General features: G+C 41.0%; 2 protein-coding genes across 3 annotated transcripts; one reads left to right on the plus strand and one right to left on the minus strand.

Moving 5' to 3' along the window:
• Positions 1 to 1,504: 1,504 nt before the first annotated feature.
• Positions 1,505 to 19,029, minus strand: LOC309693115 (arylsulfatase I-like). Of its 2 annotated transcripts, none has more exons than XM_082512095.1 (11): positions 18,763 to 19,029; positions 15,770 to 15,962; positions 13,225 to 13,364; positions 11,835 to 11,984; positions 9,617 to 9,691; positions 9,345 to 9,519; positions 8,760 to 8,996; positions 7,326 to 7,472; positions 6,388 to 6,526; positions 3,856 to 4,484; positions 1,505 to 3,768 (listed from the first exon to the last, which is right to left on the minus strand). In XM_082512095.1, the coding sequence occupies exons 2-11, from the start codon at positions 15,944 to 15,946 to the stop codon at positions 3,343 to 3,345; spliced, it is 2,295 nt and encodes a 764-aa protein (XP_082368221.1). In that variant the 5' UTR covers positions 15,947 to 15,962; positions 18,763 to 19,029; the 3' UTR covers positions 1,505 to 3,342. The 2 variants fall into 2 exon arrangements, with proteins under 2 accessions (XP_082368221.1, XP_082368220.1); XM_082512094.1 differs by having other exon boundaries at positions 18,724 to 19,029.
• A 4,517-nt stretch (positions 19,030 to 23,546) lies between these two features.
• LOC309693363 (uncharacterized protein) lies at positions 23,547 to 47,038 on the plus strand. The gene is made up of 14 exons (XM_082512473.1): positions 23,547 to 23,768; positions 25,496 to 25,554; positions 27,728 to 27,867; positions 28,921 to 29,105; positions 34,889 to 35,113; positions 36,703 to 36,825; positions 37,035 to 37,125; positions 39,657 to 39,724; positions 39,870 to 40,689; positions 40,856 to 41,018; positions 41,250 to 41,611; positions 43,462 to 43,535; positions 43,805 to 43,851; positions 44,228 to 47,038. The coding sequence occupies exons 1-13, from the start codon at positions 23,664 to 23,666 to the stop codon at positions 43,838 to 43,840; spliced, it is 2,451 nt and encodes an 816-aa protein (XP_082368599.1). The 5' UTR covers positions 23,547 to 23,663; the 3' UTR covers positions 43,841 to 43,851; positions 44,228 to 47,038.
• Positions 47,039 to 50,998: the final 3,960 nt, after the last annotated feature.

Raw genomic sequence — 50,998 nt, forward strand, 5'->3', positions numbered from 1 at the left:
TGATGCTGCGAAACCGTCTGCCAGATGGAAGGAGGGAGAACAGCACACGTGAGGGGTGGAAAGTGTCCTTCACTATGTTGTTCACATGTCGGATGATGTGTTTGTTGTAGAGTTGGGAGATGGGTGGGAGAGGGTGATCCTCTGTGCTGTCCCCACTATCCGCTGCAGAGACTTCTTTTGCAGTTCCCGTACCAGATAGTGATGTAGCAGCAGAGGACGCTCTCGAAACTCCATCCCTGTTATAAACATCCATTCAACATTTTTTTGGGCAGACACTCAAATTTTAACACATTTTCCCCTCGTATTCCTTAATTTCACTACCACCAGGTACAGTGAGAGACCTATAACAGAAAAACAAGGGCTTTAGATTATTATTTAAATATAGTTTTAGTTTATACTGATGGAGAAAACTCTTGAAAACTGAACAAACTTTAACAAAAAGCTTTGAACAAAGTTCACATATTTGCAGCCATAAGTGGTTGATAATTTTGAGACCCATATTTCTGTTACAGACTTGGGTGTCGTGCAGCTTGTTTCACATACACATAAATTCAGATGCAGGCTAATTTATGTTTAGTTAAGTCAACACAAAGGTCTGGACTGAAGCTATGGTTGAGCTATTTCTGATTTTTTTATGGGGGCGAGGTTTTCTTTACTGAATGAATCATAAATCTGTAAATGAACTGAAGCAATTTCTGTGTTTTGAGTGCTTAAAGTACTAAAAGTGACTGTGGACGTCAACCTTGCAGCTTTTCAGCAGCATCACAGCCTAAACTGCTTCATGAGTTAGAGTCAGATTTAATCCCAGAGGATTACATCAATCCAGCTGTGTTCAGGGATCAAAGGAGCCCCAAATTAAATTATTTCTCAGCGGAAACAGTGTGAAGTAGGAAGGCAGCGTGGAAAATCCTATTTTACCCCAAGTGTGTGTGTGAGTGTGTGGAGAGAGCGAGAGAGAGCGAGAGAAAGGAGTCTGTGCTGCATCTGCAGGATTATTAATGTTTGGCGCCACCTAGCGGTTATGCAGATTTTGCGCAACGACTTTCTCGTGAATGACCAAATGCAAGGCATATTTCTGCTTCTTGAAGATTTGAATATTTGTTTACTAATTTAAACAATCAGCAATTGCACAACAACAGAAGGCTCGAGTCTCAAAATCATTTGGGTTTGACTTGATTTGGAGGGCAAAGATGTGCAGATAAGAATCCCAGAGAAATATTGAAAAATACGTATGCATGTACACGTCTTTTCATCTTATGCAACAAAAGCATTTTAAATGTATTTAATTACTTAAAATATAAACACTTTAAGTGAATAGTGTATCAAATTTGAATCATTTTAATAGCCTGCATTTCAAATGAAGAGTTTTCCTGATGAACACGGGTGGTTTACTTGCCCTAAAGAACAAAAAAACAACAACACCCATTTGTAACAACAACAACAACATTTTATGAGAACATACATACCCTCGCCGTTGTTTCCAGTAAACATAGAAGGACAAAGGTTCATTTGACTTCACCTTTATTTACCCAGGGTGGAGAAATCCAACGTGCATTTAAAATGTTTCTCGGGAACGCTCTGCTCCTCGCTCACACTGATGCGCACTGTTGCAGATCAGCCGCAGCCGTGGTTTGTTCGTTTTTGAGCAAATACACAGAAATATTTCGAGGTTAGGTGTCTTTCTCTCTCTCAAGCAACCAGCATCCGACTTCAAAACAGGCCGCTGTAAGACTTTTTTACTTCCTCTGCTGTGCTTTCAAAAAAGACGAATAAAAATCTGAAGTTTCACATTAGTGGAAGTGGAATTGTTCCTTACAGAAAATTAAAATCAGACAGTTTGGTTTACTGATATTGTCAGTGACATGCGTTGGTGCTGTGTGTGTGAAGTAAGAGGTTTCTGATATTCACAGTAGTAACTTAAAGGTGCTGTGAAATGCTTTAAATTCATAGTGAAAAGCTTGCCAGTGGCAGTGCACTGAAACTGACCACAGTAGCCAGAGGCCAGTTTCAGCCACAGGAACACAGACAAAGTGAGACAAAACCATCAAAGTCACGAGAATGTGTCACAAAAAACGTGAAAGTATATTCAAATTACACAATAAAACTTTCTGACACTGTGTCATGATTACACACTTCCACTGTAATATGTAAACATTTGTTTAAAGGAACAATTCACCCCAAATCACATGAACTTATGTACCAAGCAAAGCAAGCAGCTAGCTACAGTATCATTACTCCAGACAAACACCGGGTGAGTTTCATGTGTTATTCTTTGTACGGGTTTGAATACAGGAGCATTTCAGAGGCAGTGTCTAGTCTGTACGGGACTTTTTGCGGTGGGGAAATTAACGTTCTTCTATCTAGCATCCTGCCCCTCCTCTTCTGCTCTGTGCAGTGTGAAGAAGAGCCGCTGCATCAATAAACAGTGTGGCTCCAACTCAACGATGCAGATTTGAGTAAAAGGCAAATAAAAACTGAAGCACAAACTTTTGTTGGACGGCCGATACCACTTAGTAGATTATTATCAGATAATTGCTTTAAAAACGCTCTAAAAGCACAAATATAGTCTCGAGGTCCAGTTCAGCGACTCCAATTAGCCGAGGTGAGGCCTCGCAGACAGCTGCACATGTTGGCACGTCTGTCAGTCCAAACAGCCACGCCAACTTTAAGCCTTGGCAAACACCCAGACAAGCGAGTTATGCAAAATTTTACTCACCGAATGTATGAAAGTGACTTTTGGGTAAAGTGTCCCTTTAAAACCCTGATTTGGCTGTGTGGAGTGAATTAAGGGTGTAAACGTACACTGAAACCTGTAAATCTATATATTTACTCAAGTCTCTTATTGTAATTGATCTGCTACATTTACAGTGTCAAAACAAATCTCACTGCCACTCGGTGTCGGGCCTTGTATGAGGACCTCTGTCAGTTTTCGGTTGACAAATCTGTAAAACAACAAACCAGCGTTCACCGACTCAGAGATCAGGGGTTAGAACCACCTGATGAATGGCCAGTTCACCCAAATCACGACAAAGATTTCATGATCTTAGTGGTATGATTTCAGATGTCTGCAGGCAACGTAAGTAACGTCTTTTTGTGATTTGAGTGGACTGACCCTTTAAATCTCGGTGAAAAGAGCCTCATGTGTCTGGACGGTCCAGCTGGAAACATCAGATCACGTTTGGCGGCGAATAAGCTGCATGTACGAACAAATAACGGTCACGTATCTCTGAAAGAGAAGTTTTTCACAATAACAGAACTTGAATATGTTAAAGTTGTGAAAACATGAAAGTAAAAAATAAGATTTATTAATTTTCAAGTCTGATGCAAATTTCAGCTGACATCTCAGATGCGACTGGACACGGTCCCCTCGCTCATCTTCAAAAAGAACGACTGCAGATTGCACAGCATGCACTTCTTCTTCTTCTTCTTCTTCTTCATCTTGTTGTTACTTTTCTTGTAAACTCCCTGATATTTTCCCTCTTCGTCGTCCTCCTCCTCCACCCATGGCACCCACGCTCCCCTGTGCTGGCTCGGGTTGGCTCGGGGGTCGTCGGGTGGAAAGTAAACCGGTACGGCTGTTTGGTTGTAGTAGGCGAGCCGGGCCAGCAGCTGCTGGACTACATCTGGCCTCTGGTCTGCCAGGTCGTGCCGCTCGTACGGGTCGCCTGTGATGTTGAACAGCCAGATGTTTTTGTGGACGGAGGATTTCTGGTAAAGTATCGAGCGTTCGAGGTTCCACCAGCGACCGGGTAGAGAGGTGGGAAGCATCTGAGGATCAATGTTTCAAATATTTGTTATAACAATCAATGTGAAACAGAAAAGTAGAATGAAGCTCTCTGAAGCATGCAGCAGTACCTGTGGGGGGACCCAATCTCCGTGGCCTGGATCACCTGTCAGTAGCTTCCAATCTCCAACTCTGATGGCAGCCTGGACTGAAGTGTCCCACACCGGCTGTAGTGACTCCAGCCCGAACTGGAGGGTTGGATGGGATTTGGTCAGTGGTATTCCAGGTTGGGATCTGTTCTGGTATGGGAAAAATGTCTGCTTGGACTTTGATTTTGAATGTAGTTTGAGCATCTTGGATTTTGGCCGGCTTGATTGTGACAAGTTCTGGTTCTGGGACGTGGTCCTCCTGAATTTTGTTTTCAAACGGGTTTGGATCGGAGGCGGAGATTTAGGACGGGATGTTCCAGACCCTGACAAAGTGCCACCGATCTTTGGATGCGGTCTGTGATTGGGCAGAGGCCGGTCCCAAGTGTGGGCTTTGGTCTTCTTAGCTTTAGGTGGGGGTTTTGATTTTAGGCGAGGCTTGAGCTTCTTTTTGAAGAGGGGCTTAGATTTAGGCTTAGAGGCATGATGGGAAAATGTTTGAGGTTTCTTGGTGGTCTTTGTTTTAAAGGCTAACTTTTGTTTTGGTGGCTTCTTCAGAACCTTCTTCTTCTTCTTCTTCACCTTCTTTAAAACTTTGGTTTTTAAAGTTTTCACTGCCAAATCAAAGAAAACAGCGATCAAGATATATTAAAGATAAATTACCTCTTTTGTGCTCATATTTCTCTCTTTCTCTTCTCTCTGTATTTCCTACAATAAACAAACATTTTCCACCCTGGTGGTAAATTTAGTGACATGAGACTTATCATTTATTAAAAGATCATCTCCTACCAGTTTGAAAAGGTCACTGAGTTCAGTACATTCAGTTGAGAGTACTTCCTCTCAACTATATATATATATATATATATATATATATATATATATATATATATATATATATATATATATATATATATGTATAAAGAAAGAAAAGAAAATGAAACATTTGTTTTTCCAGCATTTTCAACACCAGCTTTAAACACCAATAACAACTATTATTCTCAAACTGTTTTTATACATTAATGCAGACTAAAGAAGCGTCCACACCAGCAGCAAGTTGAAACCAGTCAATGTCAATTAAAAGCAGCTGCTTGGTGAAGAGACGTGCAAAGTGGGCAGGGCATGAGATAAGGAACAGGCGCGGTGGTGCGTTGGTCTGATTCAGAGGCTACGTCGAGCTCTGCAGACTGTTGTTTTGTAGCTCTTCCACTAGGGGGCAGAATATGTGGCATGACTGGTTTGTGCTTAACTGTTTGTTGTTATTTTAGCAGAGCTCCTGTCACAGAGCCCAAAGAGCTTCTTTGTAGTGAAGCGCGATAATGAAGCCTTCGCAGGCTGTTTTTTCTTAATACCTTATTGTTTTTGTCCTTCGTTGTCTTCGTAGCAAGCTCTTCAGTGCCCTCTTCAGTTGTTCAAGCCAACCTTTCAACCTATCAGCATTTTACCTTGCAGAGTATCAGCACATTAGAGCTACTGCTGGTTTTGGGGCTACTGCTGGATTTTTTTTTACAGTGTGTCAAAACAGCAATTCTTCAACTTTATTTTCAATGTTACAGGAGGTGGAATAAATCTGTGGGATTGCCCATCTAGCTAGGGCGTAGTCTACGACTGCTGGGTGCTGAGTCGAGGGAGATGGCCGCCCCTCTTTAAGCCTGATTCTAAAAGGGAGTTTTTCCTTTCTTTATGGTCTTTACCTCAAAATATACAAAACCTAAAAAAAACCCACCTTGAGGTGACCGTTGTAGTCACTTGGTGCTATATAAATAAAACTGGATTTAATTGATTTGTCAGCATGGCTGCTCATTTTAAATCACTCCACAGAAGTCCTGTTATGTTTCCTTGCACTCGTGCGATGTGCTGGATTTTCTCCAGTGTGTCAAAACAGCAATTCTTCAACTTTATTTTCAATGGAGGTGGAATAAATCTGTGGGATTGCCCATCTGGCTAGGGCGTAAGTCCAGCTGGTGAACCAGGACTGTGTTGACGTGGCTAAAAACTAACGTGTTTTCAGCACGCTTTGCGACGATACGTGATGGCCACAGTTCAGGCAGTTTCCCTTAAATGAATCAGGGCGTTACAACAGAAGTCCACACTGGGAAATGGATTCTTGAAAAAAGAAGAGCCTGATCCTGGCCTCTTCACCTGACGTTACTTTGGGATGTTTCCGGCTTGGAAACTTTAGAGGTTTCAGCTGAAAACTGCTCAGCTGTAGCTGTAGATCCAGATCTCATCAATCTTGATTAGTTTGAAACAGAAATTACTGTTTGGTCTTTTTTTGAGTTGAGTTTGAGGTCTGAGGTAAAATCCCAGTTAAAGTAGTCAGACTTTCAGGGAGCGATCTAAAATTAGCAGTTGTGAAAAAAGCTGTCAGGAAATTCCTGAGAAGAGGACCTCGAACTGGAAACCAGCCAAATTTATATGAGGAAGTCTTGCGATTCCTACGTGCCCATTCCTGGACCTTTTTGTTCACACCTCATTAAAAAAAGTCCTTTATGGACTTTTTTTTGCCCCTGTAGTTACCCCAGTTTTCCTCGTCCTGGTTCTTCTTTTCAATTGGAGATTTGTGCAGAGGGTCGATGTTGTGAAGGATCTCCTTACGGGGCGACTCCCTCCCTTCACTGATGGCGGGCCAAACATCAAAACCATCCAGGCCCTGGCTCTGAACGGAAGGCAAACACTTCATTTACAGTAAGAGATTACAGAGCAGGGTAATGACGGGTATGCTGCTAAAAATACCAGAAGCAAGACTCATACATTTACTGGACACAAATAAAGAATAAGTAATTTCCTTGTAAAAGACGCCACTGACTTTTTGAATTACTACGTTTCCTGTAGCCAAGAAAGCATTGCTTATCTGCTGGCAGCAATGCAAATCTATCCACAGATCAAGCCAACAAAGCTTTTTGGACACTATACACAGACTGCACGGACTTAGAAATGAAAGTAATTTATATCCGAACAAAAACACAAAGCATGTTTGAGGCCAGTGTTTGGAAATGCTGCACTTATCATAATAGGTCCGGCTGATTTATCCAGATGACAGTAAAAGTAGGGACGGCTTTACAGTAGCACTGTTCAGTCTGAGGCCAACACAGAGATGAATATAGGCAGAGCTCTACTTTCATCTCTAATAATGACAACGAATAAACTTAATCTGAAATTAGGGGGAGACAGTAAGCGAGCTGAGGGACCAGAGATTGAGCTCTTTGGCAAGACGACTGGAAAAACATACAGATCCTGAACGAGTTTACAGTAAAAGAAGAGCTCGTATCGGTATCTCTCTCTGTTTTATAGCACAATAAAATGGTCAGTAACACACTGGGAGAGAGTCGTTTTTCCATGCTGCTTAACTTTTATCCTCCCATACTTACTGTCTAAGAAGAAACATCAGAGACAAATGCTAGAAAGTACAAGCAAACGGCTCCCACAGGTTATTGTTCTGACACAGGCCCACTGACCTGGCTGATGTTTCCTCCGGCCAGGCTCACCAGTGTAGGGAACCAGTCTGTGATGTGCATGAGAGCTTTGGAGACTCGTCTCCTGCGCCTGAGCAGAGGGCTGTGCACGAACCCCACGCCGCGGACTCCACCCTCCCAATATGTACCCTGAAACACAGCCAGCACATTTAATTTCATTCTGCTCTCTTTCATTTTGGTTAGCTGAGATTTTTTATATGTTATCTGTAAAACTACTGCAGATGTGTGAAAGGCCTCTGGATACTTCGGTTGTGAGTCGTCTGCACATCGGTCTTGTTCCTGCACATCCTACAGTTCACATTTGGCATCTGCAGAAGTTTAAGGGCCTAGCAAAGAGTTCAGCTCTTTGTTGTGTTCCTCAACCCACCCCTGCGCAGCTTTCTTTAGCACCATTTTTACATATATAAAAAAGACTGAATGGGTTAGCAGAACAACAGGACTAAAGTAGAGCCAGGCACGTGTTTTGGGGTTTTAGCTGGCTCAAAATAGGTCACGGCTGATCCTCATACAGTTAAGAAAAGGAGTCTGCTCTCTGATTTAAAAGAAGTTTGTGTATGTTATTGATATTTTTACCCATTTGTTAAACAAAATATTTATTTTAAGGTTGAGTGAAATAAACCCCACTTATAAAACATTCCTTAAAAATCAGTCCTGGTGATTTTCCAACCTGGATTTGCCAACTGTGCCTACTGTAGATACATTTTAGACAGTCATGTGTAACCACGTGGTGTGCATTACCAAGGGTGGATTGTGGGACATTAATGCTTTGCAGCAGCGATGATGTCATTTGTTACTGGCGCTCACACAGGGGGACAAGTGGACAGTTGGAGCAGATCATCCAACCCTAGTCTGCTTAGGACGCTGCTGCATGTCAATCCACACGAATGGCATAAGTCAATGTGTCCCTGCAGGACACTGCAGAGTAAGGAAGAGATCGATGTTGTTCACGCCACCTACACCTACAAGTGGTTGTACATTTATAATGTAGGTATTAAATGAAATGATTTAACCAGACTAATAATATTATCACAAAGCTGATAAAAGGACATTTATTGTGTTTCTTCATTTAAAACCAATCTTCTGGACTGTAGCTCTTTCATTACATCCCATATTAAGCTTGTCAGACTCATCTCGACATAAAAATCTTATGAGGGCAATTTCCTAATTGGTCACAGACTGTATATAAAAGATGACTGCAAGATCCTGATTGTCCATAACCTTAAACTTGCACTGGTTTTAATGGCCACCAGGGGGTGTCTTCTCCAGCTAAAAAAGGCATTACTGACTGTGCCTTATTTTCTGTCACTCTCACATTCAGAACAGCAGTTCACAAAGCAGTGAGAGACGTCATTATGACTATGTGGACTTTTTATGAAGCCTTTATGAAGCCTATGCTTTGCCGTGCAGTTATTTTACCTTACGACCCCGCAGCGGCCAGTTGTTCCCGCCTGTGAAAGGCTGAGCGCCGTTGTCGGTGGAGTAGATGATGACGCTGTTTCGGTAGTATCCGTACTTTCTGAGGGCGTAGGTCACGTTTCGGACCGCTTCGTCCACCGTGGAAACCATGCCGGCGAAGTTTCTCCTGGGGACGTTGACCATGTCCCGGAAGGGGTAGATGTAGGACTCTGGAGGATTTAGAGGAGTGTGGACCGCCTGAAGGGAAACGTTACAGGATATTATTACATGTTTTTAAATTCTATCAACCATCCAAAATCAGCCGTAAACAACAAACATCTGGGCGGCGTGTTTTGAATTAAAACCTTTGAGTCTGTTTGAACAAACTGTCTCAAAAAAGCCAAACAAACAAACACTTCAATGTGGACCGTGCACTCTCTGAGCGCTCACACTCAGACATAAACAAACATGACATGCAAACACATCCTGTTGTGAACACTGGCCCCTCTGATCCCCCCTCCACCCCTTTTTTTTAAAAACTTTTTGATTGGCTTTAACGTAACCCATCTTCTAAAGATGTTTAATGTAACGACCTCAGCGCCGTACCTGGAAGGACAGCAGCAGGAAGAGCGGCCTCTCTGCAGGGTCGTGACTCTCCAGGATCTTGCGAGCTCTCTGTGTGAAGAGCGTGGTCGAGTATTTCCCCTCCTGGCCCCACGCTACGCCCTCATCGTCATGGAGATCGTAGCCACATAAGTCCTTGCCGTCACACGATTCATAACTAGACGCAGATGGAGAAATGTGAGTTACTGGAGTAAACACAGTAAAAAGACAGAGAGCAATCATGAAAACAGGTAATAATAGTAGTTGTGATTTACCTGTAGTAGTCCACACTTCCAGTTAACGAACCAAAGAAAGTGTCAAAACCTTTTCTGGTGGGCAGACATGCTTTCCTAAAGGAAAAAATGATTACTGATTACAGATGTTTGGAGGGTTTGTAATACAAGCCTGACACCCCAACAACCAGTTGAGCAATGTGGACCATTTTATAGAAGAAATGATCACAAATGATGGCCGATGACTTTAAACGTCTTGAAAAATGTCAGGAACCTGATAACTGCTGTTCCCTTTTACTTGATATCCGTCCACTAACTCCAGTAAGTTAGATCATTCAGTGCTCTCTGGCTTGAATAGCCATGTTTCTTTCTCTTCATGCTGTCTATTGTACAGAATAAGCACAGTAGGGAGTGTTCAGCACTATGCCAACTCAGTTCAACGGTAGGAGAGTTTAAAGCTCCAGCGAACTGTAAATAAAGACCGATTGTGTTGTCTGGCAAGTTTCAGCCTGTGGCCTTCTTCCGGCTGATTATAAAAACATATCACAGATAACATTTTAAACAGTAGAACATTTCTATTGGACAGGTCATTTCTTGTAGGCGCCTCACTGCGTTATATTTAGACGTATATGATTGATTGATTTGTACTGTTTCCACGCTACACTGATCATTTCTTAAAATGCGTCACTCAAAAAATGCATCACCATACACACTTTTAATTTTAAAAAATTATTGGTTTTACTGAGCAGTCTTTATACATGTAAAATGGCTAACAGCAATAGTTAGCTATTAATATATATTGGTTAACTAAACCGTTTTAGGTTCTGACTAATAAAAATAAACCCCCACTGCTTAGGACCACTGTGGGGTCTAGCTGTGAAACCTTTGATTTAAACACCAATTTTGCTCCAACTCCTGTAAATTTCCATAACTTATAATGCTACATACTTCTGCTTGTCATAGCAGGAAAAGCACAGGTGCAGTCAACAGTTACATAAACGACTCTATTATGATGAGTCCAAGTAAACCATAATTGTGAGCCAGCATGCATCATACCAAAGCCCTGAAACCTTTAGCCAGGTGTGTGGAGACAGAAAGGCCGGCAGGGACTGGTCTCTTTTTAAAAACACAGTATGTCACAGCTGAGATAAACAGAAAGACCGTCCTGCGTCATCTCATATTTTAACTAGTCATGAAAAAAAGCAGAGTATCTTTTTACGTTTTTAAGAATGTGGACATAATTAAAAAATCTTCTTGTCCTTAGCACTTTTTAAAATCAGGTAAATTCAAAGTCAGCTGAACAACACCACATAATAACATACTACACCATGTTACTATTTATTTACAAGAAACAAAGTCAAATTGCAGAAGTAGTGTGTGAAAAACTAAGTGAACCCTTACTGCTTCCATAAGAATCCATTGGTCCATAAGTCCCAGCAAATTCGCTTTAAGGTGCAGAAACCCCAACAGTTACATCTTAGACTCTACAGGCCTCAGTTAGCATGTTAAATGTCAAAGTAAATGAGAGTACAATTAGAAAAAGACTGAAAAAGTATGGCTTGTTTGGGGTGCAAGGATAAGGCCTCTTCTCTCTAAAAGGAACATGGCAGCACTGCTTAGGTTTGCAAAGCTGCATCTGAACAAACCACAAGACTTCTGGAACAATGTTGTTTAGACAGACAAGACCAAAGTGTAGATGTTTGGTCATTTTGCAGAGCATCACATTTGGTAAAACCAAACACAGCACATCAGCACAAACATCTCATATCAGCTGTCAACCATAGTGGTGGAGGGGTGATGATTTGGGTTGCTCAGAGGATCTAAGCAGCTTGCAGTCATTGAGTTGACCACGAACCCCTCTGTATACCAAAGTACTGTGGAGTCAGATGTGAGGCCATTTCTTCGACTGCTAAAGCTTGGCCCAAATTGTGTCACACAAAAGGACAGCGATCAAAAGCACGGCAGCAGTCAAAGCCCAGACCCCAATCCAAAAGAAATGCCAAGGCATTGTCATGGCAGTGGTACATAAACAAATGCCAGCAAACCCCAACGGACTGGAGCACTCCTGTAAAGAAGAGTGGGCCAAGATTCCTTCACGATGATATGAGAAACTGATAAAGTCATACGGAAAAAGATTACTTCAAGTTAAGTAGTCCAGCTTCTGAATCATGACTGCATCACTGTTTCTCCACCATCTTTGTGTCAGCAGACTTTTCACCAAACAATATTTCTCCAAGTTATACTGAAGGCTCCCTCTCACCTGTAGAAACCCAGGTGCCACTTGCCAACCATATGTGTGGCGTAGCCGGCCTCGCGAAGCCTCTCAGGCAGAGTGTCCATGTGCGAGGGCAGACAGCTGGGCTGTCTGGGTCTGATAATGGAGTGCTGTAATCCCGTGTGGATCTGATATCTGGAAGAAAGAAAAAAAGAGCTGTTAGTGGGTTTGTAACAGGCAAGCCGCTCAGGCAGGAGCTTCCGTTTGGCCTCAGAGAAGACGCGGGGAGCTCATTATTAATCCTGGCTGCAGCTCAGGGCCTAATCAATAAACTCATTATTCAAAGCAGCTACCTCATTTGAAACAGGAGCTTCACATGCAGCCATTTCTTCCTCATTTCACACATTTAAAGCCCTCTCTAATTCTTTAACGTGATTCTTGTGCTTCTCTAACATGTGAATTTAACTGCTTAGAGTGAATAATATCCTAAAAAATGAGATTCTTGTAAATAAATGACCCACAATTTAATGTGTTGATTTAAAACTGGCTTAATATGAGTGTGGATTAAAACAATTGGCAGTGAATGAAAAACCGCTTGTTGGAGTTTCAAAATCCAACAGAAAACAGATGCCTTCAAGAAAGATTATTATTGGCTCTACTGGACGTTTCTTCCCGTTAAAAGGGAGTTTTTCCTTCCCACTGTCGCCAAAGCGCTTGCTGAAAAGGGGTCATATGATTGTTGGTATTTTCTCTGTTTTATTTTAAGGCAACTCTTGTTGTGATTTGGTGCTGTACAAAGAGCATTTCATTGAATTGTGCTATCAAAAAGCATTCAATCTAAATGTCAAGCTACAGATGTGGTGAAAATGCAATTAGTACAATGTGTAAACGGGGAGGTATTGCCCACAACAAATAAGAACTGCTGGCTAATAACTGCCGAGCACAAATCCTAAAGGAAAACCTGACACAACAAGCACAGCTGGAAGAAAAATGGAAAAAATGCCAAGACTCAAAGCGCTGACGCGAGAGCAAAGCTTCAAATTAACCCATCAACAGGGTAGCTTAAGTTCTGGAAAGAATGTGGATGCACTTCAAACGCTTTTTAATGTGGTAATGGCTTAATGTTGTAAATCTCTTACCATTAAAATGGAACAATCTGACAGTACATCCAGACAAATAAGACCAGAGGATATGAATTATAGCAGTTACATGCTATAAATTAATTAATGAGTCAATATTCGGACAGCTTTGATAATAAGATAATGATTTAAGATCTTTTTAAGTGTTTTTTTTTTTAAATACTGAAACAAAGAGAAAACAATATGTATTGGTGTACATGAGACAGTTTATTAAGAGACTGGGCTAAATGTTGTCAAAATTTAATGTAAAGACTTCCGATATTTACTGTAGGAGGTCGGTAAAGGTGTGTTTGTACCTGCCGGTGATGAGCTGACTGCGCGACGGCGTGCAGATCGGCTGAACGTAGTAGTTTTCCAATTTCACGCCCTCTGCTGCCAGTTTGTCCAGAGTGGGAGTCTTGATGGTCGGGTTGTGGTAACCGATATCATTGAAACCCTGCAACAGATTCATGATTGCATCAAAGACTTTGTGTTTTAGAGTGTCACTTTAATTTGCCAAATACATACTCAGTGGTTCCTATACTATACTGTAAGGAAGTAATGGGTCCAGGTGTGTGCAGCCTGCCTTTCCTTGTGTTTGTTTTGTCTGTATTTTCTATGGTACAGTTTTGTTTGTGAGCTGGAAACAGTGTTGCAACAGTTCCAGAGAAGCTCTATCAGAAGCTTCATTACTCAGCCCCACACTGGTTGGTTTTTAAGGCTTGTGAGTCATTTTAAGATTCTGGGTCCTGTTACAATACTGTAGGAAACAATACTTTCTGCTTCTTGAGAAACTTAACAATGACCTATAAATCATTTAACCATCATCAAGGGATGAACCAGTGTTGTGTCCGCACATAACAGACCACTTTAGAAAACAACCTGTTTTAAATAGCTTAGCTTTAGGCACTTTCTTTCTAATAGCCTGTCCCAAAATACATCATTTGTTCCCATTTCGTTAGCAAGGACATTCTCACAGCGCCATTAGCCAAAAACTTGGCACATCGCGCCATGGTGTGCAGTGTGTCCTTAAAAAAAACGAGGTAACATGAGAAGTGGAGAACAAAATAAGAAGTGAATTCAGAATTAAAAATTTAGTTTCAAATTGTCATCAGTATGAAGCAGGTCAGGAGAGATGTGAACAGCAGGTGTCTACACAATACACAATGCAACACTATCAGTGATGGATTGGCCTCCCCAGAGCCCAGACCTCAACTTTAATGAAGCAATGTGGGATAACCTCGACAGATTGCAGAGCCAAAGGCAGCCAACATCCAAAGAAGAAGGCTGGAGCACTTTTCTTGAAGACTACTCGCCTAAGAGAGCTCAGGCTGTGTTGAAGAATGAAGATGGTGATGTCAAATATTGACTTCAAGCTCATCAGATTTGTAGAAACTCTGTTTTTGCCTTACAGACTGTATTTGAGGCTGCATTTCCATGTTTGCACCTTTCAATAAATTGCTGCATTTGTTTCCCATTTTCGTACCAACATTTAAAGAAATTTTGTGCGGCTCAAGACTTATGCACAGCTCTGCACATAAAATGGTTTGTAATAAACTTGATCTAGCTGTTAAGTTGGTCTTAGTAAGGACCAGTCTGCAAAAGCGTAGTCTTAACTTCACCTGGCCTCACCGATGACATGATGCTTGCTTCCTAGCAGCCTGCGCTGTCTTGGTAATGTAGCATTTCTGATTTGCAGCAATTATGCAAAATCAAAGCTAAGCTAGCAAAAAGTCAATTTCACCAACAGTGTAATGAGAAAATTAACAGAGGTGTACAGACAGCAGCAAAACATTTGGTTGCTAAGCAGTCTAAATGTGATCTAAACAAGAAATCACAGGAAGTGAACAAACAGTTACTCCAATATGGAGGTCCTTCACTCAGAAAACAAAAACTGAAAACAAAACAAAGTAATAAAAAACAGTGGAAAGACCTCCTTTCCAGAGACATCTCAAAATCAGCTGCTCGTCAAGAGTAGTATTTGATGTAGGAAGTAGAAGGTCAAGCTGTGTAACTTTTAGGCTGGACCCGTGTCTGCTTGGTTTTAAGTAAGCGTGACGGGACCTGTGGAGTCATGTGTCACTGCCAAAAGGCTGCAGCTGTCACCGGGTCTGTGGGTTACTCTTTCTTCTTTGTGTGGTAATCTTGATCCTTAAGCTGAGCTGCTGCGTGGCGAAAACGAAGAAGTCGAACCATACCAAGTACGTAGAAACAATCAAAACTGACCACTGTGCGTGCTTCTAATGCGTGTATAAACATTCAATCGATCTGACTTACGCATAGTGTCCTCACTGTTTGTTGGTTTTTTGGGAGGACTTCACGCGAGCACCTAGCCACACAGTCTTCAATGACACTGCGGTGCAACATACTGAGTTTAAACAAGCACAACAGGAGTGTGTCTCTGTGGTACCTGCAGCTATCGGCGTCCACGACTAAAAATAATCCCCAGTTCGAAACAACAACTTATGACCGACTAACCTGAAATCCAGGGTTCTGGTCTTGATTCCAAAGTTGTGAATATCTTGTCTGTAACATCTGTTTGCATGCGGTGGATACGTGAAACCACATTTGAGACGGACTTGCCAAATTGAAATTCAGGTTTAAATCAGAGAGGTTATACTCAGAGAGGCGTTAAGTCCTCCTATGCTGCTCTCATGCGTGCTGTTTAATTCATTTCACTGCTTATAAACCAGATTTTTCAGCTACTTTCACACATATGGTTGTAAATGTTTTGGGAATGATTTGATTTCTATCCTCAACAATATATATTTATGTAAATACTATGATGTGTTTCCTCGTTTCAGTGGCACCGTCCAAGCATTTTGATTCAAGAAAACGCACTCGCACGACTCTCACACACACCTGATCGTCGGTGAGGATGAATACGATGTGCGGCTGGTTCTTCTTCTTCTGTGCCGTCTCGTCAGTCTGCTGCTGTATCTGGTTGTTCGGGGGCCGATGAGCCGACAGGCAGTCGAGGGTGAGCAAAACACTCAGCGCAGTCAGAGCCGCAGCTGCAGCAGCAGGGGCAGCCTGCATCCTTACAGCAGGAGCTCTGCGGAAAAGAACGACAACAAGAATATGACAATACGGCGACAACTTCTACGAACAAAACACCAGGGAAGAGTAGCTCAAAAATGTTAGACTCAGCACAAATTCACACAACCCTGCCATCAGTGGGGTGACTGACTGTAGATCACGAAACCACATTTGAGACAGACTTGCCAACTTGGCTGCAAATGTGATCTGAAACACTTCCATCTGGTGGACAGAGAGCTGAAACTCCGCGGAGGGCTTTCAGCTATTTACAATCTCTGGAACTGAGTAGCATGAATAAAAAAAATAAAGAAAAACGATTAGACCCAGAACCGAGAGAGAGCAGAAACAGGGCATTTGGAAGTGTTGGAAGAGGGTTTTATTACTTTTCTTTGATCATTTGCTGATTTATTTCACATTTTACACCCTAGGAGTGTCAAACGGGGATAAACTCCTCTGTCACTGGGGATATGGTGTTATAACAGCTGGATGATCACGGTCGCGCTTAGGAATGCACCGATGCTTGGAGCACGTTACACGCTTTCTAATGTCACGTATCAGACCTTTCCAGCAAACTCCGGTTAGTGTTTCTCAGATGGTCACAAAGAAAAACTGCCTGAATTAATTCTAATACTTGAAATGCATGGCTATCACAGTCCTGTGTTTGCACTGCTGTATTTCCTCAGAGCAGCCAGATTTTCATGTTCATGTAAACTTCCTCTCTTTCAGTTTAAACCGCTTTTTCAGGAAGTAACCTAACTGATGCCCCGATGGTCCAGAGACAACAGCGATTATGTAAGGCAAGTTGATTGGTCAGCAGCTGATGGTGTTTCCAAAACCGCACCCACCCTTCACCCGTAAAACAATCTGAATAAAGTGAACCCTCACTGACTTCTAACTTTTGTTGCTGTCAGTGTTTTCACATTATACGGTGTGATGTTAGTGAAAGAAAGACAGATTTCTCTGTAGTGTGGGAAACACAGCATGTGCATCAGGAGTCAGATTTAGGGCCAAAAAGGGAAGCAAATGAGTGAGTCTCTCTGTACTTTAATCACAATCTAAACCTTGATTAGTTTTATCCCACCACTAAGACAAGCCATCTTTCCACCTTTTACATCGTGACAGAAAAGCTGATGCTCGTTTCATTTGGAACGATCTTAAAATGCGGCAGATTTCATGTAAATGTTGCTCCATGCTCTCAGCATGAATAACTGCAGACAGTACTCCACTACATTTGATCAAAAACGTATCCTGTCTTCCTTCTCTCACCCCAAACGGTCGCAGCAGATGGCCCCGCCCCTCCCTGAGCCTGGTTCTGCTGGAGGTTTCTTCCTGTTAAAAGGGAGGTTTTCCTTCCCACTGTTGCCAAAGTGCTTGCTCATAGAGGGGGTCATATGATTGTTGGGGTTTTCTCTGTATGTATTATTGCAGGGTCTACCTTACAATATAAAGTGCTTTGAGGTGACTGTTGTTGTGATTTGGTGCTGTATAAATAAAGTTGAATTTTCAGATTTAAATCTAAATCTAAATTGAGTAATAACGTATGTGATGCTATTATGGATCATAAGGTATATAAAGTACACAGGATTTCGCTGCATATAAAACTTTTTGGTGCTCACCTAAACAATGTTTTGGCCTTCCGCTAATAAACATAAACATTTTTGCTCACCGAATGCTGAAACACAGCAAGAAAATGCACATACTGGTTTTAAGTAAGGTGAAATAGACTCACTTTGTTAAATAAATGCAGGCCAATGATGTTTGAATGCATATTTACACCCTCAACTTCCCACCAGAGCCAGAAAAAACATGATACAGACACGAAAACTAGCTTGTTTACGTGGGTCAGTGAAGGTCTGAGCTGCAGACGGGGGAACCAGTGGGTAAAATGTTATTTTGTAACCTGGTGACAATTTAATTATAAACTTATAAAGCTGTAAAAAGACTAACTGACCAACATCTTTTAACAATAATTTCTTTTTTTTAAACAAGCCCGCCTTCTTGGCTGGAAAATGGCTTATTGTGAAATACTTGACCACATTCATGGAGTTTCAAACATATTTTAGAACTATGTGTGCCATGTTTCTCTTCAACTGTCCGATGTGTAGCCCATTGTTTACTTTATCTTGGTGAGTGCGTCTCTCTGCTGGCTCACACTGAGGACCGCTGTCAGTCCTGACTGATCTGATGAGTGAGTCACTTGTTAATAGATGTGTAAAATAACCTTTACAAGGCCCGAATGCTCTTTGATACTTCCTCGAATTGCCAGTGTTTAAACAATATTAAATTATCCATGACATTAAATAGTAACAAGGTTCAAAAAGGATCTTTTTAAACTCTCTAATCTTTATTTTCTCAAAGCAAACTGTAACCGAGCGCTCTTTAAGAGGAAGGGTAACCTCAGACTGTTTTATCTGTATCATCTACGACATGTTTATTAACGTGAAAGCCAAGAAGACCATGTAATGTTGATTTTATATGTAAGCTGACGAAAAGCAGCTGTCTCAGCTTGATTGTAGAGTACTGGTTTCCAACTACTGGTGAGATACAGGTACTCATGGGAAAAGAAGCAGAGTAGTCTGAGTGAGTGTCTTAGTTAAGAAGCTCTGACTAACCTTATATAGCCTAGTTTTGCTTTGATGGAGTTAGTATATATTTAAATGCAGTATTTATCAGAAATAATAATAATAATAAAACTGTAATAATACTATATTAAGTCTGGTATCAGAGTATATCCAGGTCGAGAAAACTCAAGTCAGCATCGTTCATCTTATCCTCACCTCTGCTGTGTTATTTCAAAGCCAGGCCTGAATCAATACCTCGATACAAGGATCAATGGGAGTGAACGGCTCTTCTCCCTCCTCCTCTTCTCTCTCCTTCTTCTTCCTTTTCAGTTCATTCCTCACCCTTCGGCTTCTTCTTCTTCTTCAGCTCGGAGAAAGCCTGGTTTGCAGAAAAGTTTGCAAAAGACGCCGCATGTCCTTTGAGTTTCCACCAGAGCCTCCTTCCTCCAGTCTGAAGAGTGCCTTCTCTCCCCGCAGATGAAATATGAGCGAAGGACAGCCGCACACAAACGCGCTCCCACCTCCGGCCTGACTCGCCAAAATAAAATACGCTCGACTCGTCATTTTAAAGTCACACAAGTCATTTTAAACTGCTGCTGTGAATGAAATGAAACCTCCTCCAGTTACCATAGTGACCACTGCAGGGCCGTAAATGAACCGTGATAACGTCAACAGGCTGAACGTGTAAACTGTCACAATAAAGCATTATTAATGAAATACAACTCTGATATCACTTAAACAAATGTTCCTGATAAACAGTGAATTAACTTCCTGTCCTGTAATCAGCATTTTCGTTGCCTCGAGTAGACAGTATATAATAATTAAGTCATATGGTAAGGTGTGTTATGACCTAAATTTAGCTAAATACCACAGATCCTGAATTCAAATCTTTAAAAAAAACGTATTTAGTCGGTAGACGTTATAAAGGAGTTTTATCGGAGTTGTTTGTTGATGTATGGCATTTTTATGTCCCAGTGACGAATTGAATTTCATTTTATTTAGATAATAATTTTAAAAAAACGCCTAAAGGCTGTCCAGCTGCAGAATAACAGGACTTCAAGGACTGCTCCAGATGAAATATTTGCTAAAAACAAACAAACAAACAAACAAACAAACAAACAAACAAACAAACAAACAAAAACAGTCTTCGTTAAGAGCTCTCGTTAAGTTCTGTATTAATTTGGAAATTTCCCAGCTTAACATCCGCTCCTCTTGACTTTATTTCTGTAACTTAACGCTCATGGAAACCGGTAATAAAGCCGCAATAAATGCCGTTTCTTTCAACGGCGTTAAGTCTCTTTAATGTGTTTCTTGTAGTGTCAATACTGACACCGTCACTTTGTTCGTGTCTCCGGGAATAAAGGCAGGACTTCAGCCGAGCAGCCTGCCTGCAGACCGGACTGTTACAGGCAAAAGGAGTCCGCTGGCACTCGCAGGAAGCCTGGAATTTCTTTTAGGGCAACATGCTGTAGAAATGCAAAATAAGGATCAAGTGATCCCAAAATATTCAGGATGAGGCAGGAAAATATGCTAGACTAAAAAAAAAAAACCCAGCTCCATTCAACCCTTATTAAAAATCAGAAAAAAAAAGGATAATACCAAACATCTAAAGACCACGTGTGCAGACAAATATGAGAAAGGTGGCATTTAGAAGTCTGTGTCCAGATGGAGTCTGTTATTTCTAAATGCACCTACATTGTAGACGGTGGGTCTTACAAAACAAGAACACATGTCATCAGTATGAGGTCTTCATAGTGCTTAGTTGCTCGTTTTAATCTTTGTTTCAAGCTTTGGATTGTCACATTTGGAAACGGTTTTCATTTAAAACGCTCAGTTACTTTATTATATAACTGAGACGTTTGTTTGATTTAAATTCAAACCTGGCAAAGTTTTGTAGAGAAGGTTGTTCATGTGTTTTGCTGTGATGTCTTTAGATATTAGACTTTACACTCATAGAGACAATAAGCACAAAACAAGGGCGCCACAGAGGCTGTGTTACTCAAGACATGGAGCTGTTTCATTTGGCCCCTTAATTTATTTTGAAAGTTAAAAGAGAAATCATGTTTCTCCAAGCTGTGCCACTTTTGTCCATGGATGGATGGATGACTGACTGGTTATTCAGAATATCTTAGCAAAATCTAGTGAGACTCTTTTATCTTGGTGGAAGGAGCCTTTCTGAAATCCCTCTTTAAATGATACTGTTTTTTCTGTCTCTGTCCAACTAGTCCCGACTACAGTGGGACCCTCTGCCTGTGCTGCGTCCTGTGCCAAGTTTCCAACAAACACAGCGTTGAAAGAGGCTGTGCGTGATTTATTAAGGCCTGATTCACTGGCAGTGAGCAGTACATGCAGGAATACTACCAGACATTGTTGCTGCTCCCTCAGTTGCTCACCCAGTAAGCCACAGAATTTCTGTCCCTAATGTTCCTAATAAAACAATATCAACACCCAATCTGGGAATTCATGGAGATTATAATGTGCCTATAATGGAATTTATCCATTGCAGCTACTGAAGTCCATTTCTGATATTAAAAAATGTGAGAAGTTAAATGAAACGTCATAGAAATTGTCATCATTTTTATTATTTTCATTAAGTCAGTGTTGACTTTTATTTTTTAAAATAGACGCTGTATCATAGTAAACAAATAGTCAAGCCAACATTGAGCTAAGCTAAAATATTGACTTTCTCTGACGTCCACAGCCCCTTTATCTTAAGTGGGTCAGCACAGTGAAACTCCTCTTTCTGTTTCTTTACAGAAACTTACATTTAATCAATAAGATTTTTTAAATATAAGAAAAAGAAGCACAATTACAACTGTGCATTTCATGTTTTCTACTTGATAAAGAAATGCTGCTGTAGTAAATTAAAGAAAGCTGTCCACATGTAAGAAGTAAAGTAGTGTAAAGTAATAAAATAACTTAATTACTTGGGTTTAGTATGTATGTTCATGGGGGAGATCATTATCAGTAGGAAAAGCTTTAAAACTTGTCAAGAAACAGTTAAAAATTCAAAGTTCATGTACAGTGGGCCAGATTGGAGTCTTCCCCTGGCCAGTTCATGGTCCCAGGGCCTTATGTTTCACACACCTGCTATAAGCAGTCCATTTATTGACAAAGAAATGTATGTATTGGGTCAGGATTATTAATGAAATTCCACTTCCAGACTCTAAAAACATATTGTAGTTTTGATTCAGCTGACTGAAAAGCTAATACTAGTCACGTGTACGGATTTTAAATTCTGATTTTGACTCACTTTGTATTTTGATTTCTTGAGCAAAATCAGCATCCATGTATTTATTTGTAAAAACAGTTTAAATAGTGTGTTAGGGATTTCATTAGTCTATTAATTAACCTTTACCGATTAACTTTAAATTTGTTCCTTTTTGTTAAAAATGTAAAATGCTGCATTACTTTATTTATATGATAATAACCTTCGTATTGAACAAATAATAGCAGATGGATGAGTGGAAACCTTTCTGTCTAATTAAACAGCTCAGCGTTAACTGAGGACCTTTTCCTGTCAGCTGTATTCTGCTCATTTACAGCTTCAAACTTTTATTAAGTGTGCCTATGCCAAGAGGCACACTTATTCTTCTTGGACTGTATTACTGTAGTTTTGAATAAGTCACATTTATTAGGGATGTGCCCTCTGTGACATCATACAGAGCCAAGAGTAGAAAAAATATCTAAAACAAGTTTGAAGCCTTTTATTGTCTCACAGGGATCAGTATCCCCCTTTTTAAAATTTATATTTTATTTTTATTAATTACTTTTATTATTTTATTTTAACTTTTTTGAAATTTTATTTAAGAATAAAAACTAAATAAAATAAAAAGTTTCCTAATTTTTAATATCAGTATCCACCACTGTACCACTATATATACAGTACTGTGCAGAAGTCTTGAATCACCCATTTTATTTCTTTATATTTTGCTTCCAAGGAGCCACACTTGTAATTTTTTTAACAAGATCTTTTACAAGTGATCTTGAGCAGTAGCTTTCCAGGCTTTCTGGAGATTTTTCAATGTTTTTCATTCATTTTTACTCCAGTCCTTAGATGAATGTTTTTGTTTGTTTCTTTGTAAAGACACTAAATACTGATCTTTCAATTGTTCCACCGTGAAAAAGCTCCATAATCAAAGCACATAAAAGACTTAATCTAGCAAACAACCAATTTTAAATGATATCTTTAAGCACTTTGTTGCCAGCAGCTTTCCTGAGCTAACTCTACAAAACAGTGTGACTGGTATAAAACAGCATTTTTGCTCCAACAAAAATGGTGATTAACAAAGAGCTAGTAGCTGAAAACCTGTCAGTGTGTCCGTAAAAAAGCAGGAAACTGGACAAGTGGAGGACAAAAGTAGAAGTGGCACAGTACAGTGTCTGAAAATCATGTTCTTAAGAAAGAGAACAAAAACCATTAAAGAACTGACACCAGAGCTGAGAGATGCTTTAGCCCTTCAGTTTATTTATCTACTGTTTGCTGAAACTTCAGAATAAGTCTCAGTGGAAAGGTGGCTGCCAAGAAGCCAATCCTAAGGAAGGGAAACAAGGAGAAAGGGCTGAAGTATGCCAGATTATACAAGAACTGGACTGAAAATCAGTGGCAACAGATCTTTCGAAACCAAATTTGAATATGTTGTTTCAAATAATTGTCAATATGTGTGGAGGAGGTCAGCCATCTGTAACAGACTGTGGGGGATGATTCATTTTTCAGCATAACAATGATCCCAAACACACAGACCCCCCCGAGTCCAGACCACAACATTACTGGAATCATGATGGAATCAGCTTGACAGAGAATAAAACAGCAGACAGCCAAAATCTAAAGAAGAGCTTTGAATGTCTTTCAAGAAGAGTGTAGAGAAATGACAAGAAAGCTTCCCCAACAGAGTTCAGGCTGCGTTGAGAAAGAATAAAGAAAGAATTAAGCTTTGTTTTCATGTTTTGGTTACATTTTTCTTTAATAAAACTGGTAAATTTCAAATTATGCTTCGTTTTCTTCCAAAGACACAATTTCCCATGCTGCCTTTCGAGGGGGGCGTCGTCAGCGCACATGTGCGCACGCCGAATAGCGAGCATGTACTGAAGTGTAAATAACCCGTCAATATTATTTGCACTTTTTCCCGGTTTGCCAGTCGGTCCCGTCGGACAGCATGGCCTCAGAGGAGGACGACGTGCTGCTGTTTCTAATCTACCAGCACCTGAAGGTGAACGGCTACCAGAAAGCTGCCCAGGTGCTGGAGAAGCACGTTACCCAGGTAAGAAGTTTGGCTTAAATTTACAGTCTAATATTTAGCGTGCAGTCGGTAGACTGGGTTCTAGCTCGCACACGTTAGTTAAATGTGAGTAAAAAGACTATTTTTTTTTATGTGATTTCATCAGCTGACATGCGCATCTTGCTTGTTATATAACAACTTAAATATAAATGTGATGTGTGTTTGCTTCAGTGTGGCTGTCGGTAAGATGCACTTCAGTCTGTGTGTGTGCGCGACAAAGCGTGTGGCTCCTTGTTCAGGCCTTCTGGAGGAAAAGAACATTATGTTACAGGAGCTGCACAAAGCAGCTCTGCTCCTGCGGCCTATTGCTGCACGCTGTCACCCCATTCAAAACCTCATCACCTTTTCATAGTGTTTAGTGATAACAGTTGACCTTTTTTATCTAAAGCTCCTGGAGCTGCTGTGATAAGTTGATTAATTGATTATTTCATCAATTTAAAAATAATCGGCAGCTTTTTTTAAAATTAAATAGCCAGCTGAGATGAACTTCTACTTACTTATTTTTCAAATACGAGACCTGGATGCTTTTCTCTATATTTCGCTGTAATTCACTCGTTTTTAGAATTTGGGGTATTTGGACTGTTGCACATAATCACTGCAGCTCTTGATTATCCAGTAGCTGTGCCGATGACATCTTATGATGCAACCAAACACTGTAAAATAAGCCTATCTGGTATTTTCTTTTTTAACAGGGGAAATCTAAAAAATAATATTGTCTTATTCTTCCTAAGTCTGTCTGTTAGGAAACATGCGCTTAGGTGTGATGTAAGCTTTTCCTGCAGAGCTTATGAGATAAAAATGTCATTGTCAAAAGTTGCTCATACTTACAGTGGCGGGTGCTCATATTTAACATGATAAAAGAAAATGTAAAAAGTGAGATCAGAGTCGGTACAGGTACAGAGAATCACAAGGGTTCTCTGTTTGCAACAGTTCTTTTCTATTTTGGCTTCACAGGTCTGAATGCAAGTACATAAACCCCGCCCACCTGCAGTTCAGACCTTCTGTTTACAGGGACGGCCAATCTGAAGAAAGTTGGCTTAAAGGGAGAGTGAATTAACTGAGCGGTCTGCTGAAGTTCATTATAAGATTTCATTTTATTAACCACTTATCCAGCATTGTGTCGCGGTAGCTGGAGCCTGTCCCAGCTGTTACAATGCCAGAGGCAGGGTAAACCCTGGATAGGCTGGTTCCTAACCATTAAAAAGAGGGGGGAAGGGTTTTTCAGACACGGGATGAGCTGTGGGCTCCATCAAAACATAAAAATAAGGAATATTATACTGTCGTAGAGTTCAAACATAAAACGAGAGCTGGAAAGGACATAAAACAACACCTTAAAGTCTGAATGAAGTTACAGCAGCAGTCTTATTAGAATTTACTTACGAGTGTCCTTCACTCCTCTATGTGAACATTGTGTATTCATCATACTCTCTTCTTTGGCATATTTTACATGAATTCACATCTGGAAGCTTGTGGCAGCATTCCTGCAGCACAGGAAATTTGTTATTTCCCTTTGCTATCTGTGTTTTTTTCCTTTCTTCTTTTGTCTATGTAGTTATGGGACGCACAGGAAGTTTAGCTGAAGCAGAGACAGAACATTCAGGGAATCAGTGAAAAGGAGAAATTGTATTTTGAAAACACTCTTGAAGAGTCAGTACTGAGCAAGTTTTAGATGCACAGTATTTCTCAGGCTGTTGTGTGTTGTGTTGTAGGTGGAGACACCAGTGGAGAGCTCCTCCACCCTACATGACATCTACACAGGCTGGATGAAGTAAGTCACACCCAGTTACACACTTGTATACATAAATATATAATGCCACAAGTTACCAAAAAGAAAGTAATTATAAGAAAATTGTAAAATTTAACATTCTTTGTGCTGTAATTGTTATATGTGCTGCAAATTTTGTGAAAACTGACTGTGTACAGCAAACTGTACAGGTGAGCATGTGTAGATTAAAAATGTCAGCAGCTGAAAACAGGATGGGGCTCTCTGGCTCCCAAAGAACCTTAAAACAATCATTTAATGGTCTAAAATGAGATTAAGCCCAATGAAGTGCATAAATAGTGGCTTTTTCTCATCATCCTCTGTTTTTCTTTATCTCCACATTTTATGACTTCCTGCTTTTTTGGAGTCACAGCTCAGCAGGTAATGCGATTCAGAGACACACTCAGCTTAGGTGATTTGTAGACTCCACGCTGTCTGTGTGAGCAGGATGCGACTGGTACGGTTTGTGTGAGTGATTTCCTGGCCTTGTGCCCAGTGCATTCTGGGATCACCTTCAAATCCCTGCCTCCCTAATGAGGATTAAATGGGCATCAGATAAATGGCTAAATCAATGACATCAGCTCATTTGCCGAAGTGAATCTAACACTAAAATAACAGAAATCTGCAGAAGTCAATGAAAATACATAATTATGTGCCGAATATAAGGCACCTCTGATTATCAGAAAAACACTGTTTTCAAACAGCTGCTCATTAGGGATAAGTACTCATAATGGTACTTAGCCCTATTCTAATTAATGCCACAATGCAAATGATCAAAAACCTGTAGTTCTTAGGCTTCTGAGATTCACAGAAATGTTTTTCTTTTCAAAAGCTGGTGAATTCAATTAAATATTATTTATATAGCGTCAATTTACAACACCTGTTGCTTCAATGTGCTTTATAATGTAGGTAAGAATACACTTAACCTCTCCAAAGTTAGCTGACACTTTGTAAGCGAGCACTTGGCAACCGTGGGAAGGAAAAACTCCCTTTGAACAGGAAGAAAGCTCCGGCAGAACCAGGCTCAGGGACGGGCAGCTAGTTGGGGGTTAAGGTGGGAGAAAAACACAGAATTGAATTACTTCACTGCACTGATAAAGAGTAAAGACATGTAAACAGAACAGTGTAGTCTATAGCTGTGCTAGCTATTTGCTTCCAAGCATAGCTAAATCAAGTCGAATGCTTGTTTACGTTCACGACCATTTAGGCACACCTTCCCAGTACTGGGTTAGACTCCTTTTCTGCTTTGAGAGCTGCCTTAATTCTTTGTGACATAGATTGAAAAATGTGCTGGAAACATTCCTCGGAGATTTTCCATGTTGATAGGATAGCATCACACAGTTCCTGCAGATTTATCCGTGGCTTGAGTCTCCCGCCGCATCCCAAAGGCGCTCTCTTAGATTCAGATCTGGTGCCTGTGGAGGCCATCTGAGTACACTGAACTCGTGTTCAAGAAACCAGTTTGAGATGTTTTGAGCCCGATTGCTTATAAAAAGATGGATGTTGCCACTGCAGCATCACGTATTAGTGCGTGTTGGAACACTAAGGCTCGCCATTTTGGTGTTGGTGAAACCGGATGTAAATGGCCTGTATTTGTATAGCGCTTTACTAGTTTTACTACTTTACTAGAGATATACAGATGTATGTTATGTTATAACAGTTTGGAAACTGGAGAAAAAAGTTAAATTATTAGCCATGTAACTGTTCCAAAATGCTCTAAACACTAAAATGGTCCAGAGTTCATTTCAGACTTTCTGGGCTGAAACTTGGCACGCTGCTATCAACTTAAGCAATCTGTGTTTGTAAATCTGCTAATTAAAGAGGCCACAGCCATAACTTTAAGCATCAGCAAATTCCATTTAAATGATTTATAATAAAGATTAGCCCTGTGTACAATTGTGATGAAGGGAGAAAACATACATGAGGCCAAAAATACTTCTCATACTAGCATGTAAACGTGTTAAATTCATGCCTGAAGTTGGACAATTTAACTCGGGAATCTGTGAGTCTGAGACTCACTTTTAGAGTCAGCCTCAAGTGGTCGCTGGAGGAATTGAGATTTGCATTGACTGCGTTTTTCAGCTCATCAGTTGGTGCTTTACCTAATGTATAAGCATAGCCAGTAAAAGAAATGTAATTCATTTGTGTGTGTGTGTGTGTGTGTGTGTGTGTGTTACAGACTGTACTCCCTAGCCCAGCATGCCAAACAGGAGACACAAGAGTCCAGTTATTCAAAGAAAAGCATCAAAGCAGAGGCTGCAGACACCAGGCTCTCCAGTGTCACAGGAGGAGATGATGTGGATTCCAACCCTCCACTCGGTAAATTTTATCTTTGATTGCAGTAGTTAGGACAAAATAAAGCCACTAATATGTGCACATCTGTAGCTGAAATGAATTTAATTAATTAAATGTCAAACATTTTCTAATTAATGCTTGTTTAAATCTTGTGGATCTCGATTTCTGGAGAATGATGATTTCCATTTTTATTTTTTCTGATGTTTTATAGATACATAGAGCAACAACTTGGCAATTAATTATTTTAGCAACCTGTCAGTCATACAGCTGATTCATTAGTTTATCTTTGGAAGATGCAAGAAATGAGGAAAACGTAAAACAAACAAAAGCCTCTCTGTAAAAATATGTTTTTGTTTATTTATCTAATGCTAATTTAAAGCTAATTTAGCAGTAAGCTGAAGTTTGTTCCACAATGGGCTCCTGTGCTTTGAGCCCACACTGCAGAAGTTGTAACAGTAATTGATTGTCTGTGATTTAAAAGTAATCAGTGAAAATTTTAATTGGGTTCTGTAGCAAATGGGAAGCCAGTGTAATTCTGCCAGGACTGGAGTAATGTGTGTCGAGTGTTTGTGACTAACCTCACTGCTGTAAATGGTCAGAAGCTCCTCTCCTGCGCAGCTAGCTCACAGTGTAGGAGACGTTTCTCTACTTTTAAGATCAGTCTTCAAACATCCCTTTTTGATAAAGTTTATTGTTAGATTCTTGCCTTCTTTGTTCAAACTGGACACTTTTTGTTACTTCTCCACATCACCTGGACTTTTTAGGGAATGTAACTACTAGATCGGTTGACTCTGACACGTGCCTCAGTAATGCTGCTGGGTTACGTCTCGTAACTTGTTCATACAGGATCATCTGATTGTTGGGCTGTTATCTCTAATATTGTAGGGTCCTTACCTTACAATGTAAAGCTCTTTGGGGCAACTGTTGTTGTGAAATTGGCGCTACATAAAGAAAACTGAGTTGAACTTTGCATTTTATAAGTTATCCTTTTTTTTCACTCTGTGTTTATTTCTTTTACAAATCTTGGCACCGGTGACTATGAAGCCAGTCTAAAATATATTTGATTTTCTCTTTCAGAGCCTGGGCCTGATGTTGTTGAGCCACTGAAGGCAGAGAGCATCTCTGAGAGTGTCTGTGAGCAGCTGCTGGCTGCTGATAATAAATCCCAAGCAACAAACTCTGACAGCGAGAGCGCCGGCTCCTCTGACAGTGAAGTGGAAGAAGAAAAGATAAAGGAGGAAGAAACAAAAACAGAGCAAGAGGTGAACATCTCACATATCATGAAAAATGGGTTTGAGTTTTTCTGTGCTAGCTTTGCCCCCTTTTTCTCAAAGTGAGGAGACAGAATACTTTCAGTTAGCGTAGCCCTGTTGTGTCAGTGCTAATGTGTGCTTCATATGGGAGAGTCAATAAGGACAAACTGAATGTTGAGCGTAAATGTTTGGTATTTAGGATGTGTTGATGAACACGTGCGCCGAGAAAACCAGGAAATATCCTGTAGCCTTCAAATGGTATTAAAATCACAGGAGAAATAACAAGATAAGAAGGAGAATCATTTTTCCCAGCTAAGATGCTAACAGTTTATTTCCTGGCATGACTTAAGCTTTAAAAATGTGTTTTCTTAAATTCAAAAGAGGTTTCTCAACAACAGCAGCTGCAGGAAGGCGTGGTTGTGGTTGGTCCTATGCAAAGTTTTGCAGCACGTCTGCATGCTAATAATCCTTCTCTCTGTCATCAAAGAGTTGCGTAAACAGACACAAAGGCGGCGCCATGTGTTCTGCTTCTGCAGATTAGCTTTTACAGGTAATAATATTGACATTCTGACACCCAAACAGTACACTATTATCTATAAAGACACATCTCCTGGATGCACTGGTACGCATCTTCAGTGATGTATCCTAGGGTCATCAGGTGTTTCGGGTCTCACAACATCATACACCCTCGCCCAGGCGACCCAGCCGGGGGTGATCAGGCCCCGACTTGCGTACCAGTAGCTACCCACGGATCAGCCCTCTTAATCCACAGCCACCTTGTGGCTTTCTCTGCCGCTTCACTCACAGCCTGGATGGCCCTCTTCTTGGTTGCCCCAGCCACGCCCAGCCGGCCTAGGACTTTGCAGAGTGATCGTCCTGCAAAGCCCCTACAACCCACTTCTATGGGCTCATAGAAAGTCTTCCAGCCCCTTCCCCTGCACTCTTGCACTAGTTCCTGGTACTTTCCTCGTTTCCTTTCATTGGCCTCCTCGATCCGCTCTTCCCAGGGCACTGTGAGTTCCAGCATGATCAGCTGTTTTGAGGCCTCAGAAATAATTATCAAGTCTGGCCGGAGTGATGTTTTTACAATGTTCTGAGGGAACTTTAGTTGTTTACCCAGGTCAGCCTGTAGCTGCCAATCAGAGGCTGTGTTGAGAAGGCCAGTTGTCAAATGTGGGCGCACCTGGGGTTTCTCTCCAGCCTTAATAAAAGAGATTGCCTTCCTCGGAGCATGATGATGCTTGCTGATGCTGATTGCTGAGGCAATCTTTTCAGCAACTACTCTGAGCACCTGGTCGTGCCGCCAACGATACCGACCATCGGCCAGGGCCCTTGGGCAGCTGCTAAGGAGGTGTTCTAGGGTCCCTCTTCCAGAGCACAGGGGACAGGCAGGTGTCTCGCTCTTTCCCCACAGATGGAGGTTTGCTGGGCTTGGCAGAGTGTCGTATACTGCCTGCACTAGGAATCGGATCCGGTGGAAGTCTGCCTGCATGATGTTTGCCCAGGTGACCTTGCGCTGCAAGGTGCCCTCCCACCTTGTCCATGCTCCCTGCCGCTTAAGGCCTACAGCTCTACTTACTCGCTCCTCCTCCACACCTGCTCGGACCTCTTCCTGGAGTAGCTGGTGTCTCTCCTTTCCCTGTGCCCTGCTGACCTGGGCCTTTGGGACGTACCCCAAGCCTGCTCCCCCTGTTGCTAAGACCCCCATCAGTGTTTTCTGCCTTAGGCGTGACTCCGCCACCTCAACTGCCTTCTCAGCCTTCCACTTTCTTCCTGTCCTTACCTCAATGCCTGCTGATGCCACCTTGCAGTCTTTAGAATCTCTGTACTGTAAGGCTTCTCGTGTGCGAGCCACCTTGAACTCTTCTGTGAGACCACTGAAGGGTAACTGCACGCTGTTGCTTGTCCCATACAAGGCAGCGCTGGTGAGACTGCGGGGAAGTCCCAGCCACTTACGAAGAAAGCCACTGATCTTTCTTTCAAGGGATTCCACAGTAGTTATCGGAACTGTATAGACAAGCAAGGGCCACAGGATTCGGGGCAGGATGGAATGCTGGTAGATCCAGGCTTTAAATCTTCCAGGCAAGCCGGACTTATCCACCTTAATAAGCCACGCTCCCAGCTCCTCATTTGCCTTCTGAATAGCAGTAGAGTCTTTCAGGCTGGAGTCAAAGAGTTTCCCCAAGCTCTTAACTGGTTGTTCCGTTATGGATGGAATAATGGTTCCTGAAATTGAGAACCGGAACTTGTCCGTCACCTTGCCCTTCTTCAGTACCATCGATCTTGACTTGGAAGGTTTAAAACTCATCCTTGCCCATGAGATGAGTCTCTCAAGACCTTGCAAGATCCACCTACACCCGGGAACTGATGATGTTGTAATGGTGAGGTCATCCATATAGGCTCTGATAGGGGGCTGACGAACACCTGACTTTGTTAACGGCCCTCTGCACTCCACCTCCGCAGCCTTTACCACCATGTTCATTGCCAGGGCAAAGAGCGTAACTGAGATGGTACAGCCTGTTATTATACCTTTCCGGAGTCGGTGCCAGTCTGAAGTAACTGCCCTAGCAGTGACCCTAAGCCTGAAATTGGCATAATAGTCCAGGATTAGGTCCTTGATCTTACTGGGAACATGGTGGAGGTGTAAAGCATGCTCAACCAGTTTGTGTGGGATCGACCCATACGCATTAGTCAGGTCCAGCCACAATACAGCTAGGTCGCCTCTGTTCTCATGGGCTTCTCTTATAAGGTGTGTAACTACACCAGTGTGCTCTAGGCAACCAGGAACTCCTGGGATCCCCCCCTTCTGAACTGATGGATCAATGTAATTGTTTCTAAGGAGAAACTCGGTCAATCTCCGGGAGACAACGCTAAAAAACACCTTCCCCTCCACGCTCAATAGCGAGATGCTCCGAAACTGGTTTATGTTTTTCGAATCCTCCTCTTTGGGAATCCAGACTCCCTCTGCGCACCTCCACTGATCAGCAACTCTCCCTCTCCGCCATATCACCTTTAAGATCTTCCACAGGTGGCGGAGCAGCTCTGGGCAGCGCTTATAGACAAGGTAGGGTACGCCACTGGGACCTGGGGAGGATGCTGAGCGGGCTGCTTTGATGACCTCACACACCTCCTTCAAACTTTGCTCCGTCAACTTGAACTCTACTGATGGTGGGGCAGGGTTGATGAGAGCTTTGTTTGGTCCCAAGTCTTGTTCCCTCAAAGGGTCACTCATGGTCTCATGAAGGAAGTTATTCACCTCCTCTGCTGAGCACTCCAACTGCCCGCTTCGCTTAACCCCCAGCAATTGTTTGGAAAAGCGAAAGGGATCAGCAATAAAAGCTGCACGTTTCCTGGCTCTCTCTCTTCCTCGCCTCCTGTGCCATTCTGCTCTACGGAGGGTAAACAGTACATTTATAATCTGAAATAAGCTATGCCCTGAAGATAACAATCATATTTTCAAATATTAGCATCTTAAAACTAAAGTAGGCGAAGAATCTCCAGCAGACCTTATCTAATTAAAGATGAATCTCTAAATTTGTACGATTAAGCATGAAGTGAACACGAGTTATTTAAGTCTTATCTCATAAAGCAACTCTTGAAATAACTACGAGCAGGGAAAGATAAAGGTGCGACGTGTTAATGATCATTAACCCTTTAAAGCCGGTCTTAGCCGGCACGCTCCATTTTGCATAACTATTTTTAAATCCCGGTAGCTCTGCAACCACGTAAACTAGCGCAATAATTTTTTTTGCATATGAAACCGGAGGAGTTGTACTTACATCTTATGCCATCAGCTTGTCCTCGGTCACAGTTTCCTTCCACATATAGCTTTGCAAAAATTGCATAAAAAGCGCTTGCAGTAACAAAAACATAATATTCCAGAAACACGCTTTGCCGATCCGATCAGCTGTTTGTAACACTTCCTTCGTCCATCAGCACGAACTATCGCATGTCCGCCATGACCTGCCCGAAACCGGAAGTGACGTCATTTGCGAAAATGTAGTTTTTTACCATCAGGGCCTTATGAGCCTATACCGGTGTTTTTAAAAGTTATCTTTGACTTTATGACTTTCTGTGTCGTTTCTGGGATGCTTAGGACTCATATTGCACTGCTGGAAATAGTTTATTTTGATGCATATGCAGTTTTTTTTTGCAAATTTGCATTATAAGATTTATTTTCGTTTTTATTGCAGTATATAAAAATTGGTGTATTTCAAAAATAAAACTATGAAGACACTCAAAATAAATTTCCTGTGGTGGGAAACTATTTTGTGCAACTTTTTTGTATTTACAGTTCTGAGGGATAAGCCTCTTAAATTTCTCTAACTAGAAATATATGTTAAAAAAACAAAAACGATTTTCAATTTTTTTGTAGTTTATTGCACTTTTTTGCAATTTATGTAATTACTATGCACTTAATGCAGACATATTATTAAAATTTGGGCTATAATGGTTGTATTGATGTATAGCAACTTGAAATGCTCCCAAAAATGGCTCCACAGCATGTAAAAATATAATATAAGCTCTGGCGCACTTGGTTCTATGGTAGGTCTTAAAGGGTTAATGTAGGAATATTTTTACTTGGGGTTTATGTTTTAAAGGTTTTCATTAAAGTTAAAAGCAAAAAGTAAAAAGCATTCGAGTAAGTATCGAGTGCTGAGCGTTGTTACAGGAGGAGGAAAGCAGTGCCATCATGAACACACATAGCTGTTGTCCAGCCACTGTAATAATGTGCTGATAGATGGACAGTAGCTGCAGTGTTGTTATACGCTTGTGAAACACACGGACACATTTCCACTCGTCTCATCTGTCCTGTATTAGTTTCCTCTCTTGTTATTACTGCTGTGTGTGTGTGTGTGTGTGTGTGTGTGTGTGTGTGTGTCTTGTCTGTTCTTTTGTGTTGGCCCAGTGATGCAGCAGATAATGCCGTGTGGACACAGAATTGTGTGCGTGTGACAACGGTAATCTTCAGAGACAAATTGTGTGCGTGCTCGTTTCTGTGCGAACTATTCGTTGTGGTTTCTGTCGACAGCTGCTGGAAACCCTGATTGCTTTGTGTCTAATGGTAAAAGCACTGCGGCTTTCTTTTTGCTGTACAACAACAACAACATCACATTCTTAACGGCAAAGATGTTTCTACTTAGCAGAATTTCTAGTTTCTTTTAGTTGTAGTTTTCGCCAGCTGGTTGAATTAAATCTGCTCTCTGTGGATTAAAATGGACTTCCTGTGATGTGGAGCGGAGCTAGCAAGTGCTCCAGCGACACTCAGTGGAGTCATATTTTTACTTTTGGATTGCATATAAAGAGATGCTAGCATCTCCTCCTCACGTGCCTTCTTGGCCTGCTTGGACTTGATGGTGTTTTTTGCAGAGGAGTGTGGTTTGTTGGGGGTTGTTGAAGTAGCTCCCTTTTTATGTACTAAATATCATTGGAGGCTGGCACATGCAGCTATCGCTCTCAGGCATGTCTGGGTTTGTTGTTGTGCATGCTAGGGGACGTAAACACAGGGTGTCTCTATCTATATAGTCCAAATATATTTGACACAACAAGTTTAGTCTGTGTGCGAGTATTTGAAATTGCTCTGTTGCATTGTTTCCCCCAAACGTAAAAAGCCTGTACACTGTTCTCAGTATAGCACCTCATTTGCAGTGAAATATAGTCTCCAATAAATGGGGTATACAGAGTAGTAAAAAGATCCTCGAGTGTCTTGGATTTGTCTTCCTGAAACTAGCAGATATTCTGAGTAAACAGCAGGATGCAAGTTCTTCTAACTGCCTGTACATATTTTCCAGTCAGCTCCAACTAAAGTGTATGCTGAGGCGTCCAATGAGGCAGAAAGCCTGAGCTCTGCCTCTTCAGACGCTGAGGAAATAACTGCACCCAGCCAGGGTAACAACAACCTGGTGTTACCTGATCAGGCTGAGGACCAATCGCAGGCCCCCGATCCAGCCGAGGCCTCAGTCTCAGGCGGTGACCTTAAAGTGGAGCATCAAGAGGGCAGTGATGATCTGAAGCAGGTTAGCTCATCAATTTCATTTTAAACTTTTGTGTCAGATGTTTATTTTTCTTTTCATCTCATCATATCTCGCAAAACTTTTTCATGCGACTGACACTTGAGCACATATGCATCACTCGTTCTACCTTGATGTCTTTAAAGGCCTAGTGTGCTGTTTAATTTTCCTCCTGGCGCACTGGATCGCTCTGCAATGAGCAGAAATGTTAATCACCTTAAACCACACTCATAAAAAAATGGGAGTAGCTGTTGATTCCTGGCTCAGCAGAGCCTCCTTCTCCTCAGCTCACCTCTGCACAGCTGAAACTTATTTTGCAGTGGACTGTTTGTGTTGTTACGCTTCTAGTAGTCAACACTGCAGACAGCCTTTCTTTGCTGAATTGTGAATTTTCTTTTAAGACTTTACTGGAACGTAAAAGATTGCGATTAAATGTCACCGTATTAGATGTTGCTCTTAATTAGTGCAACAAGTCGGTGCACTTTAAAACTCTGTATTCATGTTTAAATCATCTGAAGCTCCAACAGAAACAGAAACGTCAGATTTAATTGGCATTTGCATTGTTTAAACAAGCAATTTGGTGCCAGTTGTCAACAAGAAAAAGATCAAATAAAAAACATACAGAAATTAAATGTATGATTTTTTTTTTTTTTTTTGGCATAAAGATGATAATTTGTGGTGCCACCTTTTTACCATAATAATAATAATTCTGCAACATTCATCTCTCCAAGTGTCAAAACAGGACTGTTAAAAGCCAGCAATGAATAATTCATGTTATTTGATCAGTTAAATAGCGTTGTATTTGCAAGATTTATTGCTCACATGTGGAAAGATGGAAGCGCCAGTAATAATAAATCGGACATGAGCAATCAAAAAGCTGTAAACAAAAACCCTGATCAGCCAAATATTAATTAATTGTCGCCCAAACTGTTGTAAACATCTGGCTCTGTTTACAGACTAGTGCAGCATGCTGGTGTGCTATGCATCAAAGATCATTATGCTTGTTCCTCTTATGCTCATATCCATAGATGCTTAGTTTATATCAAGTCTTAGACTATTTTTTTAGTTAAAAAAAAAATATCTAAATTTAATTGTCATCTTCCACAAAATCCAGAGCATCTGGAAAAACAATAAATCGGCAGAAATGCAACTTGGGAAACAAATATCAGTCCTCTTGTTGTTATTATTGCCCGCATGCACACATCAACATAGACCTAAAACTAAAGATTATCACCTGCACTGGTATCTAATTTGGTGCACGAGAAAAGCAACACACAAAAGAAACTGCATTCAGTTTTGTCCCAGCAGTCCCAGCTGTCCTCTTCAGCGAATGCCGCCATGCTTGGCAACCTTCAGAAAATGGTGCCGGCTGAGTTGTAAAGCAGATACTGGCCGGCGCTGGCACCAGCGCCTCCAGGCTGGAAGTGTTTAAACCATTATCCATCTGACTTCTCTTTAGTGATGCAGCCATGTTTCCAAGACTTAACTGTGGCTTCGAGTGCAATTTTAGCTTTTATTGACAAAAATGAGCTGTATTAATTCGCCTTTGTTTTCTTGTAGGATTAAATTGATCTTTCTGCTCTGTTTTTCTCCAGGAAGCAACCACAAACACCTCAGAAGACATAGAAGAAGCTTCGGCGTCACAGCAGACAGATGTTCCCACTCAGGAAGTCAGCGAAGCCGAGTCTCCAGAAGGTGAAGAAGCCACAGCAGGAGAGGTGCAGTACTGCTTCATATTCATATATTAATTGATACGAGTACAGAACCTGTGATTGCTTTTATTATGCATCCCTGAAGTGCCTGCATATTTTGATATTTCCACTACAATTACAAAGTATTTAAATAATTCAGTTAAACTAAGAACTAAATCAGTAAAAACTTGACTCGTCATGTCTGGTGGTGAAAGACCTCTGTTGACCTCTTGCAGATGCCCATCCTGGTTGAACCCACCACCTCTGACCTGACAGCTCTGGAAACCAGTGACCAGCTAGGAGACGGTCAAGCCCCGCCCTCTGCAGGTATTAACAGCCAATAGATTTTTAATTACCGGTTTGTTCTTTTCCCCCTAAATGCATGGCATCTTTTCCGTCTCTTTCTCACTGCTCTGACAAGAGTCACAAGCTGTTGTTAAGAAACCGAGGCTTCAGTGCGGCTGCCTCTGCAGCAGGTTTCTTTTAAGTATTATGAAAATCAGTCTGATAACATCTGCCGTCCAGGTTTGTTTCCACAGTTACAAGAGTTTCAAAATTTCACATTTCTGCTCAGGCATGAAAATCACTGCAAGGTTGATTTAAGAAAGAAAGTGAGATTTGTCGTAGGGTTGCATCTGTAATCAGAATGTTTCTCCTGATTGATTGATTGATTTAAACTTATCACTAAATTCGTAGTTATGAGGACCCACACATTCATCTTTCCGTATATACGATTACATAAGACAAAGAGAAGATGCACGTGCTCATGACCGACATAATTAAATGATTGATTATAAGAATATTACACACATTCATGTAATCTCTAAAATTGGTTCATCTTTATAGCTTCTTATCTTTATATGTGAATATTAATGTTGTATGCTCCGCCCCTCCCTGAGCCTGGTTCTGCTGGAGGTTTCTTCCTGTTAAAAGGGAGTTTTTCCTTCCCACTGTCGCCAAAATACTTGCTGATTAGGGGGTCATATGATTGTTGGGTTTTCTCTGTATGTATTATTGTAGGGTCTACCTTACAATATAAAGGGCCTTGAGGCGGCTGTTGTTGTGATTTGGTGCTGTATAAATAAAGTTGAATTGAATATGTATTTATGATTACTTGGACATCTTTTTCGTCATAAGTCAACAATAGAGAAAAAAAGTATAACATTACTTCTCACTTGGAGCGTGAGCTCAGGCAGCTCGATGCTCGTTTCGTAAGCTGTTGTGCCGCAATGACAAAGAGTTGAGGTTAAGTAGGATGCACTTCCTAACATATGGGCACAAGGTCTTCAGTTTTTCATTCAGCTACACCGCTGAAGGATCTGAAAACTGTGATGCATGAAGAGCTCAAGTCAAGGCAAACGAAAAGACCAGCTGTTCTCAACTGAAGAAGACTAAACGGTCTAAAAACTCATATTTCGTAGCTTCAAGAAGAAAGACACATTTCAACCTGTTGCTTTGCTGAGCAGTTTTCTTTTTTCCCCAAAAGTTTAATTAACCTGGGAAAAAACTAAATATTGTCACACCTGAAGCCCATCTGTAGCTGTGACCTTGGTGTTCGCCATTTCCTCGCAGGACACTCATTTGATTAAATCAACTGTGGTTTGTCTAGCATGACGCACACAAGGTTGTTGTGAGCTTGCAAATCTAGTGAGAATCCAGCCGCCTCTCAACACGTTTCTTGTGGTGATGTGACGACACACCTCGGGAACAGAAGGGGAGATGGATGTTGGCTTTATCTCGACTTGTTGTGGTGGAGGCGTACAGCTGTGAGGCTCGACTCTCTTTTCATTTAATGGCTGCTGATTTGGACGAAGTGACCTAAAAGTTATTCACTGATATTAAAAAGCAGTTCCAAAAAGGGAGTTGTTGTTGGAGCGGTTTCCAACAAAGCACAGCTTCGTCGCTGTACTCTGGATTTACTTTTTTCCATTTATTTACAAGGGAGAAAAAAGGCATTCTGTCTTTTCATTTTTCCTTTTATTGACAGCACGTTTAAGCACAGAAGTTTTAGACAAAGTTTGAATATTTTTACCCCGAGGCAGCTGGATTCAGTGCCAAAACTTGTAAAAGAGTTTGACAGATTTCTGCCAAAGCCGGAGAAACAGCAGTTGTTTTTCGACGCCACTCACTTGTGTAACTTCTCAGAGGAGTTTGTAAAGCTTGTCACAGCTTGTTAAGTAAGCCGGAGTTATGACTACTCTGAGAGTTGCAATCATCTGGAAAACAATCGCATCTTTCACCCAAAAATTTGAAAATGATAGATGACGTTTGAATAGAAACGAAGGTTTTTCGCATTCTGACCTGTCAAACACGGAGGCAGTTCTGGATTTTACTAACTGAACTGCACAAATTCCTGGAAAGGAGCCTTTTGTTAATAATATTATTATCGACCTGAACTTCCTGCTATGACAAGTCCAAACATCTGCTGCAGAAAGGCTTCAGAGTTGGATTCCTGTGGGGGGAGAGGGTTCTGATGCTGCTATCAAGAAAAAAAATACACCTGGAGATGCTCGTCAAATAAAAGTGTTAGATATATCACAAACATGTCGTAGTGTGTGCTCTGCTCTCCACTTTAATCCTCAATACATCAGACAGAACCCAGCCTGAGATCCCATCAGGGCAATTTAAAATGTCTCGTTATCTTATTTTTCTTTTCTTTTATGACCAAACAAAAAAACTGCCTTATGACTCATGTCTCTTGCTGTTTTTCCCAGAGTTGCCACTGTAATAGACTGTCGACTGATTTTAAAAAGATGATTTTATTGAGTCTCACGTCATGTACTTAAATCTTAAAGCTCTGATCAGGTATAAAAGACTACAAATGTAATCTAATGTAGGCATTTTATAATGTTTTTCAGACCCTGATGGTGAATCTAAAAATCCAAAAGAGGAGGAGGATGACGTGGAGGAGACAAAGAAATCTGAGGTGATACAACTACTTAACTATTTATGGTGAAGATAGGTCTTTGCCAGAAGCAGATGGGGAATAATAATGAGTACATTTGCACTATCTGTAATGACTTTGTGTATATGCAGCATGTTTTAATTCCTGTATGTATCTCTGCACTCAGACGTCAGAGGTCGCAGATCTTTCCTCGGAGCTGGAGGGAGACACGGAGATGTTGAAAATCCCCGTGGACACCGGGATCCAGAGTGACCTCTCAGCCAGTCCAACTGGTATCAAAGTCACGTTGGTTTCAGAAGAGCGATCGGACCCAGAGGCCTCCATCATCATCAACATCACAGTCAAAGACGACGAAGCAGCTGAGCGAGAGACCAGCCAGCTGTCCCCTGAGGAGACTGCCGAGTCCTGTAAAGACCGCAGCACTCCCAGGAAAAAGAAAAGGAAGAGCAAACAGGATTTTGAGACGTCAACAGCAGACGCATCGATCACGGACACACCCAGCAGCATTGATGCATCTACCCCAGATCCACTCAGTGACACTCCTCTTCCTAGGAAATCTGCCAAAAAGGAAAAGAGAGACAAAAAGAGACAAGAAGAGGAGGTGACAGAGGATGGCGGAGATCAGGAGGATGAGGTTGAGGCGTCTCAGTTAGCTCCACCAGACAAGAAAAAGAAGGCTAAGAAGAGGAAAAGGGAAAGAGACGAAGAAGAAGAGAAGGAAGAGGAAACTCTCACTGTCACTGAAAACAAAATTAAAAAGAAGAAGAAGAAGAAGGCTAAAGATGTGGAAGAGGAGAAGCGTGAGGCAGGAAGAGCAGTAGAGGAGAAGGCTGAGAATCCTGTGAGTCTGGCAGAGACAATGGAGGAGAAAAAGAAGAAGAAGAAAAAGAAGAGAAAGGAAGGAGGTCAGGAGAACGAGGCGGTGCAATCTGAAGAACAACCAGCAGGGGGCAGTAATGGCACAGAGGAGAAAATGGAAGCCACAGGTAGAGAGAGAGAGAGGAAAAGCCTTTCCAGAAAGTTCCCTGTAATAAGACATTAACTTGTATTTCATGTGGCCTTTACTCTTAATCATTAGTGGTGATAAATCTAGTGTGATTTTTAGATAACTTTAATTGTGCATTTTATTTTCTTTTTGGCCTGCTCCTGCAGAGGGAAAGTCTTCTTTGGACTCCTCGGCCAAAAAGAAAAAGCGTCTCAGGAAGAAGCTCAGCCTGAAGAGGAGATTAAAACTTCATAAGAAGGAGAAGATGGCGATGAGGTTGATGAAGAGCAACAAGTTATCTGCAGATCAGAACCATGTGAGAAGGAAGAAGTGAGTAGTTTCTGCTTATCTTTGGCATATTTCTTCATAAAACTACAAGTGAAACAAAAGCGAAGCCAAACGATTGTAGAACTTGGCGCTGCTATCATTGTTTCAATGTCACCTTGCAGAATTTTGATGCTGTAGAGGTTCGTGCTACCAGTAGTACTTTTTACAAAGAGTATGTGCAGAAGGTTCTTACAAAATCACAGTAAAAGTTAAAGGATTACTTCCATTTTTCAGACAGAAACACCTACAAGAAGAAACAGAGGACGTGTTTCACCCAAAGTCAAGCAAAAGACCCAAAGTTGAGCCCATTCGGGAGGACGAAACGCCAAAGAAGAAGAAAAAGATGCAAAAACATGCTGACCTAGAAGAAAATTCGTCAAAGGAAAACCAACCTCCCAAGGCAAAGAAGGAGAAGAAGAGGGAGCTGCAGGCAGAGGATCAGAGCGGTGTGGCAGATGACCAGAGTGCTGCGATTCTTGATGATGCCGATACGTCGGCGCTTTCAAACGGAGGGAAGAAGAAAAGGAAGAAGAAGGCGGTTAAATGCGAGGAAGCTGCCGAAAATGTGAGCCAAGATGTACCTGCTAAGAAAACAAGTAAGACTTTCTTCTTACTAAGTTAGCATTCATGTTGCGCTATATTAAGGGTGTGACAGTTCATGAAGTCTTGACACAAACATCTGCAATATCGTCCTGCGGTACCATTGATCTGCAACCAGTGTGGTGAAAGCTATAATGTTTAAAGACTGCTGCGGTAACAGGTTATACATCAGAGTATTATTGTTCGTCGTCATACTGGAGGAAGAAGAAACCATGAACTGAACCATAGTTACAGCACTGCTGGGATAAACACGATGCTTGGAGATCCACCTTTAGCAGCAATAACTTGAAGTAATTGTCTTCTGTTGACTTTATCAGTCTCTCACATTGTTGGTATACACTTTGGTATACTCAGTCAAATGAAGGTGCAAGGAGCTCAGATCCTGTGAATGCAAAACAAGCATAAATCATCACCGTAACTGACAGCTGGTATGAGGCGTTTGTGTGTTACGTGGTGTTACACATGATGGCCAGATGTCTATATGTCGGTCTTTTCTATCCAAAGGACATTATTCCAGGAGTCATGTGATTTATGCAGATGCAGCGCTGCAGACCTAAGCCGTGCTGCCATGTTCTCTTTAGAGTGAAGAGGCTTTCTGTCATCAATTTTAACATGCTAACTGAGGCCTGTAGAGTCTGAGCTGTAGCTCTTGCGGTTTCTCTGAGCATTGCACCGATGGAACTTATAAGTAACTTGCTGGAATATGTTCACTCATGGGAACATTGTGGCATTGCGTTGATACTCCCGAATGCTCCAGACCGACTGCTTTTGATCAGTTAAGTCAGTTTTAATAGCAACACCTAGCTGCTATTTAGCCTTGTAATTCCTATGCAAACAGTAAGAATGTGCATAGTTTTTCAGGACACTACGTCACAACAGTGTGCAGTTCTTTAGACTTTAACTATATCTCACAGCCTGCTTTTGGTTTTTGAGGTTCAGTGACCTGCACAGGCTGAGAAAAGGACATGTCAGGACAGACTCCATAAAACTGTAATAAAGCATTATCATAAAGACGCTGTCTACATAAAATCCACAAAGCTTCCTATCAAAGTAAACAGGCTGGTGAGCTTACCGACAGAGAAAAGCTCTACAGCGCATCCACCTGAAGTTCAAAGGTCAGCTTGTTAACAGTCACAGTGCAAGGCTACACGAACTCAACAACCTCACCACAGGAGAGATGGAGCGATATCACCATGTCTTTAGTTTTTGATGCATTAATGTCTGAGAAGGACAACCTGCTACCCTCTGTAATCTTCCACTGTGGGGCCATCACCTCACATTTGTTGCTGGATTCTACATGAGTAGATTCAAGGTTCAAAATAATCCTTGTTACTACAAATCGTGCATTAATGTCGCCCCTCGGTTCATACACCGTCTAAAACAAAGACGTAGCTGCTGTAGTTTTCTCTCTCGGCTCAGAGCTGCACATTTGTGCTGTTGCAGGCACAGCTGAGAGTACACTGCCTCTCACTGTAGTCTGTTACATGATATTGAATCATATTTATGACCTCTGAAGAGAAACTGGTGTATTCATATACAGAAGGGGAAGAGACAAGATTTTTAGTTCTGGTTTCTCTTTGTAATCAGAGTTCTAGTGACCAGTTGCATTCAAGGAGGTTTTTGTTGCAGACAAAAGGCCCATGTGGAGAGCTAAAAGCATATATTTCCACCTGTAAACAATGACCGTGGCCCTCTGCCTGTGGATAGGGGGAAACTATTGCAAGATGATGCTTGCAATCATCCAGAGAGGTGAAAAAAATGACCGTGCAGGGGTTCCACACACACCACACTACCACAAAGTGCAGCAGTTCCTTTAAATTACTTCATAATGTGCTGATATTCACAGAGAAGAGCAGACTACAGGAGAAACTAGAGGTCGAGCCTGCTGCAGACACACACACTCCTCCAGCTGCTTCTGGGGTAAGAAACTCTCATCCTTCCTTTTAAAATATTCAGAGTTATAGTACGCCGCCGTTTACGTTTCCCCTCGTTAATGAGACTGACTGACAGTTTGAAGAGACAAGAAAAAGAAATCTTCGGTCTTTGCTTAAGTTTTTTTTTATAGATCTGTGAAGAAGTGTTGGCACTCATCTGGCTGCGAGGCATTTTAAAGTAAACTCAAAATTTCCTCTCCAAATAATTTGCATGGAGAAGCAGTTAAGCAATATTATTATTTTTTCTTATTCCAGAAAAAGAAAAAATCTTCCAAGAAGAAGACAAACTGATTTAAATTTGGGTGAGTAGCTGCTCGAGCTTTCCACTTAAACTTTATTGAAACTAAATAAAGCTTAACTCCTATACGGCCGTCTCCGAGTCACCGTTCAGGATTTTCTATGTGAAATGAAGCGTTGCTCGTGCCTTCACAGGCTCTTCAGAGGCCGTGTTCATGGGTCATCTCACCTGTGATTAAAAAAAGCATGTGCTTTTATTTTTTCATTTCAGAACTCCACTGCAGCCTCAGCGCTGCTTTTTCAGAAAACGTCAAACAATCAGAAAATTGTTTCGTGATTGTAGCTAAAACTTAACGCACAAGTCTGGTTTCTCTCTACAGCAGACGCGGCATCATTGTCTGTTTACTGAGGATTAATTATGACTTTCCCTTTTCTTCCCAGGGCGTACTCGGGAGGATGACTGCAACTTGGACCTGAAAGCCTAAAAATGTCAGCGTCTTTTCTCCCAATTATTCTGTCTGAGGTTCATTTTTCCACGAGAAACAGATTTCTGAGAGGTGCTGGGAGTAACTTCGCACTACCCTTTGTTCCTAAACTGTGAATTTAGCACAATACACACCCTAAACCCCCCTTTATTTAGCAGATTTGACTTTAAAGCTTTGTTGGAGGCAGACCTGCTCTGCCATGGGGAAAAAAAAAAAGCATAGTAATTAGTCAATGACTTTATTATGCATTTCATTCAGCGCAGCCTTTTTAACTGGAAGCTTTTCCCATTAAAGTCTCATTAAAGAAATGATTTAAATGAGCTGCCTATCGTTTGAAAGAATTCACGCAAGTGAAACATAAATTTCTATTTAAATCAAAGAATTAGATTATTAACAGAATTGCTGTGAATTTTTTTTTAAATCACAGTTTATCTCTTTAATCATTTGGCGTAAAATGGCCCTCGAGTTAGTCAGCTTGCAGTTAGTTTAAAACTGAGAGAAGATGGGATCTGAGGATGTTTGGAGGCTGTGAAAGATGATTAATACGTTTCTACTGCAGCGCGAGACACATTTTGGCTGCAGAGCAGCTCCGTCTGCAATCTGCATCTCCTCAGAACTGATAAAAACTTATAAAGGGGGAACTTTCACAGTCGTGTGTCTTCTTACAGTCAGAGGGGCTCACAAACCTCCACATCTTTGAGTTTGAGTTAGAAATAAGCTAATAAGCTAAGGTGGCTCGATTTTCTTTTTTGTCGGTTCTTTTCTTTTCATGTGAACTGATTGATAAACCAGCATTTGTGTTTGTTTGAGGTAGAATATGTAGTTTTGTTCTGATGTGCATATGATGCAAACTTTGTCAGCCATCAGCTATGCAAATGATTAAATCCCGCTGCTTTGTACAACTTTAACTGCTTAAATTTGCCGTTCCTAACGACGAGCACGTTTCGAGAACGCCGGTCGTTAATAGCTTTAATTCTGCAGCGGCAGTAATTTTCTTTGTTTTCCTTCCCACACTGTTACACGTGCTGTGTTTCACGGTGAAAGTCAAACTGGGAAACTGATCTAACTTGGGCATGAAATTATAAAGCAAATGGCATCACGTCAACAAAGCAGCATTTGTTTCTTAGGCGATTAAACCCAGATGTGATGCTGTTTGTAAGGTTTGTGCTATCGAAGCTCAGCAGGAATCATTTCACCTCTGCATCCATCCCTCGTGACATGAACACTGTTGATATAAGTGCTTCTCACGTCTGTTTCACAGTCGATCGCTGTAATCAAACCCTAAAAACTTCACATTTTTGGAAGAAATGTTTTGGTTGTGATTCAGTTATTTTGTTTTTGATTGCAATTTATTTTATTAAAACTAAATTCAGTCTAAATATAGTTGAAATAAGAACAAATTATACATATTCTGATTGGTTATATTTAGGGTTGGAGTTGTCACTCGGACCTCGCAGGGTCACTTTTTTCCACTTCAGAACTTTTGAATAGAAATCCTCATTGTTGAAATATGCAAGCAGATTAAAAGCTCAGGGAAAGTTTACATGAAATGCATTTTATAAGGTAAAACTTGAATCTCACTAAGATTCCTTATGCAGTATTTCACATTATAATCTCATGGCGATGTAATATTATATTTTATCCCCTTAAAAAAAAAAATCTGTCAAATTTGAATCTGTAAGCACATAAGTGGTGATTTGATATACCTTTAAAAAAGTAGTGCTGTGATGTGTTTTTGTAAAAAATTGGAGCCAAACGGCTCATTAACCCAGCTAACAGTTTCTCATAATTAGAAATAACTAATCTAATGCTGTTAAACTGAATGATTAGTCTGAAGTCTGCCTACATGCTGTTAACTTCCTCTGTCGCTTTACCTAAAGCGCTCTGAAACTTTGGTGTCTGAACTTGTGAGAGACGCAGCTTGGAGCCGATGCCGACATCGATTCGGAGAACTATGAGGAGAAATTAGGTTTTCCACCCTCGGTGTCTGTGTTTACTCGCCGCTGGTGACGCCGTCTTTCTTTCTTACACAAACAGCTTTTTTCCCTCTGAAATCCATCAAGTCAATACGCGGGGCAGTTTGCAAACGCCACATCGTGACGATCAAGAAACCAGAGTTCAAATCTAATTTGTCCTGAATTTAAACAAAGTGACGTCAATTTTCCAAAATCCTGTTGTGATTTATGGATTATTCCTTGGAAAATTTTCTCATAATTTCCTAAACATTGTTGCTGTTTTAAAGAAAAATAACAGGCACTTTAAAAAAAAAAAAAGTTCTTTATTCCCTATGAGATAAACAAATCTTAAACTAAGGTCCAGTATAGTAAAATGACTTAAGAACTGACAAGAACATCCATCTGAGTTTAGTGCAAATCTATGAGTTAAAAGATTAAAAAGTGGCTCTACAGTGTGTGCTCTGGACTCGATACATTGTTAATGTATGTCGAGTCATCCTCTGTCTCAACCGGGTCGTTTTAGTTCCTCTTACATTCTTCTGATTGGCTGCCCCTCACAGCAAGGAAAGAATAAAGGAATGCCAAATTGTGCACTTGGCTTCTTAGCGAAATATCAGCTGTAAAGTCTAAGGAAATTAAGAGAAAAGTTTCCTAGAAGGGTTAAAAATAAAGGATGCATTTAAAAAAAAGTTGACAGCAGCATGATGAGCGAGCCAGTGTCTCACGAGTGTTGACAGTTCTCAGATTATCAAACAGTTCTGTTCGCGTTTTGTCCTGTAGCGTCTGTCAATAAAACGTTTTCTCACTTAAAATGACTTCTTCTGTTCTTTTTGTTTTTGTTTGTTTTTCAGTATCAGCAGCTGGTTCAGCATGTAACACTGATCGTTGACCTGAGTATAGTCAGAAACATGACTTTACGCGGGGGCGTGCCCTTTGACTGCTTTAATAAAACATACATGAACACGAGGAACATTCAGGTGATGTGTTGGCTGGCTGCGTGCAGCTGAAACTCATTTCCAGGTCCACTTATATTACAGTTATTCATTCATTTTAAAACCACTTCTTGAATTCGTGGTCATGACGATGCTCTAGCCTATCCCAGCTCACAGAAAGGTTCATATTTCTGCCCCATTAAAAACACTCAAATCGACCTGAGCAGTAAGATTATTTGCACTATGTTTAACCAGTATTATTTATTTATAACAAGTATAGCAAAATTGCTTATCACGTGCTGTCTTTTTCTAATATTTGTTAAATGTCTTCATGTTTTGCTTAAGTCTGAAGAATCCTGCATAAGATTTTTCCTCAAAAAGATTTTTACTTTTTAGGGACAAAAGTTGATTTAAACAGAAATTCAAACATTCTTAGTGCAAATATCCTTTTCATTTGGGATGTGGGGCACAAACAGGGAACCATGTCCACTGCAATAAAGAAAGCTTCCCTTTTTATTGAGCAACTCTGCTGCTGATCAAAGTAAATACTCGCAAGTATTCATGAAGCACATTTATTCATCTCTTAAACGAGACTTACTGACCCAAACAAATATGGCAGCAAGGAAAGCAACAGCTCCCCACCCTGAGTTTTATTCAGAACAAATAAAGATGCTTAAGTTGGAAGAAATTGTATTTCATAGAATTCTAAAAGTCTGAACCATTTAGGTTATTTGCAGTCTAAATGGACACAATGGTTTTACGGTCGAAAGGGCGAGAATCTGGGAGCGCAGAGAATGATGAGGACGCCAGTTCTCACTAAATTTTGAGTGACAGATGTGTTTTAAAAGAGTTAACAAAGCAAAATCTCTAAAATGAATAAACGTACCTTCAGTCTGTTTGACTCCCGAGTGGATTTCCTGCTTCTCTCCCGTGTAATATGTACTCCCGGAGCCATTTTCCTGCTGGGTGCACTGGTGCGGTTTCTCCTGTGAACAAACGAGGCATCGATCGATAAATGGCTAACAATCACCAACTCTGTAAACACATTGTGTCCTGAAGGTTTTGTGTGTTTTCCAATAGATTTAAACCAAAAGTTTCATCACGACTTTCTCAACAGCTTTTCACATACTTTTGCCTTCCTGTCTTCTCCCTGCATGAGACACCCACACAGACACAGAGAGTGACACCATTACTCAGTGACAGTGTCTGGATTTGATATAGGAATGCTAACAGCAGACAGGATGTTCTTGAGTGTGATTATACATAATTACAGAGCTGATGCAGCAGCTGTGCATGGCCGTCTGCTTTAAAGTGGCCGTAATGACATCTGTGGCATAGTATATTGTTTTTAAACAACCATATTCGCCATCTGGAGGAGGACATTTTCTTTAAGGTATGAGTGTTTGACTGCTGCTTCTTCTCTCTGGACCTCTGAGCTGTATTATGACTACTTGTAAACACTTTTGTTGCTCACTGTAAATAACAATAAAGGCAGTTGTGAACAGGACAGATTATTTAATACAACCCCGATTCCAAAAAAGGACAGCGTGCAAATGCAATTCGTAAATCTTAAACTCATTTTATTTATTGTTATTTTATTTATTTATTTTTTTTTTTAAAAAGAGGAGCTTTAACAATATATTTAGTTGAATTATTAGTTGTTTATAGGTTTCAGTTGTAGTAAAATACTTTTTTGTGAGTATGCCACACACATTTTGATTTCAGGCATGAAGCAAGCAGCAATTTCCTGTCACAGACTCTATAAAAGATGGATGTACCTTCCAGGTCTCAGAAGTGGGGCCTGGGTAGCCCCAGTCTGGGGGAGCTAACTTGGTCCATGTTTTAATTTTCTTCATAGAAGTCTTTTGGTTCGCTCTTGGGAGACCCCAAAAATGATCCCTGACAACATAGCTCCTGGGATAACTAGGACACACAAAGGCCTCCAGGACGATAATCTGGCAATTCATGGAGTGGTCTCCTTGGTTTTAGGCGTTTCAGGGGCAGTAGGACACACTGGAGAGATGACATCTCTTGGCTGGTTTGGGAAAGCCTCAGGAAAACATGTCGAGTGGTGTCCAGGGAGAGGGAAGTGTGGACTTCTCTGCTTAGGCTGTATAAATAATTATTTAAATAATTATTTTAGCTGATTAGTTCCATTCCTGTTCATTGAGAAACAGCTTGAGAGTCGCCACTGCTGCTCTCCCGGCTGAACTGCAGCCAATTTTCTGTGCAACAGGATTAGGAAGCAGTATTCATTAGCCTCTTGCTCACTTCCAGCAATGCAACACAAAAAAACCCATAAAGGAAAACCTGATGATATATTTTACATTTCCACTGCTGCACTAAAACGCAAGAGATGTTTTTCCTTTCTATTCAAGGTCGCAAGAAAGTCTGACAGATGGATTGGAAAGTACAAAGATTTTGATCATTTGCACAGCCACGAATATCCTGCCCAACTTTTTTAAAAGCTGCACATCAGCAGGACTTTACCACGCTTCAGTAACTGCTTGAGAAATCCTCCAGCAAATAATTCCCACCCCCCCCCCTTTTTCCTAATTGTTTCTTTCCTTCAAGGCAGCTGTTGCATCATTTGAAAAAACAAACCTAATGAGATGCTGAGTCACAGGCAGATGAACTTATTTAGGGAAATATCCAACAGGAAGCAACGGTAACTTTAAATCTATCAAATGCCTCAAAAAGCTTCTACATTTTCAAAGTGACAAGCTAGAAAAATAAACTAGAAAAATAAAGGATACAGTTAAATATGGAGACACTCAGCGTTGTCCAACGATAGTTTGGCTGTTACATCCATCTGTTAATGACTAACTTTCAGGCGTGCTGCTCATTCAGCTTAAAGCTGCGTATACCACCATTCAGCTGTGGCCTGGAGTTAGACACCTGTGGTCTATAGCTAATCAGGACGCAGAACACAATGCACTCAAAATTGCATTAAAAAAAAAAAAAAAATCTGTGAAACAGTGAGGCTGCGAAAGGTGAACTGCATTATACCGAGGGACCACTGTATATGTATCTGTAAATATATTCAGTAAATATATGCTGTAAGTCCAATGGAGTGAGTTCATTGTCAAAGTTTATATGGTCAGGTGTTCCAGTCACTTCCATGGTGACAGCGGTATAACTTTAAGCACCTTGGCATGCAGACTGCTTCTACAGACAGTGGCAAACCATTCTACCTTTATGAAGAGGAGCTAGAGGCATACTCTGATGGGTCAAGATAAGTGGCAAACATTTACCCTATTTAAATTTATGCTGGAATTATTGTGTGACAGCAGAAATGTGCATAAACAACACAACCGTTTAACAGAACGGTTTGTCAGATATCACTGAAAAATTATCCTAGCGGCAGCGATGTCTGGTATACCATCCTACAGGTAGGATAATCTTTCAGCTTCGTCTGGTAAACCATCCTACCGGTAGGGTAATTTTTCATCCTACCGGTAGGATAATTTTACAGCTTCGTCTGGTAAACCATCCTACCGGTAATTTTTCAGTTTCGTCTGGTAAACCATCCTACCGGTAGGGTAATTTTTCAGTTTCGTCTGGTAAACCATCCTAACCGTAGGATAATTTTCCAGCTTCGTCTGGTAAACCATCCTACCGGTAGGGTAATTTTTCATCCTACCGGTAATTTTTCAGTTTCGTCTGGTAAACCATCCTACCCGTAGGATAATTTTCCAGCTTCGTCTGGTAAACCATCCTACCCGTAGGATAATTTTCCAGCTTCGTCTGGTAAACCATCCTACCGGTAGGGTAATTTTTCATCCTACCGGTAGGATAATTTTCCAGCTTCGTCTGGTAAACCATCCTACCCGTAGGATA

This window comes from Aulonocara stuartgranti (assembly GCF_965226115.1).
Source record: "Aulonocara stuartgranti genome assembly, chromosome: 18".
NCBI classification, from domain to species: domain Eukaryota; kingdom Metazoa; phylum Chordata; class Actinopteri; order Cichliformes; family Cichlidae; genus Aulonocara; species Aulonocara stuartgranti.

Bases quoted from the DNA above. Each gene is read 5' to 3' on its own strand.
- LOC309693363 (XM_082512473.1), top strand. From the start codon at position 23,664: ATGGCCTCAGAGGAGGACGACGTGCTGCTGTTTCTAATCTACCAGCAC. The intron at 35,114-36,702 runs GTTAGCTCATCA...GTTTTTCTCCAG, and splicing joins GCAGTGATGATCTGAAGCAG to GAAGCAACCACAAACACCTC. The intron at 41,019-41,249 runs GTGAGTAGTTTC...TCCATTTTTCAG, and splicing joins AACCATGTGAGAAGGAAGAA to ACAGAAACACCTACAAGAAG.
- LOC309693115 (XM_082512095.1), bottom strand. From the start codon at position 15,946: ATGCAGGCTGCCCCTGCTGCTGCAGCTGCGGCTCTGACTGCGCTGAGT. The intron at 11,985-13,224 runs GTACAAACACAC...TCTTTCTTCCAG, and splicing joins AGTCAGCTCATCACCGGCAG to ATATCAGATCCACACGGGAT. The intron at 7,473-8,759 runs GTAAAATAACTG...GCTGTGTTTCAG, and splicing joins GGCCGCTGCGGGGTCGTAAG to GGTACATATTGGGAGGGTGG.